This window comes from Gossypium arboreum, chromosome 9, assembly GCF_025698485.1.
Source record: "Gossypium arboreum isolate Shixiya-1 chromosome 9, ASM2569848v2, whole genome shotgun sequence".
Taxonomy (NCBI): Eukaryota; Viridiplantae; Streptophyta; class Magnoliopsida; order Malvales; family Malvaceae; genus Gossypium; species Gossypium arboreum.
In genome coordinates this window covers 76,448,673-76,510,880 of record NC_069078.1, presented here as the reverse complement: position 1 = coordinate 76,510,880, position 62,208 = coordinate 76,448,673, and the positions used below count along the sequence as shown (strand labels likewise).

At 32.8% G+C, this 62,208-nt stretch overlaps 6 protein-coding genes across 11 annotated transcripts; 2 read left to right on the top strand and 4 right to left on the bottom strand.

The window, feature by feature from the left end:
- Positions 1 to 4,545: 4,545 nt before the first annotated feature.
- LOC108454143 (rhomboid-like protein 15) lies at positions 4,546 to 11,091 on the bottom strand. 2 transcript variants are annotated; one of them, XM_017752484.2, is made up of 13 exons: positions 10,736 to 11,091; positions 10,016 to 10,181; positions 7,896 to 8,199; positions 7,492 to 7,524; positions 7,313 to 7,404; positions 7,130 to 7,203; positions 6,721 to 6,815; positions 6,573 to 6,642; positions 6,078 to 6,250; positions 5,572 to 5,629; positions 5,412 to 5,462; positions 4,845 to 4,919; positions 4,546 to 4,761 (listed from the first exon to the last, which is right to left on the bottom strand). In XM_017752484.2, exons 1-13 carry the CDS (start codon positions 10,754 to 10,756, stop codon positions 4,756 to 4,758), a joined length of 1,218 nt encoding a protein of 405 aa, XP_017607973.1. In that variant the 5' UTR covers positions 10,757 to 11,091; the 3' UTR covers positions 4,546 to 4,755. The 2 variants fall into 2 exon arrangements, with proteins under 2 accessions (XP_017607973.1, XP_017607972.1); XM_017752483.2 differs by having other exon boundaries at positions 5,412 to 5,471; positions 10,736 to 11,087.
- A 2,991-nt stretch (positions 11,092 to 14,082) lies between these two features.
- On the bottom strand, positions 14,083 to 17,318 carry LOC108454244 (uncharacterized). 2 transcript variants are annotated; one of them, XM_053019534.1, is made up of 4 exons: positions 16,806 to 17,318; positions 15,623 to 15,781; positions 14,732 to 14,813; positions 14,083 to 14,547 (listed from the first exon to the last, which is right to left on the bottom strand). In XM_053019534.1, the coding sequence occupies exons 1-4, from the start codon at positions 17,139 to 17,141 to the stop codon at positions 14,540 to 14,542; spliced, it is 585 nt and encodes a 194-aa protein (XP_052875494.1). In that variant the 5' UTR covers positions 17,142 to 17,318; the 3' UTR covers positions 14,083 to 14,539. The 2 variants fall into 2 exon arrangements, with proteins under 2 accessions (XP_052875494.1, XP_017608123.1); XM_017752634.2 differs by having other exon boundaries at positions 14,083 to 14,558; positions 16,806 to 17,317.
- A 3,258-nt stretch (positions 17,319 to 20,576) lies between these two features.
- Positions 20,577 to 22,445, bottom strand: LOC108454247 (40S ribosomal protein S5). Of its 2 annotated transcripts, none has more exons than XM_017752637.2 (5): positions 22,295 to 22,445; positions 22,074 to 22,180; positions 21,215 to 21,486; positions 20,923 to 21,126; positions 20,577 to 20,812 (listed from the first exon to the last, which is right to left on the bottom strand). In XM_017752637.2, exons 2-5 carry the CDS (start codon positions 22,176 to 22,178, stop codon positions 20,758 to 20,760), a joined length of 636 nt encoding a protein of 211 aa, XP_017608126.1. In that variant the 5' UTR covers positions 22,179 to 22,180; positions 22,295 to 22,445; the 3' UTR covers positions 20,577 to 20,757. The 2 variants fall into 2 exon arrangements, with proteins under 2 accessions (XP_017608126.1, XP_017608127.1); XM_017752638.2 differs by having other exon boundaries at positions 22,074 to 22,183; positions 22,295 to 22,398.
- Positions 22,446 to 26,281: 3,836 nt separating this feature from the next.
- LOC108454795 (40S ribosomal protein S28) lies at positions 26,282 to 27,760 on the bottom strand. 3 transcript variants are annotated; one of them, XM_017753372.2, is made up of 2 exons: positions 27,632 to 27,760; positions 26,282 to 26,636 (listed from the first exon to the last, which is right to left on the bottom strand). In XM_017753372.2, exon 2 carries the CDS (start codon positions 26,633 to 26,635, stop codon positions 26,438 to 26,440), a length of 198 nt encoding a protein of 65 aa, XP_017608861.1. In that variant the 5' UTR covers position 26,636; positions 27,632 to 27,760; the 3' UTR covers positions 26,282 to 26,437. The 3 variants fall into 3 exon arrangements, with proteins under 3 accessions (XP_017608861.1, XP_052874630.1, XP_017608860.1); XM_053018670.1 differs by having other exon boundaries at positions 27,575 to 27,677; XM_017753371.2 differs by lacking the exon at positions 27,632 to 27,760 and adding an exon at positions 27,038 to 27,182.
- Positions 27,761 to 44,904: 17,144 nt separating this feature from the next.
- Positions 44,905 to 51,328, top strand: LOC108454348 (homogentisate solanesyltransferase, chloroplastic). Its single transcript, XM_017752779.2, has 10 exons — positions 44,905 to 46,011; positions 46,674 to 46,795; positions 46,894 to 47,040; positions 47,861 to 48,086; positions 48,547 to 48,620; positions 49,069 to 49,161; positions 49,382 to 49,499; positions 49,666 to 49,728; positions 49,977 to 50,009; positions 51,081 to 51,328. Exons 1-10 carry the CDS (start codon positions 45,787 to 45,789, stop codon positions 51,153 to 51,155), a joined length of 1,176 nt encoding a protein of 391 aa, XP_017608268.1. The 5' UTR covers positions 44,905 to 45,786; the 3' UTR covers positions 51,156 to 51,328.
- A 3,199-nt stretch (positions 51,329 to 54,527) lies between these two features.
- On the top strand, positions 54,528 to 58,765 carry LOC108456777 (eukaryotic translation initiation factor 3 subunit C-like). The gene is made up of 4 exons (XM_017755438.2): positions 54,528 to 54,647; positions 54,884 to 54,942; positions 55,061 to 56,851; positions 57,654 to 58,765. Exons 2-4 carry the CDS (start codon positions 54,919 to 54,921, stop codon positions 58,584 to 58,586), a joined length of 2,748 nt encoding a protein of 915 aa, XP_017610927.1. The 5' UTR covers positions 54,528 to 54,647; positions 54,884 to 54,918; the 3' UTR covers positions 58,587 to 58,765.
- Positions 58,766 to 62,208: the final 3,443 nt, after the last annotated feature.

Genomic DNA, 62,208 nt, shown 5'->3' with positions numbered 1-62,208 from the left:
TTATTTCATGATTTTTTTAAAAAAAATAATTAAATTTCAAAATCTAAAAAAAAAATGTATTTTTGACCCACACGACCTGGCCACACGGGCGTATGAGCTCTCACATAGGCGTGGAAGAAGTAAAGAAAAACACACACGGCTTGGCGACATGCCGTGTGACCCACACGGGCATGTCCTAGGCCGTGTGAAACCTAGAGCTAATTTTTTTTCAAAGTCAGTGAGTTACACGGCCTGGCGACATGGCCTTGTGACCCACACGGCCTGGCCACATGGGCATGTAGGATCTCACATGGGCGTAGGAGAAGTAAAGGAAAACACACATGGTCTAGCACATGGCCGTGTAACCCATACGGGCATGTCCATGGCCATGTGAAAACTAGGTTAATCACCCCAATTTTATTTTATTTTATTTTATTTTATTTTTATTAATTATTATATTATTTATTTTTATTTTACTAATTAATTAATTAATTAATTCTCATACTTATAGTTTTAATTTTTTATATTTTAATTTTTATATATTTTAATTATTTTTAATTTTATTTTGCTATTTCTATTTTTTTCATATTTTTTTACTATTATCATTACAATTACCTTTAAGTTTATTGATATCATTGATTTTTTTATCTTCCTTTTAATTACTTTTTAGTTGTTTTATTTTATTTTATTTTATTTTCTTCAACTTATTTTCATTATCTTTTGAAATTGTTTCTAATCGAGTTATAACCCTTAATCTCCTTTATTATTTGTGTTTATTTCTTGTTAGTTTGCTCGGAATCATGAGTTACATTTAGATTTGACTGCAATTCGGCTTTTCACTTTTCTAAAGATTTCATCCAATATTCAGGGCAGTTTCAATTTTCTCCCTCTCTTATGATATTTTGTTTATACTGTGATTATTTATGTTTGTACATTGAGGACAATGTACATGTGTGGGGAAGTTATCTATAGAATTATTAGAAAATCTTTGAATTATGTCTTGTGTTTAAGTAATTTTCTCACATTACTATTAGAATGAATTTTTATTGATTTATGATTATCCTTGATGTGTTTTAGATTAAATTCATAGGTAACTGTGCATTGATTGTTTAAACTTTAAGACACTAGAGAATCAAACATGATAAATCTATTTTCAGAATTAAAAATTTTAGGCTATTTCCCTAAATTGAAGTATTACCTTGAAGTTTGAGATTTGCAAGATTAACATTAAAAACTATAATTTTTGTAAGATTTTAAGCCTTTAGAGCATACACTTTTCTTGCTCACTCTATTATTGGTTACGAGTGTGTCAATATTGATTGGTTATTCTAGAACTTGCTTTGATTATACATGTCAACACCACACCTTTGATTTGATATACTGAGATGATAAAGGCACCTAGGTTTTAACCCACTTATCCCATAAGCCTACCTTCATAATTAACCCTTAGTGAACCATTTTTCAGCCTAACCAACCGTTTCTTGATTTACCCATTAATATTAACCCATAACTCATTTTTGATTCATTGAGAATTGTTTCCCATTTTATTGACTCCTTTTTTATCGATATTTAATTTGGTTAGTTGCTTAACTATGTTCTTTTATTTCAGTTGTTAAATTTTCTCTTATTATCCATTGTTCTAAAAAAAATGAATAAAAAGGTGAAAAAAAAATAGTGAAAAAAAAATACATTTATGTTGATTATTACTAGTTCTATGTTTTTGAGCTTAAGTAGTTAATTTCATATTCTGAGAAGAAGCTCGTGTTATTCTTTAATAATTTCGATTGATGTAATTATTCAGTATTAGTTTATTTTTCTAGTTAGGTGATTTATCAATTCGATCTCGATTGTAACCATCTTTTTCAGCCTTTATCCACACCCTTAACCCAAGGCCCGTTACAACCCTTTAAAGACCTTTTGATTTGTGTATCATATCATTTTATAGTGGTAGAGATTTGATTTTCATGCAAACCTATGGTAATGACTTTTCATAATTGACCTTTGAGTGCTTAATTTTTGAACCTTAAACATTTTGAGTGATTTGAGCGAATCTTTAGTGGGGATGTAAAATCTTGTTGATTTTGAATTAAAGGTAAATTACTTAGATAAGGGGAGAAACCTATGTTTTCATGTCTTAAAAAATGTGTGACTTGGATTATTTGAATCTTTAGGGCTCTTTTAGTTGAATTATCAATGTGTAATTATTTGTGAATAATGAAAAAACATTATTGATGAGAATTACAAGCTGAGAAAGATTAATTTTAATTGTAAGTTGAGGATTTTACTTGAGGACAAGCAAATGCTTAAGTGTGGGGACATTTGATAAGCCATAAAAGTAACATATTTTTTATTCCATTCTTGATAAGTTTTTGTATGATTTATTATATGAATTAGTGAATTTAATGCTCCTAATCTTTTAAATTCATGTTTCTATACTTAGGTGAGCACAGGGGAGCGAAAGGAGCAAAAAACGAACCAAAATTAGGCAAAAAGAGTTGTTTCCAGGAGCCACACGGCCTAGGCATTTCCACAAGGGTTGGCCACATGCCCATGTGCCAGTCCGTGTCGATTTCGCACCCTACTTTCTTGTTACGCGAAAAAACCCAATTTTTAGGGTTTCTGAGCATTCTAAAGTCTATAAATAAAAGGGAGGACGCAGAGTAGAACGCTGAAATTACTCAAAGAACGCTGACAGACTAAACTTAGAAGCAGGATCTCCTTCAAGACTGAAGATCTCCATTCAATTTCTTTAGAAGTTTTTGGGTTTCTTTATGTTTTGTTGTTTTCCTATTTTTGAGATGTTTTCCTTTCCAATTATGAACCAAATTCCCTAAATACCTAGGGAAGATGAAACCTATGATATATCTTATTATTTGATTTTTCTGAATTACATGATAAATATTTGTTCTTAATCTCAATTATGTTTACTTACCTTCATGTTTAATGTTTTTAGGATATTAATTCATGATTGATGTGCTTATTCAGTGGAGCAAAAGTTCCTGTTTAAGAGTAGATCTGGCATAATTGAGTGGAGTTGCATGCAATCCTAAGAATAAGACGACATAAATCTATCGGATTAGATTCAAATCTAATAGAGGAATCCATAGATCTAGTTAATGCGAAAATAGGGATTTTAATTAGAAAGAGATTTCAATTAATCAATCTAGAGTCAATTATTTTTACTCTCGAAAGGGATATTAATATAATTTAGGGATTTTTACGGATCAAGTCAAATGAATAAATCGTTTAATTCAGATTTAGAATAAAAAGTGAAGTCTAGGTGGATTCTTTCCTGGATATTATCTCTCTCATAAGTTTTCTTTGATTATTTTCCCAATTTGCTCTATGTCGCTTAATAATTAGTTTAGTTTAATTTTTGATTAAAAACAACCCTTCAATTTATAAGTTAGATAATAAAAAGATAGTAATTACTAGTATTTTTAGTCCTTATGGATACAATATTCCCAACTCACCGTAGCTATATTACCATTCGATAGATGCACTTGCCTTTGTCATATTTTAGTTAATTTGTGAAGTCATCAAGTTGTTGCACAAAAGAAGTAGAGCCGGTAGTTGTAATACATCATGTTGATGGTTGAATTTGGGTTGATAAGAGAGGATGCAGTTTGACAGATTGGGTGGGAGAAGATTGATTTGTTTTGTAGGAGGATTAGAGAGATTGAGAGACTACAATAGTCTTGTCCATGCCTACGAGAGAAAAGAAAAAAAAATGTTTGACTTTAGGCTCGTGATACCAGGAAATAGGAAGCTTATGGATTTTGAGTTGTGTTGTGATTTCGTGTTTCTTGAATATTTTTTGCATTCCAAGTGTACTTTCTCGAGATTTCTCTTCTCTATTTTTTGAAGTTTGTTTGGCTTTTTTGTCTTTCGATAAGTTTTACTTTGTTCCCTATTACCGTTTGGATCGTCTTTGTTTGTCTTTTCCTTTGTTTTCTGCTTGCAAATCTATAAGGGGAAGGGGGAAACAGAGGGGATGATATCCCTGCTGTGAGCGACTGCGCCTCCTTCACCACTAAAGTGGAAGAAATGCGACAGGTTCTCTATTCGAGAGGGCTCGAGGATCCCCATTAGCAATATAAGGTTTCCATCAGAAGAGATGAATATCAACTAAGTGACGTGTCGAGCGATGGGAAGGATATATTTTTGCCACTTGCGTTTTCACCTCCTCCTTCACCCGTGGTTTGTGAAAGTTCTCCATTCATTTGGCGTGGCATCAGGTCAAGTATCTCGAGGATCTGGATTTCAACTGGTGGCATTCTTCTCAGAATTAGGGGAGAGGAATCATGCCTTAACAACACTTTTTCAATCAACCAATCACACTTAATCAATTTAGCAGATCCCAAATTTGCAAATCTTATCAACACTTGCAGACTCTCAACATCTAGAATCCGTCTCCGTGTCAACAGATCATGACCTCTTTTATATTCTTTTTAAACAAAGAAAAATATGTGGTTGGTTACGCTATAGTGCCTAAAACGTATCAATTTTGAGAACAACACAAGAGTATCGTAGTAAATCAAGGAAAATTGAGAAGACAGGCTATGATTTCAGCAAGGTCATGTATTGCAGAGAGCTTCAAACAGAAGTTTAGTACAATTAGTCCAATTCATAATGTTTCTTTGCTCTTTGTTGGCTCCTGTGGATATGACCACTAATTACAATATGGACACAAGGTGCAAGAACTAAGCCGCTTGAAATCAAGCTCAAGTGGATATTTGTTGTTTAAAAATCGTAAGACCTTACATTTTTTGCAGATCAGCCCTGTAACAAAATCACGATAATTCTCAAAAAATAAGAACAATAAATACCGATGACTTAAAGAATTACAGCTGTCAAGGGCATACCTGCTGACTCATAAGAATTTCTACAGCCACGTTAAGATCTCCATCGGCAGCCGCTATTGCAACTTCCACTTGTGTCTGAAACAAACCCAATACAATTTTTTTTTTGTCACTCTCCATGTTGAAACAGAAGTTTGTGCACAGGTATGACAGTGCGTTTTGTGAGTGTGCCAATGTGAATTAACTTATGTTACACTGCCTCTTTATTTTTATTGGAGCACCCATGTCTAACACATACCCAATGCATATTCAGACATAGATATGAAGATATGATTTAAATATATTCCAAATACATGGAAAACTTGGAAAATTTTGAACATAATCCTCTCAGATTAATACCAATATCCAACATTCACAATCAAGTATAAGTAACATAGCATGCAATCACCAGCTTAATTTTTTTTATATGCAAGTGTCATAGCATATGTAACTATCACATGATTACTGAATCACAAAACTATGTTCCTCAAAGAAGGAACCTATAAGACATATATGTCAGATATAACAAACATCTTATAGACTTATACTACAGTTGTAAAACATGCAAAATGAAAGGGGTATAACAGTTACCCTTTCAAAACCCATTGATAAGAGTTTCTGGATTTGTTCCTCAGAAGCTACCTGCGGCATCTAGAAGTTATGAAAACCAATCAATCAATCAATGACCTAATTAACCTTAAAAAAATTTCTACACAGAAATAAATACAATTCTTAAATAATAGAAAGTAACCTGAGGAAGTGGATAACCTCCTGCACCAACTGCAAGTGCATCACTCACTTGTAACTGCCTGAAAGATGAACAAGAAAAATGTAACGTCTTTTCAATCATATAGAAAAGTAATAGTAAATGAAAAACTAGATTAAATTCAACTACAGTGGCCTAAAGTTTGAAATACAGAGCCCTAAGCAAAAACACAGTTTGCTGATTTCATAACATCTATTAAATACAAACCAAAGGGAGTTGGAAAAAGTTCACTTGTGATACACTTGTGGTGCAATGGGGGTTTGGGGACAATTAAGAGACCCGAAAAGATCCTAAAAGTTACGATTAAACCATATAAAATTCCAGGAAGAGATGCTAAGATTTCTAAACCAGAGCATGACATAAGCCAGATTGATATGGGCTAACTTCCAAACTAAAGAGCAAAAGGAAAAGAAAAGGCCTTATGACTAAGACAATTAGAGAACAGTAATTGAAATGAAAACAAAATGAGTGAGAAAAACATTTCCTGATACCTTTCATTTGAAAGCCTCTCCCCAGCACCAGCTGCTGCAATATCTGATGGACTAGTGGGTCTACTATTATCCAAAAGCCTAGCTTGTAAGTTAGAATCTGAATTTACAGCAGTATTTTGAACAGAACCAAGAGTTCTGCCTCTCCCAGGAAATCTGGGATCATCTTGTGCCGGCTGCATGTATTGAGAATGATCACATTAATTTATCTTTGACGAGGCTTTTGGAACTACAGGCTCAAGGGTGCCAGTGCCACAGTTCAAGATAAAGCACAAAACTAATTTGAGAATATCATTGTTTCATTTTCGTCGTAGTTGCATTCCACGATGAAATGATTCACGAAACAACATGCTTAAAGACATTTATGCAAAAAGAAAAAAAAAGCAAGGGTTAAAACTTAGAAGCAGCCACCACATGAAAATATAATATAGAGCACAAAGTTCTTGGCCAAGAAAAAGAAAAACACAAACAATCATCCAAATATGATTGAATCAAAACCTGAGCTGTTGTCCCCCTCTGCGGCATCCACGAAGACAAGTTTCTCCAAATGTTTCCAGAAAATAGTGCACTGTTTAACAAAATTCACCAGATAACAATCCCAAAAGAAGGACGGAAAGCAGACTTGATCAAGGTAAGAAAAATATACCTGGAGGGTGAATTTTGAGCAGTATAAGTGGGGATGTAAGCTGAAGGGTTTCCACCACTGCATAAAATAAATTTAGGCCGCCTCACACAGCTTGCCTGAAGAGGTTTGCACAGCCATATATCATATTAATCATAAAATCACTTTTGAAAACTAAGAAAATATTCCAATTATCATGTTTAAGTAAATATCTAACTGGTGTTGCAGAAGATCATCTAACAAGGATAAACAACAATTGACATTTCACAGTTCCTTATCAGTAGTTCAACATTGAGTTGAAAAGTACATTGTTGATGTCAGATACAATTAGTGAGATCCTAACCAGATTAAAAGCTAATGCAGAGAAGCAACTGGAAAGGCACAGTAAAGAAAAATCTATTATTATTATCAGCCAGTTCATCAGAATACTTACAAGCCATGAGGAGGACTCAATGGCAGTGTAAAAGGATGGTCCAGGAATAAGGAAGTTGAATAAGCCAAAGGTATCTGAAAAAGTTGACAAACATTTTTTTTCAAGCTTCAACCAAATTTATCACACGATTTGCAGAAAGCACAATGATGGAAAGGTGAATTTTCAAAAATAAATAAAACATACATGCAAAGCCAGACAAAATGCCACAGAGGTGTCCAAGTAACGAGACATTTGTCATAAGCAGCTGGAATACCACCAATAAGATGAATGCATACCTGAAACAAATATTGCGTTATATTAGATAGCACAGAACATAAAAGGAAATAGGAGTAACCAAATACTACAGAGGCAACTGCATTTACCATTTAGCAGGAACATTGAAAAGACCAAACACACTGCAAGGAAAAGGATGTCATGAATCAGTCAAAGAACCACCAACCATTATATTGAACCAAACAAGCAAAACCTTAGCACCAAGATTCTGAAGATGCAAGAGACAAATATTTAATATTCATCTGTATCATGCACATAGTTCACGCATTGCATGTAAATGCAGCAAGGTTCTCAGTATGTAGGAACAAACTACTTATCATGCATCTGCCACTAGCACATACTTTGCATGTACACTAACATATCTTAATAGTAGGCAGAAAAATCGACATGATTTTCCAATAAAGGGTTAAAACAAATTTAAAAAATGAAAAAGAAGAATCAAAGAATAGCGAAAATAGTCAGGAACAATAGTTCCATGGTGTCTGAAACTAACCTCCTAGACTGAACTCCGCTCAGACTTGTCTCTATAACAATCATAGAAAATAAGATTCCAGAGAAGCCTATTGCACACTCATTCATGAGATGCTCAAAAGGATGGAAAGGATTATGGGCTACCACCAATGCAATGATGAGATGAAATATAGCATTGCTTGTTGCTAGCAAAATTATTGTGTATAACAATCGAATAGATCCCATGATTCTCTCCAGTTCAGAGCCCAAAGGAACCAAAGCCAACATGTTGAACAAAACATGTAACAGCGAACCATGAAAAATAATGGAAGTGTATATCCGGTAAACTGCAACAAGAATAAATTGAGAATTATAACATTTTTCAGAGGATAGGATAAGCATCAAATATAGCGGCAAAAAAGAAAAAAAGTAAATGAAATGTATTCTTTTCGTCAATAAATTGCTGACATGAATATATCAGCTTAGGAACCAAGTTAAATGTAAATACAACTAGAAAATGACCAAAATTAGCATTTGTTGCTATTATGGATATTAGGGGATTCCCAAATCCCATTATATCATATCTCATAGAATCAAGAATTAAATAGGATATTGTATTTATGATTTTAAGAGATATGATAAAGGAAAATCTGGTAATTCAAGATCAAGGACTTTGGACAACTCAAGTGTTTTCTAGGGATGGAAGTAGCACACTCAAAGAATGAAATCATTGTTTCTCAAAGAAAGTACGTACTTGATCTGTTAAAAGAAATAGGAATTCTCAGATGTAAATTGGCAACTACTCCAATGGATACGAGTCAAAATTTGAGGTCTAATGAAAATAATCCAATTGACAAAAGAATATATCAGCGGCTTGCTGGAAATTTGATATATGTGTCACACACAAGACCTGATATTGCTTTTTCAGTTAGTGCTGTGAGCCAATTCATGAATGATCCGCAAGAAAAACACATGGAAGCAGTCTATAGAATTCTAAGGTCCTTAAAGATGACTCATGGAAAAGGTCTCTACTCCAAGAGGAATACCAGCCGAGACATCGAAGTTTTTACTGATGCAGATTGGGCAGGCTCAGTAAAAGATTGACGGTCAACTTCTAGATATTGTACTTTTGCCTGGGGGAATCTTGTCACCTGGTGAAGCAAGAAACAAGCTATAGCATCCAGAAGTAGTGTCGAGGCAGAATTTAGATCAATGGCACATGGAATATGTGAAGGAATATGGCTTGAAAGGGTCCTAAAGGAATTAAAGGTTAAAATCAGCAATCCCATGAAGATGTTTTGTGACAATCAATCATCTATCAAGATTGCAAAGAATCCTGTACATCATGATAGGACCAAGCACATAGAGATCAATCATAATTTTATAAAGGAGAAAATAGAAAAAGTGAGGATCAAATTACTCTATATTCCTACATCAACTCAAGTGGCTGATATCTTAACAAAGGTGCTTCCAAGAAACACATTTGAGATTCTCAATTCCAAGCTCAGCTTATACAACATCTACAAGCCAGCTTGAGGGGGGTGTTGCATTATGGATATTAGGGGATTCCCAAATCCCATAATATCATATCTCATAAAATGAAGAATGAATTAAATAGGATACCGTGTTTATGGATATTAGGGGATTCCCTTCCTCTATGTACTATAATAAGGCTGCTTAGCAACAGCCTGTAGAAAATTCAGAAATAAAGAATTATATTCATTCTCTTGGCCTTTTTCTCTCTTTTTCTTTATAATGCCCATACATTCTGGAACGCAAGGCCTATACAGCCTAGACAAGACTGCTGAAAAGAATGCTAATTAACAGAGGTCCTCCAGGCGTGTTAAACACCAATTTCAGTGAAACTACGACAAACTTCGTCTAAATCATGGTCAGGGAATCAGCAAGCACGGCTTTCTAGTGGACTCATAAAATTTCTCAGAGATCAAGTAATACATTGCTCCCAGACATTTTCTATTGATTATAGAATTTTAAATTAGAATGATACTGCATCTCAAAGATGTTTCATATGCACCGCCACAAAAATGGAAGTAAATATTACATCAAAATTCTCAGCACAACAAAACAGGGAAGCTCATTAATGTAATACCCATCCTATATTTTTATCTATCACAACAAATGGATTACATTAAAAGAACATACCTTGAAAATGCGATACAATAGCCTCTGGCAAGAAGCATACTTCATAAAAGGAGTCATATCCAACCAAAATGCAAATGAGGTAAATAACCCCGCAAACAATAACCACGGCTGATGTAAGGAAGGGAATACTATCCCACCATTGGCCAGCTCTAGTTTGCAGTCCTGCCTGTGCACCAAACTCATAATCAAAATAAAATTCGCTCTTTTTTTACTAATCACATCAAACTCGTACAAGGAATCAAACTTACGCTCTCTATTGCTAATCAGAGAAACCAAACAAAATCAATATAGTTAAAAAAATCCAGCATTCTAAAGCAACCGCCTAATTTTGAACCCAATTAATTCACAACATATCGTTCTTCGGTTTTAATTCTTTTAAATGAATAAAACAAGCAACGAAAACAACACTAAGAAGCTAATTGTAAAGATCTGCTTAAACTAATTATCCACCGAATTAATATCACTTCAAACAATCACTAAAAGTTAAATCCCGTGTTCTGTTTCTCCAGCGAAAGAAAGAGCAAAACAAAACAGCAGCAACCTCAACCGAAATTAGTATATTTAACCGCAGTCAACTGAATTCAATGGAACTTCAAGAATTTCTCAGATTCATTAAGCTTTTCCAAGCTCTTTTCCGCTTCTTCCATTTCCTTAGAAACAAACAAACAAAACCCTAGAAAGAGAAACAGAAAAATGGAAGAAATGTGGATCTGAACTTACCTCTGAAACAATGTTAGGCATTGTTTTTTTCGTTTAGACGTAAAAAACAAGTTGAAATTTCTTCCTTTGTGAGACTGATGACTTCGTCTGAGAAATAAAGCCAAAAATAAGCTTCTTGAAACTACCAAAACTGGTAGCAAATAGGAAGGCTTTGGAGTTACGAGATCGAGTCTTGCCTCATTTTTTCTGAGATTCGGGTTTGGATTTTGGGTTGATCCGAATCCGTATTAGTAACTTTCAACCAACCGACTTAAGGGCGTGTTTGGATGTTTTTTGGTTATGTGTCCGCCTGCATCGTTTTCTTACTTTCACTTTCTTTCCAATCCGATACTCATCGTTTAGTCCATGATGTCCATCCATGTCCGGTCTAGTATTCTTAGGAAATTAAATTAATTAATTTTAATTATATAATTTATCTAACTCAATTCTGATTCCATTATGATTACTACAGAATTTATGAATAAACTTATTTAATTATCACAATAAAATTAAATTACAATAACAACATAAAATTTAGTTTTATTTTGGACTTAATTATTTAATTTATTCATCTAATTAAATAATAATTTTAAAAATTTTAATTTAAGTCATTTATTGCCTTTTGAGAAAATATATTTATTGTAAATAGTAATTTATGCAATCTATTTTACATTTGTTGTGCTTATTCATTCAAAGTTTTTATTATGCAATTCATTTAGAGTTATAATGGAGTAACAAATGGTGATTGGAAATATATAATTATAGTTAAAATAGTTTCTAATTAAATTCGACTCTTCATCTATTAATTATAAAGTCATTTAGGCTTAGTTTGGATGGGCGGTATGTTTACCTCTGGTGAGGTTAAAAACAGTGGTGGGGTGAGATTAGTTACTGTAGCGGTGAGATTGGATACTGTAGCGGTGAGTTTAGAAACAGCGGTGGAGTGTGTTTGAATTCAAACGCAGCTGTAGCGGTGAGGTGAAAATGAAAAATGACTGTTAAGGACATCATATTAGAATTAATATATAATAGAAGTTTTTAAATTATTTTACTTATATAAAATTATTAAAATATGTGAATTTATAAATTCATTTAATAAAATATTAAAATGTATCTTTTAATATTTTATTATAAATATTTTAATGAATTATATAATCAATTTAAATTATTTATTAGATAAAATGATAATAATTTTAATTTTTATAGTTAAATATTCTTTTATAACAATAATAAATATTATTTTCAAAATAGTAACATTATAGTTGAAGAGCTTTCAGATTATCATCAATGAATTTGGTTGTTTTCTTCCCAAATCTGAAAACAAATAAGATTGGGGAAGAACTTAGGCCAAAATTTAAAGGATAAAATGGTAAAATGATATAAATAGAAGTATGGGTATTTTCCCAGTTGCCTTTAACTGCTGCTCTTTGCTTCAATCCCGTTTCACTGTTGCAGTGAGATTGAATTTCTTTTTCACTGCACTGGACTGGTGAACCAAGCAGCAGACTAGTGAAGTTGAGTACCCCAACTATACTTCACTGGTGAAAAAAGCTCATCCAAAGGCAGCCTTAGTCATGGAGTTAATTCATACCATTACATAAATTACTTAAATTAAACTCTATTCCAATGGCATTGACATATGTGTTACCTTAGTAGAATATCTACGATCCCTTTAGGTTAAAGTCGTTCACCTAATCTGATATATTTTTGTCTCAAAGTAACCATTGTATCTTTCATAACAAAATTGATCATTACCTATACCACTAGTGATTAAATCATTTGTCCTAAATCAAATAACATGTTCCATTTCCATAATCATATAATGCCAGCAAGATGATACCATTTACTCTTTATCGAGCTATGATTTCCACTATCATGAGCGAAGTCGAGTGATGCATAAATCATATACCAAACATATCTACTTTCAATTCACTACTTTGAGAGTCCTTGTTTTCAATATATTAGAATACATAAATCATATACACACATGGTCATTTCACTTAAGTTTTATGTAAGTCATGTTACTAATGTCACAAATGAATTATTAATCCATAAACTGTCATATTTAATGTATTGTCAATCTAAACAATTACATTTATTTCAGATCAATCTAGCTTTAATAGCCATCTCGTTATCTTCCCAATTAGGCTTATAGACAATATAATAATCCTAAAATGAGACATTTGCTCAATTTAACCCTATATATTACAAACAATTTAAATTACATTATAATATAAATTGTGTTCTAACATTACAATCTAACTCGCTAATATTAGTTAAACTAAGCTAATGTTTTTAATACATTTCACTTCATATACAAAACTATTCACAACATGCATACAAAAGAACATTATTCATTCAATTCAAAAATTACAAAAATTAACTTCACTATTATCTCATAATATACATGATCATTTGTAGAGAAAAATGGAGTTCGAATTTTATTATCTTAATTTATTAAATTATATTTATTTTAATTTATAACTTAAATATTATATTGATAATTTTCCTCATATTTAGTTAATTTTATTATCACATAGTAATTAGTAATATACTAATAAATTATTATTTTAGTGCAACCTAACAGTATAATTAATAATAAGAGGCATTCTCATTAATTCAAAAAAATTTTAACTTGTATTTTTATATAGATTATAGATACAATTTGAATTAAAATTGATTTTTATAATTTTTATTAAAACATAAAAATAAAAACGTGCTCATACTTCATAGTAGTATTTATGCTTTCTTAAATTATGAGCTTTTAATAATTTATTAATTAAATTAGTGTCACGAGTTAAACACGATTCAGGTGTTTAACTTCAATATAATCTAGATTCAGTAAAAAAAGAATTACACTAGAATTAAAAGTAAACATATATATATAAAAGAGAGACTAAGAAATTTATCACACATTATTTTATTTAAATAGTTAAAATTAGTAATAAAAATAAAATAAAATAAAATAAATTTTGTTTGATTAAATGATATAAAAAGAAAGAAAATGGTTCATTATAATAAAGTTTTCTAGTTCTAACATTTTCATAAAATAATTAAAACAAATATGACATCTTACAGCTTCCTTATATTTCCCAAAATACGTTTTAATTCCTGTTACTTTCCCATGGTCAAATGAAAAAAAAATAAAATCCATTTCCCTTTCCCGGTTTCACTCCAATTCACAGTTTAAAGAAATTGGACCGAGGACTGAAATTTTACAAATTTTCTTTCACCCCCTCCCTTTTTGGTGGATCAAATTTGTCAACCCAATCATACTCCTTTATCATTTAGATCGAATGTGAGAGAGAGGGACTTTCAAAAGAAAGAGAAGAAAAATGAGGACATTCAAAGTTAAAACCCATAAACAATTTAAGCTGACAACCATGGTATTGGTCCTTGTATTGAAGACAAGTAGGATATGCATATTCTGTTTCTTAGCACATCAATCTGCGGTCACAAAGTACACCATTATAAGATTTGGATCTTGAATCTCAAATCATCAGGCAAAGACAGTGCAGGGTTCTGAGTTTTAAAGAATGCTCATCTGCATGTTTTCCCAGGGAAAATGAGCAGAAAAGCTGGTTAATTTGTCCAAGGGTAAGTGTTGGAAATGCCTTGATAATGGATACAAATTAGGTTGCATGAAGCTCATCCATGAGAAACTATTCCTGCAAACGATGGCAAGAAAAAGGCACCTATTGTTGCTCCCATCCTCCTAATCTCTCCCCAGGGTCATAGTTTGTGAACACCCGAAACTCATTTCCAAGTTTGCTTGAGTGTCGTGGCCAAAAATTGCATGCACGCAAACCCAAAAGCTCTGCAGCTCTATCCCTCTGCACCTCTCCTGCAAGTCATTCTCTCAGCTTTTACTAAATAAAAAAGCCACTAAAACAACCATTGACATCCATACTTATATTCTGCACTATATTGGAGTTATACATATACTGCAGTAAAGATGACTAACTCACAGCATTTATTGGAAGTTATGTTCAATTGGAAAGGAAGTAAAAACTTTACCCGTAAGCAACAGCAAGTGAGATTCTTGTGGTTGAGCAAGAAAAGATATTGTTTGAGTAACTTTCTCTAAACACTCCTTGCTCTGCAACCATGCACAACATATGTAATATACTGTCAAAAATTTCCTCCAAACATGAACTCAAGTGAAAACCAGTACAGCCATGGAAAAGTTAAGAAACAGGTGCCCATACAAAATATCTGCTCAATCTAGATTATGAGAAAAATAGAAACTGATGCTCTAACCCTAAATGTTCCATATGAGACCAAAATAGTGGTTTACCTACCATCTTGTGATTGAAATATGTCAAAATCTTCACATTCTCCGACGATAATATATTTAAAATAGCTCTGTAAAGCAGATCAGTAGGATTACAGATTTCCCAGACTTAAAAACGTATCACACGAGGAATTTTATATCAAGGTAAAGTGGTAGAGAATCTCTGGTATTTACTAATTAAAAGTATTTGATTTCGTTTTCATCAGAAAGAAAATCTCACATTAATGGCCACAAGATAAATAAGCATAGGCAAGTGGGTTTTATACTCTGTAATCAGGATAAACAAGCAAGTTCATCCTCATATTCAAAAACCTGGAATCAATTCAAAGAAACAGAATGTCAAAATATTTGCTTGAAAAAACTAGTTTACTAGTTTAAAAAGCGTTAAATAGACAAGAAGAATAGGTTCTTCCCTTAGTGGTTACAGCAAGATTGGTTGCAAGCAGAAGGTTTTGCTTATGAGACAAGACCCACAATTAAGGGTAACAATGAAAATGTAACAGCGTAATAGAGCTTCTCTTGTACCAGTAAAAGGAATGAACCCCTTATAGCAGTTGAACCGATGCTTAAGAAACAATAAGTAGATTAAGAAATTGACAAATATTTTATCTCACCAGATAAGGAGGATCGGCAATTACAACTTGGTAAGTATGCTTTAGTTCCAATGGCAGGTCTTTGGGTTGGTTGTAATCATAAAATGTGAAATCACTTCCATATTGCTCAAAACGCTTATCATACTCCAAAAGTTGCACAGAGATATTAGGATCAATTTTCTGAAAATCATATGAAAGAAAAAAGTTATGAACCACACATCTCAAATGAAACAAGATTTATCAACCAAACCTCTTCCTCATGTCAATCTGAGTCTATCCGCCTTAGTCAACCCTTAATAGAAAATCAGAAAATAACATTAACAGGCCAAACTAGTTCCTTCATCCTAAATGTGCCATGTAAAATGGTACAAATTGTTTGCATTTAACCACATCAAGTATATACTATAGTTAGAGGACATAGACTACATTATGTTTAAGGCCATTTCAGTAATCCATCCTGCACTCAATGTGAAAAAGTATAACGACATCATGCAATTAACCATAATGTAAACTTATACCCAGGCCGTTAAATTTTCTCATTCATCCTTAACGAGGCACTATACCTCAATTCAAGGATTCAAGTTCTTTCTCTAATTAAACTATTCAAAACAGCAATCTCCCAGATTGCGTATCCTTTATTTAACTCATCGAACAACAACTTTCACCCTTACCATCTCAGGTGAAAAATATATGATAAACTTGTCTTAATGAGTTGAGAAGTTCCAGGGTGAGCCTTCTAAAATAAGCTTTTCATTGGCTCCAATTACACACAAGATTATCTAAATAGATAAATTATTACAACTTTTGTAGTGTTCTCTGTAATTAGACAATTACTACGGCATTCATAACTCAATCACACAAATTATTGCAAATCTCGAAACCTTGTGTAACACAAATTACACAAACTATTACAACTTTGTTTTGTGAAACTTTTCAGTGTCCCCTTGTCTTGCAGTTCTTCCAAGTTCCAACCATACAATTAGACTTTCAACTCAAAGACATACATTTCTAGTCTAACTAATTCTACTGATATCTTAACGCCAAAACCCCATTAGACCAATAACGGAGTCACGGAGATGGAAATGAAATAGAGTTAATCAACAAAAATTACCTTCAATCAATTTCCAGGACTATATAATATTTTTTTCTGAACATTCTTGTCAAAACTAGAAGTAAAATGGGCAAATGATTTTGATAAAATTACCTTAAGATAGGCATAGAGAGTTGGGCAAGCAATACAAGCTACTTTACAATTGGAATGGCTGCAAAGAGAAAGAACTTCTTGGGAAAGGGTCCGGGCTGTTTCTGGGTCGTACCAGAATTGGCTCAGCCTCCAATCTTCTGTTACTAAATCCACTTCACTCTCGGGTTCAAGTGCTCCCTCCCCATTTTCTGCTGTTTCATGGTTAGCAGGAGATTGCCTTTGTTCTTCGAGGAACTCTTTGAGGGCTGCTAGTGCATGAGAGCTAAGGGCTGGACGGTCGTCATCATCAGTTTCGTTAACGAAGACGTTTTTAATAGTAGGGAGCTGTGGTTCCATTTTTGCAGCTGCGGGCGGCTCTGGTTGTGTCGGGGGCGGCAGTGAAACAAAAAAAGAACCCACTTGACTGGAAGAGGAGAGGGTTCCCTTTAGAGGGATGTTTGGAATTTGGAATAAGATATTTATTCAGTTTCTTATCCATTAATGGTTAATTTTAGTTGAAATATCTCCGAATGTATAAAAATTTCTGTTCTATTATTTATCCATCGAATAATACTTAAATCAACAAGGCAAAATAATCATAAAAATTACTAAAAATGTAAAAAAAATTATTTAAAAAGTTATAGACCAGTCAGAACCAAATTTTTGTCTCAGTTTAGAGCAATAGGCAATACTATTTCAATAGTTTTGAAGACAAATTTGTTTTTGCAAAAGTTATAATTTATATATATATATTTTTTTGGAAAAGCATTTTAAAGTCAAAGTAATATTTTTATATTCATTTATCTTTCAATGTATTCTTTTAATATTTATACAATTATTTATAGGTTAAAATTCACATCTTTTCTTTATAATTTTAATAAAATAGAACTCTAAATTTAATTGAATATAACATTTTGAATTATCTTTCATAATTATTCAAAATGAAATAGAATTAATCTCCTTACAAATAACTCATACATCTATCAAAATAAATACAACGAATAAGCACAAGTCTTATCCAACAAATTAAGTCAATCTCAACTTCTCTTTAAAATTTTAATTTCGACCATAAATATGATTTATAATAAATCACATTTATAAATCATAAATCAGATTTTTAACTAATTAAATGACTAACTAAACATGGAGTCTTCAATACTAAATAGTTTTGACTCTAACAACATCTAAATTCGACATTTGTGTTTGATTGAAAAAATCACTTTTTTAACAACACATTTAACTCCAAAAGTTAAATATTCTGCTTTGTTTTTTAGATTGAAAGGTACTTTTTATAACCCAAAAAGACATTAAAGCTATAGGATTGCCAGATCAATCCAGAAGGTGGATCTGAAATTGTATAACCCGTCCAAGATTTCCTATCTCCTTTTAACGGAGGATTGACTTTCACTTTAGAAAAATTAAAGGGATCAGATTATTGAACAGTCCAGCTGTTATTAGAATATTTCAATTCCATCCAAAATGCCACAGAATACATTTGACTCATATGCGCTTCACTGATAATTTCCTAATTTTTTTCCAAGAGAACATTGGATTGATTGGGGTTCAAAGTATTCTATACCAATTTTATTTGCTCTCTGGCCTTCATCTTAATGCTTTAAAATGTGAGATATTTGGTACTGTGATACAAAGTGAGTTGTTGGAAGAGATCCAGAGGGTAACCGGATTCAAGATAGGGAAGCTCCATGTCACACACTTGGGGGCACTCCTAGTAACTAGAAGACTGAGAAAAAGATTGCTTGGCCATTTTTAGAGAGAACTCGACTAAAAATTGCTCAGTGGTCCTCAAAATAACTTAGCTTTTATAATTCAGCTCATAAGAAAGTTCCTTGCTGGTGAAGGCTCACTATGAATGGCCCGGTTGAAGGCTTGCACTATTAAGGACAATGATTTTTGGCAAATGACTCCTAAAGCCTATATGAGTTGGAACTGGAGGAAAATCTTCAAACTTAGGGAAGTGGGTAACTCCCTAATTGCTTAGGTACAAGCATCATAAAGCTCCCTGTAGTTAAATTTGGAACAAGGTAATGATGAAAAAATACAAAGTGGCCTAGCACAAACTTATCTGGTTTCCTGTGCACAAGCATTCCATTATTGCTTAGATGACATTCTTGGGAGACTCCAACAAAAGATAAGCTAATTTTGAAGATTAACAGTGTAAACTTTGAAATGGAGAATTGGAGAAAATAGACCACCAATTCTTTGAACTCCAATTTTCTGGGAGGCCGCTCTCAAGCTATGCGAGATGCATAGAAGGGCTATGGCATGGCAGCAGGAGCTTCAATGGACCTGTACAAGATTTAAGGGTAAGGCACTTATAACTAAGGAACTCAATATTATGTCGATGAGCGTATCATTTTTTGGTACTTATGTATTTTAATATACTATTTCGAGCTTATCGGTGTGTATAAATATTTTTCACATATATATTTTCAGTTTAACTTTTAATTTCTTAATAAATTATAATATATATTTGTGCAAATATATTTAATTACATGCATATGCAAATATAAATTTTAAAATTATTAATTGAATTCAGCAAATTAATTTAATAATTATAGTTTAATTTTAAATGTAATTATAAAAGAATAAAATGATTAAGATAAAAAAAAGTCAAAAGTTAGATTTAAATTATCAAAATTTTAATCAATCAATAAGGACTATACACACCAATATTAATTAAAATAAGATGAAACATGCCAAAATAATTAAAAAACACTATCCAAAACAAGACTTACACTACTTGATATTAGTTGAGGGCTGGAACGGTGGTACTGACTGGTACTGATATTGTACTACTATCAACACTAAGGGTGAGTTTAGATTGGCGGTGCGTTTATCTGCGATTAATGTAAAACAACTATGGCGATGAGATTAGATACTGTAGCAATGCTGTAGCGTGAGATAAAAAGTAAGATAAACGCACCGCACCGCACCGCATCGCACCACACCGCCGCCCTAAACCCACCCTAATTCTAAGAATTGTTTGGAATGCTCACATTTACTTGGTCTAGAAAGAGAGGAAGTTTAGGACAAAATTTTCAAAACTAGATGAGTGGTTAAACCAATCAAGCCACCAGTTTAACTTATCTAACCAATTCGATTGGTTTAATTAAAATATCATTAACATTAAAAATCAATTTAACCTTCAATCCAACCAGTCCATATCAATTCATAGTTCAACTTATCTAAAGGTTTTCTCTATATCAGTACCCACCCGAATAACAGTGGTTAAGGGGTATAGATAGGAATGAAACTGCCATCTGCTAATATCCAATTATGCATGGGTTGGGCAATACTAGAATAATTGCATGGTATAGCAGGATATAGGTATACTTTGTTATCGTATTGTCGATCCGTACTTCATAGCAACGGATAATAAAACAACACTTAAAATAATATTTGCAGAGAAGCACAATTAGAAGCCTTTAAACTTGTTTGCAAGCCTTCAAGATTTTATACGAGAGATGGAAAAAGAAACTTCTGGTAGATTTTCTGATCAGACGTAGCTGATAGGAAAACGCTTCATATTCGTTGAATAAAAATGTGGCAATACTTACCAGAGTTAGGATTTTGAAATTTTCCAGGGCTTCACCTTTGTTTGATTTCTGATTGAAGCTAAGCTGACAGTTTAAAATATCATCAACTGATAGCAAGAGTCCAGCAATCAGGGATATTTAAGACCATCAATGTAATTACATTATAATTTTGACAGGGAAAAAACCAAAGGAATTTCTCATTCAATGCATATCATAACATCAATACGCAGGACCATTTCTTGAAAAATATCTACTGAAAACTCCCTTTTAACCAAAAATAACATGTCAATTACTCAAATTTAATTTTAAAAAACGAGACATTCATAGCATGTCCAGAATACAAAAACGGCTTATAAAGTACTGATTAAAACAACAAAATTCTCCACTCCCATGGTGTTTAATCTTCTTCCAATTCCTCAACGATTAGCCTTAGCAACTCTCTCAATTTCATCCTTCTTCTTGATGGCATAGCTGCACAACACAACACCATTGTCAATAAACCAAAATGACGAAAGCATGTGTAAAGGCAGCTCCTTGTTTCAAAGCAAAACAAGGAGACAATACAGAAGAATAACCCTTACCTGTTAGATGATCCCTTAGCAGCATTAATAAGCTCATCAGCCAAACACTCGGCAATTGTTTTAATGTTCCTGAATGCAGACTCACGTGCACCAGTGGTCAAAAGATAGATGGCCTGATTCACACGACGAAGAGGAGAAATATCAACGGCCTGACGCCTGACAACACCAGCAGAACCAATTCGAGTAGCATCTTCACGTGGCCCACTTTTACATCAAACAAAAAAGCAACAAAGATTGTTAAAGTTTAATCTAATGAAAGAAAATGTACTAAGTTTTATGTCGTAAAGGCTACCTGTTGATAATAGCATCAACAATGACTTGAATTGGGTTCTGATCAGTCAAGAGATAAATAATTTCCATGGCATGCTTCACAATCCTGACTGCCATAAGCTTCTTCCCATTGTTTCGGCCATGCATCATAAGTGAGTTTGTAAGCCTTTCAACAATTGGGCACTGGGCCTTCCTGAAACGCTTAACTGAGTACCTACCAGCAGTGTGTGGCACATAGGTAGCATGCTTCGAAGCTTGGACACCAATGTAATCACTCAAGGAGATATCAGCAACCTAAAACAGATAAATCATTCACGTCAATGAATAAGGTTAACAAGAATAGCACATATAATAAATAGATAAGTCTTGCAAATCAACAGTGTCAATGAAAATATAGATAAATCTAACCCACAAAAGATGTGCATTTAAAGAAATCATGAGAAGTATTAAAAAAAAACAAAATTGTCATCCTGCATTATCTTTAGCAGCAAAGGCAACAAATAACTACTATCAAAGCAGGGACAAAAGAAAATGGGAAAAAATACATCCATATACACAAATTAAAAAACATTGAGTTCTAGAAAAAGATCACATCAAAAACACACAACTCAACATCCCCTTCATAAGAATAGCCACTTGCCATGATGCACGAACTCAAATTCCTTTTACACAATTCTCTAATTCACCTAGATACAATGTACTTCAAAACACCAAAACCATCTCTGCTGCTCAACTTATATAACCTCTAATAAGACACAAACGAAATAATCCAGGAAAAAATTTGAGACGATATGTTTCACAAGAAATAACAAAAACAGAAGAAAGACAGAGCAGATCCACTATTAGAAATAAACAAAGATGGAAAAGAAAAAAAGAAATACCTGAACTTCCTCGAAGCTCCAGCGATTGAAGAGTTTTACTTCAAGGTGAGGTTGGGTGGGGTCTTTGGGTGCGGTGGTGGCGGGGGGTGCAACTTCTGTCGCCATTCCTACTAAAACAAAAGATAGAGTTCAATTTAAAAATAATAATAATAATAATAAGCAGAGGTTTAGAAGAAAAAGAGAGAGAGAGAGAGAGAGAGAGAGAAGCAAAGTGAAGAGACCTGTGATGTAGAGATGGAGCGGCAGGCAAAATTTCAGAATCGTGCACGAAGCGGGGTTGAGGAAATGAAAAAACCCTAGTCTTCTTTCACATTTATACTGAGATTCTGACTAGGGTTTTTACCTTTCAGTGACTAGGCTTCGGGTTTTGGGCTCTTCGTTGTGACATTTTGGGCTAACCATAAAAATAGATAACAGAATAAATTTTAATTTGATGATTGCCAATGCCATGACCTAATCCAGTGTTACCTTTAACCACCCAAGTGCTTTTTTCGTGAAGTATTTTACAATCCTTTATATAACCATTTAAACCTATTCAAATTCGCATAATATTACACATAAAATAATATATTTGTTACATTATATTACATAAATAACATAATTTAATAAATTTAATCATTATAATTCAATAAAGACTAACGTTTTAATAATATAATTGCTCTTTTGAAATGTAATAGAAAAAAAAAGTTTTTTAATTTAATAACATTTTTTCACAATTTTGTGATGGATTCTGCTATATAATAAAAAGAAGTTAAAATATGCTTTGTATTCCTCATAAAATTAGAATTTAATTCTTATATTTTTATTTTTAAAGACTAATTTTATATTTTTCAGATTTTAAAATTTACATATAGTTGTTAATTTTTTGATTAAAAATTTTATATGTCATTTTGAAAGAAAGAAAAAACTTAGTAACCCTGTAATTAAATAAATCCAAATTTAACCAAATAATTTTAATTGTGTTATTTGAATTTAAATTTTAAAATTTGAAAAGTAAATATTAAATTCTAAAAATAAAAATGTAAAAACTAAATTCTATATTTACTAAAATTATAAAAATTTATGAAAACAATAGAACCGAAATAAACATGGAATCCATCGCCAATATTAATTATTGGATTTTATTTTATTTCACCTTGAAATCCCACACAATTTATAGGCCGCCATTTGGTGTGCTAATATAATGACAGCTGTAAAACAATTTTAACATATTAAAATGCAAAAATCATTAAAAAACTTTAATGCAATGATAACACATATTATATTATTAAAGGAGACAAATTTGATCATTAGATATGACATGGTTATGAAAATAATCATAAACTTTGAACATGAATATTGATACACTAAAATTTGATTAAGGTCTATTTGGACAGCACTAAGGTAGCACAATCTTATAATATTTTGATTCACAATCCTAATAATCTATATAAACATAAATTGAAAAAAGACTTATGATAGGTTATATCATTATCTATAACATATAAATTATGTAAAAATAATATATAATTATAATATATAAATTTTATAAATAATGTTTTATAAATTGTTTAATAACTTTCATAATATATCTTATAAACAATATAAATTTATGTTATAACTTTATAAAATATTTTTACAAATAAATTATGATAAAGAAAACCTATAACATTTTTTAAATAAGTATATTATTTTATAATATATAATATGGATATATAAATAATTTATGTTTATATTTTTTCATATTCTTTATAAATAAATATATTTTAATAATTTTATAACATGTAAATTATTTTTATAATAATTTTTTAATCACAACTTTACAAACTTTTAAGTTTTCAGTGATATAATTATTTGTTATTACATTATAAAGTACACAATTTAGTTTTATAATATACTTTTTAGAATTTATAAAAGTTTGACCATAATTATCCTAAGCATCTATTCATGTTCATGTTTATAATACAATTTTGTAATTTGCATACAAATATTTTTATAAAAATTGGATTTAAGTGTAATTATCAGAGTAATTACTCAAATTCTCACCCTGCCCCTAAAATTTGGAAAGTGTAATTGAAATGCTCCCATTATATCAAATTTGGTGGGATCTACCAATTATAATAGTTACCAAACATGTCACTCTCATGTAATTACAAGTAATTACACCTAAATCTAATTACTAGGGTAATGATCACACTCTCTTCTAATTACAATTTCCTGAACGTGTTTGGTTGACAAAATATAATTACATTGTAGTTTCCATGTCATGTTTGGTTGTGCAAATTGTAATTTTATAGTTGCATAAATTAATTTAAAAAATATTAGTATGATAAAATATTTTCTAAATAAATAACAAAAATTAAAATCAAATCATCATAGGTTTTATGTTAGTCTAGAAAAGTAGTTTATAATATGATTACTAATTAAAAATAAGGATCATATGCAAATTTATCTAATTATTTTAGTGCATATTTTTTTATGTTATTCCTCTTTAATGTTTAATGTATGCTTATTAACATCATTTGTTGGTTTTTGACCAAGTTAGTTACCATCTAAATTTGAATTTGCATCGTTAAGATTATCAATATCTCTTTTTTTTTATGTATTATTTGAAGTATCGATCATCTCAATTCCACCTATAATTGAAGTTATGAAATATGCAACATGTTAGTACAATCCAACCTTTTTTTTTTATGCTATACTAAGGTAGTGGTGTTAAGATAAGAAATATTTTTAGAACAACAAATTTATTCTCAACCACATTTTGAAGCCTAAAATTAAAGAGATTGTGAGTTATCTATGTTGCTTATGTTTGGCACCATTTTCTTAAACGGTATTGTACCCAATGATATGGTGCAAGAAAACCTTTTTTGTTTGTATAATTAACATTGGCTTTAAAATATTTCAATTTGCACTCCAAATAGTTTGTAGTTTTAATTATAAATTTTTTATAAACTTAATTTAAAAAAACTTATGTCGATTATATCATTTCTATAATATATAAATTAAGTAAAAATAATATAAAATTTATAATATGTAACCTTTTTATTAAAAAAGTTGTATGAATTATCTAAAAATTTCATGATATTTCTTATAAATAATATATTTTATGTCATAACTTTAAAAAATTATAAATAAGTTATGATTAAAAAACAGTACAACATTTGTTATGAATAAAACATTACTTTTATAATATATAAAGCGAATATATAAATAAATTATATCCATGCTTCTTGCTTAAGTTTTTATAAATATATATTATAACATTTCTATAATATATAAATTATTTTTTACAATAAGTTTTTTTCATAATTTTAGAATTTTTAGAACTTAAATAAATTTTTTTCATAACTTTATACATACACAAATTATAATATATTTTTCTTGAATTTATAATAATTTTTTTATTATAATCCCCAAGCACCATGCATTCATGTTTTAATATAATTTTATAATTTATATAAAAGTATTTTTAAAATTAAATTAAAATTAATTACTCAATTTCTTACCCTATCCTATAAGAAATAAAAAATGTAACTGCATTGACTTATCATCTCAAAAGGTCTGCAGAACATGATAAGCAATTATATTTATTTATTTAAAAACATTAAAATTAATTATATTTATTCATTATTAAATGTTTTCAATTAAGTCGAAAATATGTACATACATCATACATATCACATACATATATTAAAGTAAAATTAAGGCAAAAATATATTTATAATTTAGTTTTATGTTTACAATCTTATTTCTATATATTTAATTTTCAATATTAATTTATATTCCACAACTTTTATGTATGTAATATATTCAAAATATTACAAATATGTTATATTATAAATAAAATTCACCGGCACAAAAATAACCAGCTGATTCTATGATAAACGAATCCTCAATAAAAAACAAAATGAAAATATTCCTTACCTTCAAATAATCAAACATATAATCAAATTAAAGGAAGAAATTAATTGGAAGTAATGGAAATATTAAAATGGATCAAAATTGGCGATTAAATCTTGATCAAGTGGTATAAACATTATTATGAGAAGTAAGTTTAAATACACTGAAACGTATTATCTTACTATTTATGAATTGAGAGTTATAAGTAATTCTAGATATTGTATAAGAAAATTGATATGATCAGAAATTATAATGAATTTGTTAAAAAAATAAAATGAATCATAATCTGTAACAGAAGGAAAAGGTTCTAGCCACGTTCAAGCAACTTTTAGAAAAGAATTAACATTTTGAAATAGCAGAAATTAACGGGACATGAAAATCATAATCTCAAAAACCAACTTAGTTCATTTAAACATAATGATTATACTTTAAAAACAACTCATCCATTAATAACGTAACAAAACGGAGATAAGAGGAAGTTATCAACGGAGCCTCCTAGCTTCCCTCTCAGACTCGAGCAAGGTGAGAATATCTCCCTCCCTGACCGGTCCCTTCACGTTCCTCATAATAAAACGGTTCTGATCATCCAAAAACTTGACTCTCACTTGAGTCACCTGACCTCTCGATCCCGTCCTTCCCATAATTTTCACCACCACAGCAAACTTAATTTGTGAATCCATCCTGCAAACAATCATGCGGCATTGTTTTTAACATCATGGCTCAGAAAAGTTTGAATCTAAGATGCTCGATAAGGATAGCTAAAACAAAATTATTGATTGCATATTTGAAGGCCCCATCTAAACAAATTGGATAGAAAATTGTTCCAGCAGAGCAGAAATGGTTCATTATGATCCATACACTAACATTTTCGCAACTTAACAGCAAACTTTCAACAGATAATTAAGTAAACTAATCTTGAAAATCGATTGAACAGGACTATTGCTGATTAAATTAAATCAATAACTTGAAAAGGGTACCTTAAGACAACATTATTTGTCGTAAAATTGAAAACCCATTACACCAAAATAGATAGATAATGCACCAGCAAAGTAGCATAAGTTCATGAAGATCCTTGCACTTACAGTTTTGCAAATTAACAGCAGACTTCAACAGATAACCAAGTAATCTACTCTTCAAAACAGATTTAACACGACCATTGCAGATTCAATTTAACCCCGTTATGCCAAATTTGATAGAAAAAAGCTTCGGCAAAGCAGCAATGGTTCATTCAGATCAATTCACTTTCTACTTTGCAAATTAACAGCATGCTTCATGAGATAATCAAGTGATCTACTCTTAAAACAGATTAAACAGTACTACTGCTTGATATATTTAATGGAACACCTGGAAAGGGACCTCAAAAAAAGATTATTGATCAAGAATTAGAAAACTCATTTCACCGAATTTAACAGAAAAACGCTTCAGCAGAATCAGCAACTGTTCATTAAGACTCATACACTTTCATCACATATTGGCAGCATGGCTCAACAGATAATCTATTGCTGATTAAACTTAATAAAAAACAACTTAGTTCTTCCATACAGCAGCTTCAAAATAAACAAAGAAAAAAAAGAGATGCCAAAGAAATTTATAAACAGCGAAACAACAATAGATCTGACCTTAAATGTAACTAAAGGGAACTACAAAAAAGCTGGACCGGAATAGATAAAACTGACCTTAAATTTGGGTAACGGCTGCTTCTTGTGAATTTCAGAGTGAGGGAACGATAAAAGCCCTAGAATTAGGGCTTATATAAGCAAGTTTTTGAAATGACGATTATATTTGAGGGGATTTGGGCTTGTAACTTGGGTATTACGGTCCAATTAGGGCTTTATAGACATGTGGGCGGGTGTAGGTGACGTCCATGGTTGCTTAATGGTACGGCCTTGATTTGGTATGCTGCAACCGTCAGATTATCGTTATTCTTTTTGCTTAATGGTACGGCCTTGATTTGGTATTCTGCAACCGTCAGATTATCGTTATTCTTTTTTTTTGTTCGTCGTATTATCATACCTCTTAATTCCAATATTTATGTATTGAAATACATCTTTTAAGTTCATATGTTTTTAATGTTGTTTCCTAACTTCGTAGATTTCTACTTTTTTTTTGTTTGTTTTTTGAAAGTTTGTAGATTCGTAAATTTGAACTAACTCAGTATTGAAAAGTTATTATATTTCATTTATGATTTTTTTATGATAAAAAATAAAACTATTACATCATATTAAGAAAATAAAAAACACCCATCGCTTTATCTTGATGAAACATATCTGAAATTTCAATAGGGATAGCATCAAAGATTTGTAAACCTGATTTTCATATGAGATCCAATTCGGCCAAGTGATTTGCAATTGTGTTATCTTCTTTGGGTACGTACCTTAACCACCATTGTCATTTAGTTTTCAAGAGTCGTCGTACCCTTTTAAGTACTGTAATGTCTAAATCTTCCAATCAATTATCAGACAAGGCTTTGATAACTTCAGAATTATTAGATTGGATTGTTGCTCTTTTGTATCCTTTATTGAGTAGTATGAGTACCCCATCTAGAATACCCCATAGTTCGGCTTCAAAAGGCGTGCATCATCCTATTAACAGTTGAAACCCAAAATCCACTCCATCTGTAGCCACGTTCCTAGATGAAATAGCCACAACTCCATCCATGTATAAGTGAACAAGTGACCCGTCAGAGGCCAGACGTGGGCTCAGGTTGTGACTACTGTTTTGAAAATCTTTATGAGTTGCTTCATATTGTCGGGCCCAATTAAAAGAAACTTTGACAACTTTATTTTTTGTCCATGTGATGTTTTGGGAAATGAATAAATTCACGTTTTTCCAAATGCGCCAAATGATTATTCCGAAAAGATTCAACCAAGTAGTGTCATGACCCTGCAATAACAAATGAGAACAAATGTTAGAAGATAAATAAGATTGCAAGGGTTTCGAGAAGAACTTGTGATGTTGGTCGAATGGAAGCACTTGCATCCAAACTTCCTTTGTTGCTTAACAATCCCGAAGGATGTGAATAATATCCTCATAGTCATGCCCACAAAGAGAGCAAGAACTATTGTTAGCAACCCCCCTAGAGCTCATTCATCATTAGTAAGGACTCTCTGCTTAAAAGCTAACAATAGGAAGAATCTAACTCTTTTTGGACCTTGATACTTCCAGATGTGTTTCCAACGTTCGTCTTTTGGTTCCCAGGAAACCTTCTTTAAAGTCCATAAAGCACTTTAAACCGAGAAAGTGCCTGAAGCCGTACGAGTCCAAACAACCCTATCCAGGCCTGAAGCATAGTGAGGAGGTGAAATACTCAAAATACATTTAATAACATCCTTAGAGAGCCAAATACGAAAAGATCCAAATTCCAAATGCCATCAAACATCACCAAATCCTTAAGGGAGCATTTTGAATCAATATTAGAATGTGCCAAAATAAAGGTAACAAGGGACCAATTTTTGGAATCCAAGAGTCCTTCCAACAACAAATACAAGTGCCATTCCCAATTGACCAAGCTAAGTTTTCACGGAAGAGATATCATATTTTAGAAAAAGATACCAAATGTGAGAACACTAAGTCATTGTGGTAGAGTTTAAGAGATGATGCTTTACGCCATACTTCGTTCTGAGGACTCTAACCCTAAATGCATTGTCCTTAGAAAGTAAATTGAAACAATCTTCATGAAGAAATAGACATTTCAGTCAGCCAAATTTCAAAAACCAAGACCTTCATGAGACTTAGGCTGATAGATGGAATTCCATCCTACTAAATAGAATTTGGGATGCCTATATGAAGAACCCCAAATAAATTGGTGAACTAGTCTTTCAATCTCATCACAAATACTTTTTGGTATCATCAATGTTTGCATGAAGTAATTCGGGATGGACAAGAGAGCAAATTGGGCCAAAGTGATTTCACTAGCAATTGATAGCTTCCTAGCTATCTAACTCTACAATTTGTGACGCACCTTTTCCACGATAAAATTCAGGGTGCTATTAGTAACTCTATCATGAAAAAGTGGGACACCTTAATAGGTTCCAAGGTTTTGGACTTCCTGAAACCCAAATAGAAGGTTAATTTGACTGCCTAAGCCACTATTGATATCCTTAGAAAAGAAGATGTTGCTTTTTCGAGTGCTGATATTATGCCTAGAAAAGTCACAAAAATGCTTCAAGAGATGTTGTAATAATCATGCTTGTTCCAAATCATCCACGAAAAAAGGTGAGATAAATTAAGACTTGATTGAGACACGTGAATTGGACACCACTTTCCATCCTCAATATGAGAGTGTATGGTGTGTCCTAACCACTCCATGCAAAGGATGAAGAGATATGATGATAACGGACACCCCTATCTAATTCCATGGACATACTTGAATTTCTGAGTAGGAATACCATTCTAGAGTATCTACATAGTGGAGGAAGAGATACTGACATAATCAGTTTTCTAAGAAACTCAGGAATTCCATCTGCCTGTAAAAAAGCATCAATGAAATCCCAACTCAACCGATCATACGCTTTCTCCGGATCAAGCTTAATAGCCATCCAATTTTTAGCATTCCGTTTACTTCGCATAGAATGTATGACCTCTTGAACGATGATGATGTTATCAAAAATGTTACGCCCAATAATAAAACCAGCATGTTCCTGTGAAATAAACTAGGAAATACTAATTTAAAACGGTTACTAATCACTTTCATTACTAGCTTGTATAAGATAGAGTAGAGGCTAATGGGACGAAATTGGATGAACATCTTAGGATTATCCGTTTTTGATAAGAGCACGAGCAATGTATTATTCAGCTCTGGATCTATGTTATTGCTAGCAAAAACCCCTTGTACCCATTGACAAACAACGCTACCAAGAGTATCCCACTAATTTTGAAAGAAAAGCGCATGAAAGCCATCATTTCCTAGGGCTTTTAGCGGGGCCATATAAAAAAGAGCCTTATTGATTTCTTCATTTGAAACCGACTTCTCCAAAGACATAATGTCAGAGAGGTCAAGCCGCAGAAAGATATTAAAAGGAAGACCTTGCATAGGTTGCAGAGTTTCACTATAAAGCTTTTCAAAAAAAAAAAAAGGCATTGCCTCAGTTCTAAGAATACTCTAATCAGAATTCCATTCCCCATTACCAAGGTGTAAATAGGTAATGCGATTAAAGTATCTTCTTTAGATTGTATGGCTATGAAAAAATTTGGTGTTGATCACCTAAATTTAGCCAGTCACATCTAGCCTTTTGCCTCTAAAGAAGCTTATCATGACTTAGAATATTCTCCAGTTCATATTGGATCTAAAACAAACGATTAGAAGGATAATGCTCTAAAGTTGATTGAATGCTGAAGAGGGATTTCATCAATTGTCTTTTGCGCGGACCTATGAAACCATAAACAGACCAATTCCAATATTTAACATGAGACGTAAAACCAGAAAGAGAAGCAACCATATTACCAAAGTAACTCCACTTATCTTTGACAAAAGTAGAAAAATTATCTTTGACAAAAGTGGAAAAATTAGGATGCTTCGTCCACCCAGCTAGAAAGTGAAAGGGTTTGCCTCTGAAATAACTGACATCCAGCTGTAAAGTTGTAATGATGGGCCTGTGACCGGATTTGATTCGTGAGAGGTGGGAAATCAAACATTAAGGAAAACCTGACACCCATGCATCATTTGCTAGAGCCCTATCAAGTCTTTAACACGTTCCACCTCTTTGTCAGGTAAAGGAATGACATGTAAATCCTAAATCCTACAAATCACAACTTTAAACAAAATTACCAAAAAACTTGCTTATTTTTCTTGTGGCATGACTACTTTTATTTTCTTCTGGGAATAAAATTGCTTTGAAATCGCCGATTACAACCCAAGGGGAGGAGTTGTTTGACATGGCTGCTTTTAAATCATTCCAAATTAGTATATGTTTTCTTCTATCTGGGCTACCATAGACAAAATAAATAAAAATGGAATTAGAAGGTAAATTACCAAAAACTCGGAGGAAAACAAATTGGGGATGATTTTGAGTAATATCAATCCGAATTAAGCCTTTCCAACATATCCAAATGCCTATTGAAAATCCAATAGCTTCAACAATGTGGGAATAATAAAAACCCAATTATAGCCTTTAGTATCGATTCAAAATCAATTCATCCTCAATCAAACACATATACTCAAATCAAATGCATAACAACCTAAATAAATAAATTTCATATGAACTTACCTAGTCAAAACATCAAATAAGTTGAATCTTCAGGGACTAATCGACAGTTTTAACTTTTCCTTGATTACCTCCAATTTGATCCAATTCTTAATCTATACAATTATTCTATTCAATCTATCAATACCAAAAGTTTATACATTATGCCATGACACGAATGAACCTGTAAAATTTCATTTTTAATACCTTTAAATTTTTTCATTTTATTTAATTCAGTTCTTGAATTTGAAATAATAATATCTTTCAATTTTGAGACTCAATTTAAAAATCAAGTTCAATTACACTCTTTAGAGACCTCTACTATTTATTTATATCGAAATTCCTCAACAATTTTTACATTTTATTAACTTTAATATTTATGTGCAAAACTAATAATTAAACTTTACAATCTAGTCCTATTTCATTATCCAAACTTAAAATCTATCAATTTAACACCAATTTCTTTAAGAAATCAACAATGACAACTTTCAAAAACTTTAATAGTTTTACAAATTGATACATGGGCTAGCTAAATCAAACTCCCACTACCTTAAAAATATAAAAATTACAAGAAAAAAACTTAATTACAATATCTAATTAATAGTTGGAAGTTGGAACCTTTAAGAGCTTTCTTCATTCACTTATGATGGACAATTCTTGTTGAAAAAGAAGAGAAAGAATTTCTCTTTCATTCCACCATCCATTTATATATATATATATATATATATATATTTATATATATATACTTGTATTAAGGTTAATTTAATTAATTGACTAAACTTAACACTAATGAAGCTTAGTAATTTTTAACCTTGCCGTCCACTACCACCTCTTGAAAATGGTTTATTTACCATTTTTGACCTTTGGTTAACTGCAATTTAAATCTTCAAGTCTTTGGTCAATTACAAAACTCTAACGAATGGTCTTTTGTAATTTAGTCCCTAAACTTAAATTAATCATTTAATTGACAAAATTACTAGACCAAACTTAAATACATTTTTATACCAACTTCGTAAATATTCATGTTTAATATTTACAGACCTAGTTTCAGTAGTTTACGAAAATAGGATTCCGAAATTGTTTTTTCGGTACTACAAAAAATCGGGCTGTTAGAGTTGATCTATTTAAAGTATTGTCCTAAATATAGTTATTTTGGACATAGTTATTCTCGAACAACAATGATTTTGAACAACAACTATTTTAAACAAGAGTTGTTATTCTGGAAGAGATACTAAGTGAAATGACGAAGGTACGTGTTTTACACTTTGAAGCATAATTTATTGGAATATAATATTATTTATCTTAAAGAGGAAATAAAGTTAATAGCAAAAAACTAGGTGGTTACCATGAGAAAACAAGTATACTTTAAAGTCAAATCATGAATTAAGCCTAACAAGGTTAAGAATATAATTTTTTTGAAGTAATTTAGTTTTGGGTAAACTAGTTTTTGTCATTTAACTAAAATAAGTTACAATTTAGTTACTAAGTTATTTGAAAGTTTTAATCTAAGTAACTAAACTATTCAAAAGCTTTTATTTAAATTATTGGACTGTTAAGTTTTTTTTTTTTTTAACTTCCACTAGCAAGCGCTAAGCAATGATTTGATAATTGGTATGGTGGATCAGTATCCATCAATGAGTAGAAGAACATATCCAAGTCATTTTGACAATCGGTGTTGGAGATTGGATAAAAAAACTATTTAAATTTTGGTTTGCAAATACGTTATGTCTGAAGCTGTTTCCTGAAAAAAATTGAATTATATAAGAGAAGGGAAAAAAGAACTTTTGATTAATGCAGACAGTCAATGGGAGCCATATAACATCGATTTTAAGTTTTTAACAATCCAATTACTTAAATAAAAACTTTCGAATAATTCAGTGACCAACTTGTAGCTTTTTTATTCAAGTAACTAAAACAAAAAACTTACGATAGCTTAGTGAACAAATAATATAATTTACTCTTTAGTTTTTAATTCATCCCTTCGACGTCCACTAAGACGATGAGCAACCAAAGATTAGAAACATTCCAGTTTCCACAAAGTGCATTTCATAGTCCAGTTTCTCAGAGCCATCGTTTATAAAATCTCATCTAAAATAGCCTAGAAGACGGAGAGATTTAGAGAGAAGCCTTCCAGATATGACAACTAAACCTTCAACTTCTTCTTCCTTAGTTACTTTACCAGAATTTCCCTTTAAATCTCACTCTGCAAAAAAGATTTCTTCCTTATATGAAATAGAATACTTAAGTGAGGAAGATAAAGTACAACCCACAGATCTTCCTGTTGTAAATCCTTATTCAGCCTACAGAAAATCAGCCTTTTCCCCAATTAAGTCTATCAGAACTTTGATAAAAGGTTCTTCAAAGCAAGTAAGGTAATATGTCCAATCCTCACGATTTGACAGCTTTCCCATATATGCTTCTTCTCCTGAACAGCTTGTTGCTTTAGAAATACCAGCAGAATTTCCAGCAGAATGGAAACAAGCAGGCTATACACACATCCACTTTGGAGCTGTACGCCTTGCACTGAATTATCATGGAACAGTTGGAAAACCAGTTGTAGCAAGAATAGCATTATTGGATTCTAGATATTTAGAATACCAAAATGCCTGCATAGCAACAGTTGAAGCAACGTTAAACTCTGGTTTAGTGATGGTGACTCTTTTTCCAAATTTCACCATGGCTCTGGCAGATCCTAATCTTACCAGTGCATTGAAAGTCCAAGTCCAAATAGCAGGAGCTCCACAAATAGCTTCGGCTATAACTGCTACCCTTCACTACCAGATTGTTTACAGAATTCAAGACCACTCTTTCAACCTTTCAAAACACGGGACAGAAGATTCCTTACTTATCTCAGTCAACACAAATGACCAGCCTCATTGTGTTCATGTCCCAAGAAAAATTCCCAAAAAAGAGCTCATAAAATTACTTCCAGAAAAATGGATCACAAACTATGAACAACTTCATGAGCACAGTGACCCGATCCAATCAACCTTGAGCCAAATCACTTCAAAAGGAGATGGAACCACTGAGATCAAATTTGATCATAGTCATCTTCAGAAACCACAAAATTCCAATGTTTTTTCAACACAGTTGATGATGCAACCACTTGAAAGTCCGGCCCAACTCCATGACAAGGAAGACTCAGACTGCTGTTGTCCACTATGTGAACCCGGCCCAGAAAGAAGCTTAATACAAAGCTTTTCTGCAAATGGAAAGCCTCATTACATGTTTAAAGACCCCGTTACTGGACACTATCCATGGGCTTTAAACTGTTTGTGTGAATTGTGCACAGACGACAGGCTTACTGCTTATGTTGATGCCATGGACAAATCAGCATCAAAACTAAGGAAAAAGAAGAACAAAAACAGAAATTCCTCCCAAGATGAATTTTACAAAAAATGGATGACAGGAGATCCATGTGACACCCCTAATGTGACCCTAGTCGGAAAGTGGTTTCGGGACCACAAAACCGAGTCACAAAAATAATTAGATGTTATATTCTGTGCTTATTGTATGTGGAATTTGTATGTGTGAATATTTCATGTTTGAATTTTGTTAATTGTGAGTGAATTTTATTAAATAGGACTTATGTGAAAGAATTTAGAAATGTGCTAGGCAAATATAAGTGGCCTATTTATGCATGTTGCAAAATAATTGTACTTGCATGTCAAATTCCCCACTCTAGAGGAAGTGGCCGGCCATGATGGTATGGGATACAAAAAAACATGCATTTTGTGTTAATATTATAATGACTACATGGTTTTATAATAGGAAATAAGTATTAGAAAAAAAAAAAAAGAAAGCCATACATTCCCACCTTGTTTTTGCCGAATGTTGGAGAAAGAAAGGAGAAATATGCTTTGAGAATTTCAGCAAGATAGCAAGCTAAAAATCCAAGGTATGTGCATTGGGTCATAAAGAAAATTGAATAAAAAATTGGTTGATCTTTGTCCTCCATTGTCGTAGCCTAAAGGGAGGGAGAGGCAAGTTTGGTTGTTTTGATTTTTGGCTTAGAAGATGGCTAGAATGAGGTATGTATTGAATGATTCTTGAAAATCTATGCATGTTTGAGATGATTAGTTCAAACTCTACTCATCCCATAGATGTGTTTTGGTTTTGGTTTGATAATGATGTTAATGATGGTGAGTTTCGGTCATGCATTAACTGAAATTGTAAGTATGATTTATGGTATAATTTGTGTGATGGAATGGTCTTGAGAGTTGGCTTGATTAAATGGGTAAAATGCTAAGTGTTTTAAAGATGATGTAATGGTTATTTGGTTTATGTGAAGTAAATATAGATGATGGTTATAAGCTGTTTTATGATTTGATAATGGTGATTAAATTTTGTAGTTAAGTGTTTAGATATATATATATATTAATAATGAATTTAGTTGTACTTGCTATGTGAGAAAGGTGCAATGCTATAGGTATTTGATTATTAGATATGGTTATTTTAAGTTGATTTGTGATGGTATGATTGCATTGATGAAGTGGTGGGAAGAATTAGCTATTATGCTTGATACTAATGCCGAAAATGAGAATGTTGTACTTGAAAAATGTAGGTGAACATGACAAGTGTATTCGCTTAGGGCCTAGAGGATATGAAAAATTGGTATTTATTTTTGATTGTGTGTGTATGACCATGGATAATTGGCTGCACAAATATTATGAATACATAATGTATGATAAGTTTATTAAGTTACAAAACATTATACATGATCGGCTAATGTAAATTATTTGAGTAAAGTATATCTTGATGGTACATTTCGCTAGTATAAAATGTATATGGATGTCGATATGACTATGTTTAATTTGGGAAGTAAATTGTTTGATCTAGCTTAAGAGCCTAGAGGATCAAAGTTGGATAAGGGAAAGAAAGAGGTGATCGAATAGCCGTCGTAATCGTTCGGCAACTTCCGAGGTAAGTTTTAAGTGATTAAATGTTGAGTAAATTCAATCATAATGGGACATAATGAGTTGATTTAATAAGATATGATGTGGCCATGATATGTCTTAAACTCAAATGGTAAGTTCCTAAGTGTTTGGACTTGGAAATTTAAGAGCAAATTGTAATAATTTGCTCAAGACAGCGGCAGTAACGTGATTTTAGAAAATTACTATAAATGTTTGGTGTGGAATTATAGGCTGAATAAAATATGAAATCAAAGCTTAATTAGTCTAGTTTCTTATAAAAGAGACCGTGTAAGTAAGGAAATTTCCTATAAAGAGATATTTAAAGTTGTGTGAGACGGTGTCAGAATGACTCCGAAATCCCCTGTTCGGTTTTAAGAAAATCACTATAAATTGTACAAAAATGGTTACAAGATAAAATTTATATGCTTGGACTCCTTAATGAGTCTAGTTTCAAATGAAATCAAGTAGAACATACTTTGAATTCTGTACAATGAGAATTTTGATTTGTAGTGAAGACTGGTCAGGTTAGTCAAACAGTGAAATAGGGGAAACTTTAAGAAAAATCTGGTATTGATTGGCCACACCTAAAATTCTGAAAATTTTATGGATGAAATATGTATGAGTCTATATTCAGAGAAAATTAACGGCAAGTGATTTGGAGTCTTGTAGCTCCGGTTATAAATAATTTAGTGACCATTGCTCAGGAAAATAGCTCGCAGCGAATATGTGATTTTGTTGCAAACATGGATAAAACTTGTTTTAGTTGCTCATAAGCTATTGATTGAACCCATACTTGAATTCTAAAACGTTATATTGTAAAATGATATATGAGTATTAGATGGATCCTTGATATTAAAATTTGTGAAAGTGTGTATATATGTGATAAGGCCTAATGGCCGATGTGATGAATGTGAAAATGTATATATATATGTGATAAGGCCTAATGGCCGACGTGATGAATGTGAAAGTGTATATATATATGTGGTAAAGCCGAATGGCTAATGTGAATGTTGTAACATGCGATTAAGTGTACATGAAACTTGAAATATGTTCGGGTGAGACCCGATGACTACTGTGGAGATTATGTCCTGCACGACCCGATGACTACGTGTGGAGATTATGTCCGGTAAGACTTGCAAATAAGAATTGCTTATAAATATACGCAATGCGAAAGGTTAAACAGGTATGTACTCCAAGTTTATATATGATGCATACGAGAGCAATCTATGGGACTACTCCTATGATTATGTGACATCGGATTAGTGGGAGAGGTTATGTGAAATCATACGATATATCTATATCACATGAGCACACTTTTATGTGAGAGTTTATCTGCCTATTGTATATGATGAGATGTGCATATTCGGTAAAAGGGATGGTATGCCCGAAGGAAGAGTGAAATAAAAATACGAACAACTATGTTATAATTTGATTGTTATCTGCTGACACTGCTTAAAACTTACTAAGCATTGTAATGCTTACTCCGTTTACTCTGTTTCCTCGCCTTATAGGTCTCATTCTTGGCTACTGGCTCGGGGATCGTCAGCAACTAGTCACACTATCACTATCCACTGTTTGGTACTGCTATGTTTTGGAATATCTTATGGCATGTATAGAATTGACTAGTAGCGGGAAGATATTTTGGTTAATGTATATAAGCCATGCGAAAATGGCTTTAAGTATACTTTGATCATAGCATTGTAATCATTTTGTATGTCGTCCATCGAGAGGTATGGAAATGTTGGTAACGGTTAGTCATGGGAATGGTTATTCATGATCATTTTTGGTATATGTATGACAAACTCTAGTTGATCCATGGAGGATCATGAAATAGGTAAAGTTTACCTTAAAAATAAATGCTGGCAGCAGCAGTGATGTGGATGTGAAAAATATCTAAAAGTAGTAGGAATGGAATTAAATAGCGAATAAATTATGTAATCGAACCTTGATGAATCTATTTTCATAGGAAAGTAACGAAACATTCATATGAACATTATATTATGAGATGTTAAAGTTTTCGTGAGACAGGGCCAGAACGGTTTCTGGATCCCCTAATCTGACTTTGGAAATTCATTATAAATTAACCAGAGACATTTAGAAGTCATGCCATATATGTATAGATTCCTTTTTGAGTCTAGTTTCTATATAAACAAACGGAATCAGTATTGAATCCCTGTACAGGGAGATATCTGATTCGTAATGCATGAAGGTCAGTGTAGTCAAACCCTGGAATAGGGGAGACTTTAACTAATAAACTGTACTAATTGGCCCGACCAAAAATTCTAAGAAAAAATATGTAGATGGACATATGAGTCTAGTTTTGGGGAAAAATTACGAATCTGATTTTTGAGTTGTGGAACTCAAGTTATGATTTTTAAGGTGACAGTGATGCAGTTAGCCAATCGTCTGGAAAATTTTTAAAATGGACTGCGAAAGTGAATGGTTTAAGCCGTTAACCCCTCGTGTCCGACTCCGGCAGCGGACTCGGGTACGGGGTGTTACAATCCAGATATTGGACCGCTCGGAGAAGATAATGGTAAATATGTTTATCTTGTTGATTATTCGGCCCATAAACCTTTACCAGATGCACAGGTTCCTTCTGAACCTTGTAAACCTTTTCCTCCTCCTCCTCCAAAGACAGATTCCTCATTCCCTGAAAATCCACCACCAGAAAAGAAACCTTTTTCTTTACCATGCTACAAGAAAATAAACAAATGGGTAAAAAAGAACCCAGATTTTCTTGTACCACAAAACCCAATTCCTGTCACCTGCATGATTAATCCAACAGCCTCAACAACATCATATGACAAGGAGTTTCCACCACTTGAAGAATATTCAAGTGAAAATTATGTCCATGTCCCAAAAATTTCATCAAAAATACAAACCAGTACTCCAGGGACATCACCAAAGATCAGTGCTGCAGAAGCTACTCTCAATTGGCAAACTGAAAATGCCATTGCTCAGAATCACATCCTGAAGAGAATTGATTCTAAAATCTCAACAGTTGAATCCAAGGTAGATGACAACACAAAGATGGTTAGAGATTTAATTCAGCTTTTGCAAAAAAGGCTGGATGAAGTAGCAAGTCAACCAGCAGCACCTGGACAAGATTTCTTTTCTCATCTTGCACAAAGAGAAAAAGAAATTCAGAAACTTAAAGACCAGATCAAAACTCTTCAAGAAACAGGAAAAATTCCTGAACCTGCACCAAGACGAGAAACGATTGAATTGTTTCCCTCCATCAGAAAACAGAATCTACTCCCAGCGGAAGGAGTGCAGATCACTTTCCCAGAACTTCCCAAACGTACTAAGCCAAGTACGTATGAGATCTTTCTGGAAATCAAAAAACAGCAAGCAAAAAAGAAAGAAAAGACGATTGCTGAACAGATAGTTACTGAACCTAGTAACCAAGAGCAAGAACAAATCCAAAAAAAACTGGGTAAAAGACCAGTTTCAGAAGAAAAAACGCCACCAACTTCTCCACCAAAGCAAGCCTCAAAATCCTTGATGATCCAAGAAGATGAAAGCCAAAATCCTTTAACAAAACTTTTAAAGGATTATGTGAAGTCTTCAATTCCAAAAATTTCAACCATTCAAGATAAAAAATCCAGTGATGAATCTGTTGAAGATTCAAGCTCGGAAAGAACTGAATCTGGATCTGAAGAAGGATCATCCCCAGAAGAACAATCAGAAAATGAAAGTTTGGAAAAAATACTCCAAACTACAAAAGTGGAAGAACCAAGTGATGATGAAATACAGCAAGAAGAAGGATCATCCTTTGCATAAAGACATCCACCAAAAAGTTCCATTGGAAGAACCACGTTCATCCTAGACGACCTACCACCATCAAAATGGCCAGACAGAATTCAAGAATTTCATTCTTGGCTTGAAACACGAAAACTCACTGAAGACAGCAACTACAACATTCTCATGGAATTTGTTTCTAAATTCACGGGAATGCTAAGAGATTGGTGGAATTCAATTGATCAGCACAACCAGATGCAATTTCTAGTACTTCAAGATCTGGCACAACCCATCAGAATTATTCATCAACATTTCGTTGGAAATCCTGATGATCTGCTTACATTAAAGAGAAGAGAATTTTACAAAAGAAAGTGTTGTTCGTATACCAGAAAAGATTTGGAAAAACATTTCAAAGTGATGACCAAGCTATTCTGTGCTTTGGGACTCAATCTAAATCTCAAGCCGGTAATTCTCTCATCTCTTCCAAATCCAATTCAAGTTGCAGTCAACCAAGCTCTTCAAACGCAAAACAAAGAAATTCTCCAAATAACAGTTGGAGAACTCCAACAAGAAGTCTTTGTTGCTTTAGAAGACATTTGCAACAGAAGAATGATATTCAGAGACTATCTCCACGGTGATAAAAAGCTTGACAAAGCCTGCAATGATTCTCATCTGAAGTACAAATGCCCTAAAGACGATCATCTTTGTGACTGTCGCACGAGAAAAAAGAAGAATTTCAAGAAACATTCCTTTTATTCAAGGAAAAGAAAAAAGATCAAACCCCGTTGGAGATACCTCAGAAAGAAGAAAAAGACGACAAAGTCAGATCGTTGCTATATCTGCAATCAAAAAGGACATTTCTCGAAGAATTGCCCAAAGAACAAGAAGGGCAAGAAAATCGCACAAGTAATGAAAAAGTCTAGAATAAAGATTCAAGATGATGATGATATTGAATCTATTTGCTCTATTGAAGATCAACCATCAGAAAAGACGATTTGTGCCATTCCAGTTTATGACTCAGCAGCTTGCTATTCTTCCAATTCAGAATCAAATTATTCTGATATCCAGATGATACAAGCCAAAGCACAAAAGCAAACTATTGATAGAGCCATCAGCGAAGAAGCTTCAGCCCCACACATACCGGTAAAAATCTATTTAGACAAATATAGTAAACCTGTTACTATAATTGCCTTCATAGACACTGGTGCAGCTGAGACCATCATGAATCCCGACGTCTTGCCACCAGACTGGTGGAAGCCTCACACAAGAATTTTTGAGTCAGCCACAGATGTTCCCTTGATCACCCGTGTAATCAGCAAACCAATCACCATCCAGTTTTTCCCAAACTGTAGCATCACAACTACAGTATTAGGATCAAAACTCCCCGGAAAAGACATTATAGTAGGCTTTGACCTTTACAAAAAAGCCCAATACCTCAGAATTCTGCCTGAAGGTATCAGATATAAAAACCTTTTCCAGCCCTTTGTCAGAATCCCAAAACTGTTTCTTATCAAATCCGAAAAAATTATCCCCATTATCCAAGATCTGAAAGCCCAATCTTGTACAGAATCCCATTCAGAGTTCCTGAACAAATGCCCAAATCCTTTATGGAAAAACCCGGATTTCTTCATTCAACTTCCATTCAAAAAAAATGAAGATATCAATCCCACAAAAGCCAGCCATCAATGAATGAATCCAGAGCACTTGCTACTTGCGCAAAAAGAATGCCAAGAACTACAACAGCAAGACTTGATTGAATTTTCAGATTCTCAATGGGCATGTGAAGCTTTTTATGTGAACAAAAGATCAGAACAACAAAGAGGAAAATTAAGACTGGTAATAAATTATCAGCCTCTTAATTATTTCCTGCAGGATAATAAGTTCCCTCTTCCAAATAAAGATTTACTTTTCTCCAGTATTGCAAAAGCAAAGATCTTTTCCAAATTTGACCTCAAGGCAGGTTTTTGGCAACTGGGAATCCATCCTGATGACAGACCCAAGACAGGTTTCTGCATCCCCAATGGACATTTTCAATGGAAAGTCATGCCATTTGGATTAAAGACAGCCCCTTCTCTATTCCAAAAGGCCATAATAAAAATTTTCCATCCTCTAATGGAAAACGCTCTGGTCTATATTGATGATATCTTACTCTACAGTAAAGATGAAGATTCCCATGCACAGCTTCTTGAAGATTTCAAAGCCCTCATCTACAAATATGGGATAATGTTATCAGAAAGAAAGATGCAAGTTAACAAGTCAGAAATCCAGTTTTTAGGAATGGATATCAAAGAAGGAAAGTATTCTCCAGGACCACACATTGCTCAAGAACTTCTCAAATTTCCATCAAAGAATTTGTCTTTCAAACAAATTCAACAATTCATTGGGATAGTCAATTATGTTAGAGACTTTATTCCTAAAGTTTCTAAATATACTAATCCCTTGAGAATAATGCTTAAGAAGGATCCACCTCCTTGGTCCTCTTCTTAGACAAAAGCTCTTCAAAGACTGAAAGAACTTTCACAAGATCTACCTCCTTTGAAGATTCCTTCAGATGGAAAAAGAATTCTACAAACAGATGCCAGTGACAAATACTGGGGAGCAATTCTCTTTGAAGAAACAGATGGAAAGAGACATCTCTGTGGATACAAAAGTGGAAGATTTTCTGATGCAGAAATCCATTACCACTCCACGTTCAAGGAAATACTTGCAGTCAAAAAAGGTATTGCAAAGTTTGAATTTCATCTTCGAGGATATCAATTTCTAATAGAGATGGATATGTCCTCATTTCCACAAATGCTTAAATTCAAACAAAAAGTAGTTCCTCATCCACAGCTTCTCAGATGGGCAGAATGGTTCTCTGAATTCTCATTTGAAGTCAAACATATTCTTGGAAAACAAAATGTCCTTGCAGACCTACTCTCCAGGCCCAAAGAAAATCCAAAAGTTCTTGCCTATAAAAGAATCTATTGGCTCAGACCCATTATGATGTATAGGCCCTACTCCTCAACATCTACATCACCTACTCCTTACACCGTCACCCCAGTCACCCCAAACCTTCACCCGGAATTCCCACCAGAAGTCTTTTCTCTTGTAGAAAAGAATTGTTTCCACCAGAAAGCTAAGGATATGATGATCGAATACCAAATCCAAGTTTTCAAAAGTTTTGGAGGTTTTGTTCTTAAACCTTGGGGAATTAATCCTGATTATCCTTTCATTCATCCGATAAGGTTTGAGTTTGTTGAACAACCAAATGAATTAAAATGGTTTTTATGGTATCTCACTCATCTTTACCATATTGCCATTCAGTTCAACACCATTGACCTTCTCTATTACCTGAAAAAGGCCATCCGAGGAAATATTGAACCAGAACAACAAAATTTCTTTACTTTTCTCAGCTGGTTTCATCCTCTCCCACAATGGCTTCAGATAATTGAACAACACTGCAACCAGCCAAAGAACACTTATGGCAGTTATATTATTATAATCTTCTATAAGCCTCAATACTTTGTCAAATGTGGAAAGGCAACACAGCTCAATTCCTTCCCCACCTATTGGGTTCACAAAACCCTAGAAGATGAAGTCTTCAAAGATAAGGCACAATATCGAGAACTTCAAAAGTTCCTATGCCAGCTCAATAAAACTGTTCCAATTGAAATATGGCCACCTCCAGACATTGATGCACCATGGGACACCTGGCCTCAATCATACACACCTTATCATCTAGAAGTCTTAAATGCTCTCCGTGAATATCGTGAAAGCATACCTGACCCTACTGAATGGTCACAAGACTACCCGTGGCAATACAGTCAAATCAATCTGGCAAAAATAGAGTTGAATGATGAAAAAGATGAAGAAATGACGTGCTACAGTGAAGATTCTCTGGATAGTGCTCAACTACCCCACTCAAATGCCAACAGCTGATGACCTAGTCCACTTTATGTCTAATACTAGTTTTGTTTGTTTTGTGAGTCATGTTTACTTTATGATCGTGTAATCATATCATAAAATTATTAGTGTGTGAAGCTTATCTAAAGTACTGTGAAATATTTTGTTGTATTACATCACCTTTGCCTATAAAAGGATGATGAATCTCCTCTTTGTAAGATCAAGAAAATAATATCCTAGTAGTTTTCTACCATGACTTTCTAAAAGCTTTTCTTATTCTCTCTGAGTCTTCTTCCTCTTCCTAGAATGTTTTAGATGAGTTATCATCAGAGTGTTAATAAAGTATGCTCTGTGCTTGCCATTCTTAATGGATCCTGCACATCAGAAACATTAAAACTCAGAATTATGATGTCAATCTTGTTGTGTTTAATATAAGATTCTTGAGTTAAGTTTTTGTAGCTAAAAAACAGTGCCTGTTGAAATGCCCGTGTAGATTAAGGGCTTATGATGGCATAGCTGCTCCATTTTCTTGATTCTAGCATCTTCTATTTCTCACACCCCGAATACAGAATAATTATTGCTATCAGCAATATATATCTTGATTTAAAAAAAATACATTTCAATTTTTTTTTCGGAAGATAATATACATTTCCGTTTAGTGAAGGTCCATTACATCGTTTCATGCCAAGGCCCATAGTACCAATTTATATTGAACTTTCGCATAATATGCGTCAAAATTTGAAAATAATACGGAAAGGAGGTGCAAACCTTCCCTACACCGCTGGTTACATTGGATCCATTCATTATCTTATAGTATTTTCTTCAAGCAGTACTAGCTGTAACTTTGCTCCGAAGGAGCAGTTTTTCCTTTTAACTATTTCAAAAGCATATGGTTGCAAAAATTACATAATCTATTGCTGATAAGTGTAAATTACAAAACTTTGATGGTTAGGAAAGAAAATAAGTGGAAAACTAACAAAGGGCACAACTGCAAAATCATGAACCTTTGAAGACCAGAAATTTGCTTCTTGGTTGTCCGAACTCCAGACTTTTTCCCCACTTTCTTCCCTGTCTCTACAGCTTTCTTTATTTGGGTTCTACTGTATGGAGCTCTCACTCTCCCACTGTTCTTCCCTTGGAATTTCAGCTGTAAATCCTCATTGCAAGGCCTCATCTTGTCACCCCAAGGCAATACCCAGTAAGCTCAATGCCAAGCATTTTGATTTGTCTTTGAGATGCTCCAAATATGCTGTTTCAGTTGGGCTTTACGGTTATTCAAGTTGCTCAAAACATGTTCCAGCTAGGAAATTCAAGCGTAATTCAATCCGGGTATGTCTTGTTATCTTAAACTCCTAGTTCAACTTCTTTTTGTTTTCTGGGTTTCTGTAGGTTATGCTTGCGAATCTGCAAAATTTGAATGTTAATATGGATTTGGGTTCTTTTTGAAGACTTGAACTTCTTGGAGTTATCAATTTATCTTGGAGAATAAACTTGCTATAGGTTTTCCAGTTAAATGTGAATCCAAAGCAAACTGATAATTGATTGAAATTGAAAAAAAAAAATCTTTATTTTTGAAATAAATGCTTTGTTTGTTTGTTTGTTTTTGTTTCAAACACATCTTTTAGTTTTTGCTTTTGTAAACAAAAAGCAAGTGGTAAAGCATCATCCATATTATGTCTAATTTCATTCAGACTGAGAATTTTTGTTTCAAGGCTCTTGATGCTGTTAATGGCTTTCTTTTACAAAGTTTAGAACCCTTTTTGATTGGCTAGTGATCCAATAGTACAAGTCTTGAGCTTTCAAGCTCAAAACAGCTTGTCAAATTAACAAGGTCTATACAGTTAGGACTGTTTGGCAATTCACCCCTCCCCGTACCATACTTAATGAAACAATTATTTCATATTCATTCATGTTAACTATGACCTGGTGAGAATCAATGAGTCTATATGTGGTACGTGGCATTTTTGTGATGTGAATGTGGCTTATACCAGGCTTGCAGTCAAGTTGGTGCTGCTGGGTCTGATCCAATGCTGAACAAGATTTCGTCTTTCAGAGATGCGTGCTGGAGGTTTTTAAGGCCCCATACTATACGTGGAACGGCCCTAGGATCAGCGTAAGAATTTATGGCTGAAACAATGATTTAATATGGTTAGTTAAATAATTGTGTTCAGGTTTACTTTAAGTGAAATTTGTTGTCAATTCTGTTGACAGTGCTTTGGTGGGAAGAGCATTAATTGAGAATTCAAATTTGATCAAGTGGTCCCTGGTGCTGAAGGCATTCTCCGGTCTTATAGCTCTGATATGTGGAAATGGTTATATAGTTGGCATCAATCAGATCTATGATATTGGCATTGACAAGTATGTACCAAATATTTGTAAAAATAATTTAGAGCTCAAGTGGAAGTGTAGGTAGCAGCTTATTTCACATCCTTGAAATTTAAATCTGAGCTGCCAAGTAACACAACTACTGTAATGCACATTTATGTGCCGTAATATTCAGCAGAAAGAGAGGCTGTTATCTAGACTGGATCATTACTTAGAAAACACCCAGTTCTTTTTCATCTAACATGGATAGATTTTTATTATTGAACATGTTCTTTTTCTGTTAAGGTCATGGGTTATGGATCAAGTCACTGGACTATTCGTGGTAAAATTTGCTTCATTTGATGAAACCTTCCTCTTATTGTAATTCTACCACAAGAATAACCTAAGATGAATAGTATATGAAACTCGTCACTGGGACCTCCTAACCTTAGAATAAATATTTGTAGTTGGCACATAGATGTTAATATTACTAAAGTGATTTATCCTCTTCCCATCTTTGGTGCTTTTGACTTCTTGTCTTGCCCACAAAGGCACCTGTAACAAGTTCTCTTTGAATTTTTGAGAATGCTTTTTTATTGTATAGCTGTGTTATAGTTTCAATCTTGGTTTGCAGATCATGTAGGTAACTGTACAAGTGCACCTGTAACAAGTTCTCTTTGAATTTTTGAGAATGCTTTTTTATTGTATAGCTGTGTTATAGTTTCAAGCTTGGTTTGTAGATCATGTAGGTAACTGTACAAGTGCATAGCTTCTGAAAGAAAATTTGAGATTTCAAGATTTTATTATGGGGGATTTACTAGTGACTTAAAGTGATGAGAATTTAAATAGCCTTTTTTTTTCCTCCAATTTGCAGGGTAAATAAACCCTACTTACCCATAGCTGCAGGGGATCTCTCAGTTCAATCAGCATGGTTCTTGGTGATATTTTTTTCAGTGACTGGCCTTCTGATTGTTGGATACAACTTTGGCCAATTTATCACATCGCTTTACTCACTTGGTCTTTTCCTGGGCACTATCTATTCAGTTCCTCCATTTAGAATGAAGAGATTTCCTGTTGCAGCATTTCTAATAATTGCCACGGTATTTTTTTTATGTTATTTTTGTGAAGCAATATTGTTTATTAACATGAAATATGAAGCTGACAAATAAGGGTTACCTGAAACTGATCACATGTTAAGTGTGGACAAAAAATTCTTCTCGATAGTAGAAAATGAAGCAATTCATGGCAGAAGTCATCAGAGATGACCTTATATCATATTTCAATCCTTGTGTCTGGTGCATTGGTTAATTGAATTTTATGCAGCATAAATGTTGATTGATTTGGGTCCAGAATTGGTTGTAAAACAGAAATGAAGTCTGGTCAGTAAGTGGACCAGCTTAATGATCTTAATAGTTGTTGGTTTTGTGATAATTACCTTAACCTACATGGAAATGGTACCCTTTTGCATTAATTGGCACCATCATTTACTACTGCAAAAACTTGTCATGTTTGTTTCTAAAGGCATTATTGGAAAAAATCTTAAGAAATTGAAAGTTGCAGGTGAGGGGTTTCCTTCTCAATTTTGGGGTGTACTATGCTACAAGAGCTGCTCTTGGACTTCCATTTCAGTGGAGGTGGGTAACCTTTCATTACATTTGACTTCTTAATATTGGTGTATTTTTCAGTGAGGTGGGTAACCATTCATTACACTCAATACATATATCCTTGACCACAAACAAATGAAAAAGTGTTCAATTACTTCTATTACATTCCTAACCTAGTATTGCAACTTTATAAAAGTATGGGCCCTTAGTTCATGAGCTAGATCCTCTATCATCCATGAACTGCCTTTGAGTTCTTTTCCATCATTGAGTGCGGTGGAACCTTTCTTGTACTTTCTTCCATCTAATCAACTCCTAAGATCTGTGCTCTACTTTTTTAAACAGGCATCATTGGTAAAGGTTCTGCTTTGTCTTAAAAAATTTCATTTGCCTTGTATATTTTGAAGTTTAGCTTTATGAACACCTGTTTGAAAACAACTGAGAGAGCTAAACATGTCTTTGACCTGTATTCTGTCTGCAGTGCACCCGTGGCATTTATCACTACTTTCGTAACATTGTTTGCACTTGTTATTGCCATAACCAAGGATCTTCCAGATGTAGAAGGAGATCGCAAGTAAGATATATGATCAATTTAACATATATTGTTTGTTTTTGTTCTTCTCCTGTTGACATTGTTGATATCAAGTTCCCCTGTTCCCTGGTTTAGTTTCCTTCATGAATGTTGAAATATTAATTAATTTTTGAATGTTTATTTCCCGTGAGCCTCAATTTCTGTCTTGCTTTGAAAGTTTTTGGACATCACTGTCTCAGATCTGTTTGTACAATATATACAGATTTCAAATATCAACATTAGCAACGAAGCTTGGAGTTAGAAATATTGCATTTCTTGGTTCCGGACTTCTACTGGTGAATTATGTTGCTGCTGTGTTGGCTGCAATATACATGCCTCAGGTGAACAAGTAGCACTCGAAGCCCGTCTTATCATTCGCTACTGTTTGTGCCTGAATTCAGTGCTTAATTTGTGTAGCTTATGGAAGCAGATTGTTTTGATTTCTTTACATCTATCTTCAAGGGAGATTATCGAAAATAGTAAATTCTTCAATTGCATATGTTACAGGCTTTCAGGCGTAGTTTAATGGTACCTGCTCATATCTTTTTGGCGGTCTGCTTGATTTTTCAGGTGCGTTTCCTGGATTTAAGACTTCTCCTAATACAATATTGACCAGGAATCATATGATTCGTTTTTAACTCTTTGTTTCCAGAAATGGACATTCTTGAATGAATCTGTGTTTCGAAAGCAATTGCTTGTTCATAAGAAAACCTAATCGTTGGAGTATTATTTAACTTTATAATGTCAGTACACTCTGTGACTGATTGTTCTTTCATAGTTATGGTCTCTGATGCAAATTTTTATTTTAATTGGTTCAGACACGGGTGTTGGAACAAGCAAATTACACAAAGGTAATGCCTACCTTCTTGTAGATCATATAACATTAGCAGATTCGATCTGTTATATAATAATTTAGTTGAATGAATTCTTTCAGTTTCGGTGATTATGGATGACCACATAGCAAATGGTTATCTTGACTCACAGTCCTTCTGGAGTCACGGTGTTCATAAACTAGGGCTGCCTTTGGCTGCTTAGTTTGTATAAATGACAAACCTATGGTGCTCCAACTTTTTATTTTTCTTAAAGTATCTGTATCCGACACATTTGGACATAGTTACGGGGGTAGGACTCTCCAAAGACTTTCCTAACACATGGAAAAACTTATTAAACAAAATTGAACATACACATGTCAAACACTACCAACATCTGACACCCACAACTGAGTCCAAGTAACATCGGTATAGACTGACATTTTAGAAATTGAAATTTGGCATACTCTTCAACATATGAAGTAATGGATTTTGAAGCAAATAAAATGATCATCTTTGTAACAAATTATGGATTTAATAAATATGATAATATTTAGTTTCAACTATATGTTGGAAATACTACTACTTATATAGATATTTCTTGGGTACTGTCATATTCTCTAACCACAGTCTAGTGACTACATCTTTGCCTGTTATTACTTGAGGATGATCTTCCACTGGCTAATGTCTTAGCAAGACAGTAATATGTTTGCCTAAGTGCACCAGATGCACTTCAGTCACAATTTTTTCTGATAAATGTATAGGTAGGGGTTGCCCAGGGATTGAGTCCGGGATTATTGCATGCGCAATGACTAGTTTAGCTGCAATTTCCACTGCAGGAACTTATTTTTATAACCATCCGAAATAAATGATTATACCTGCATTACAGCGAACACAGTCTACTGATTTATTTCAGCCAGTCAGCTCTCTTATATTTTCATTGTCAAGTGACTAATGCTTGTAAGATTCATGTGTCAGGGTTCTTTTCTTATTAGCTTAATTAGAACTTCAAACTGCAAAGAATCCTTCATATGTGAGGGTTTTTCATGCCACAAACAGGGAGCAAGAGAATTTGGTCAACACCTGATTTTATATTTGATTGAAATTTTGCAGGAAGCAATCGCGGGGTTCTATCGTTTCATATGGAATCTCTTCTATGCAGAGTATGCGATTTTCCCCTTCGTGTAGAATCCTAATCTCCACCCTTCATACTTTTTGTTTTGCAAATTTTTATTTTCACAGAGGGAGAGTAGTCACGTTAAGTATCTAAATGAACTTCCCATCTAATATTCATTGCATCTTTTAACAACGCTATCTTGAATTAGTTCTTATGCAAATAAATAAATTCAATAGAAAACAAAGATGGTCTGATCCCTGCCTAGAGTGTACTACATGCTGCTTGCATGCTCATGAGATTAGGACATCTGTTAAGCACCAAAACTGGTGTGGATATGATGGTTAAAACGGTAAGAATCATACGGCAGAGCATTGCTCCCCGCAGATGGTTGGACCGCTCTCCTCTTTGGGGAGGGCGTGTTGGTAACTAGAACCCACAAATGTCAAGCAAACAATAAAACACAAATGATGCAAGGGCACAATAATCACCACAAAATAAGAACTACAATAGTAGAAAAGAGAATAGAAAGATATCACCTTGCTTGTGACAATAAATGAGAAGGAAATCTTGAAGAATCTTGCAAACCTCACCCCCCTCCCGAAGCCTTAGAAAAATGAAAGACCAGACGAGAGTAATAACTAAAAGAACAAAGAACGTGAAGAGCAAACAAGGAATAAAATGACTTTAATGAAATAAGCGATGAAAAGAAACAGTTGGGAGAAATGACGAATGATGTCTCAGCATTCCAAAGTTCCAAACCCATGTTGCGACATTCTCTCCTATGAAGTTGCGATGTGATCATTTGGTTGGATCGCCTTTGACTTTGCATATATGTACATCGCAACACAGAGATAAGGCAAGTTGTGACATGACCATTTATTTGTCAAATTTGAACCTTTGGCTTTGCATATATGCACATGGCACAAGTTCTAGTGTGTTCATGTTTTTTTTTCTAAAACGAGAAGCTGAGATGCAGATGACAATTGAAGTCTCAACATTCCAAACCCATGTTGCAACATTCTTTCCTATGAAGTTGTGATGTAATCATCTAGTTGGAACACCTTTGACTTTGCATATATACACATTGTAAACATTGCAACGCAAAGATAAGGTAAGTTGTGACGTGATTGTCTATTTGTCAAATTTAAACATTTCTTTTTAGTTTTAAACATTTTACTTTATTCTAAACAAAAATTTAAATTTTATAATTTTTATAGAATAATATAATATTAAAATTGAATTAAATGAAAATATTGTCCATTAAGTGATAACTAGTTCTTATTTTCCTATCATTTTCTACTTTTTGTTGAATATTCCTATTGAATTTTTTTTCTTTTGGATATCAAACATGTATAAAAGAAATAAATTATTGAAAATATTAATTTTCATCTGATTTAATTTTTTAATCATTTCTCAAACTAGGCTTAAAAGACATCTAAACCAAGATGTCTTTTTTAAAAAATACTAAAGCACTTTGGTATTTCTAAAAAATAATTCTATTTAAGATTTGTTTGATAAATTGTTAAAATGAATACTAAAAAATAAGTATTAAAACACAACTGTAAAGGAAAAAATTGACATTTTAAGTTGAAATGAGTGTTTTGAAAAAATCCACATCAATTGACAAATTATAATAACAAAGATGAGCAAATTAGACCAAACAAAAGTACACAAATTAAATCATAAATTTAAGCATAAAAGAGCGCTTAAAACCAACTTATACCTAACACAATCATTCTTATATATATAATTTATAATATAAATACTCATTTAATGAATAATAGAAATTTAAATATTCGAAATTATTTATTTATTTATTACAGATTTATATATATTATATTTAAATATTAGATTTATTGTTGGGTATTAATTCAGGATGCATAGAAATACGAGGTAAATAATATTTATTACTTAAACTCACTCTATTTTTAATATAATTATTTTGGATATTTGATTTTATTATTAAATTTTGAGTTACTCATAAGAATAAAGATTTTGAACAGTTAAACCAAATATTTAATATTTAATAAATTTTAATATTTTCAAAAATATAGTTAATATATTTAATTTTTATTGTAAATATATAAATAAAAATCTATTCTTTCAAATACTTTTATACTTATTTTTCTTTATTTTGTATTTTATTTTCTGAATAAACTATAATGATAGAAGTGATTGGTGAATTTTCATTTTCAGAATTTAATGATAAAAATTTTGAACTAAAATTTAATTTTATGAATTTGTAGTTTAATTTAATAAAATTCAATGTTTTTCTAAAAAATTAATTAACCGTTTGAATTTTTTCTAGTCTTTTCTTTCTCCTATAAAATTAAACGGTTTAACATTAAGCAATATGTGAACTTTGAAGGTTCCTTTGCTGACACGTGGACATTCATGTTCTCTTTTCTCTCTCCATTTTAGAAAAATAGTTAAATTTTAATTTTAATTTTTTTATTTCGTTTAAAAGTGATATTTAATTTTAACATAATTTGATTCATATATTTTTATAATGTTATTAATTAGTTCTAATAATTAATATTGTTAATTTTTGACTAAAATATTACTTGATTATAAATAATTTGAATGTCCTAAAAGTCGATGAACACATGACTTTACATTTATTTTAAGTTTCTGATTTTGCTTACAATATAAGAAAATGGTTAGATTTCAAATTTGACTTTTAAATTATGTTAAAACTTGAAATTTAATCTATATACTTTAATTTTTAGTATAAGTTGGTCGGTTTCTTTCTATAATGTTAACGGTAAAACTAAATAATTAATATTGTTAACTTTTTAATCAAAATATTGACATAAGTTTTTCTCAAGAATACCATTCCAACAAAAAAATTAATTTGTTATAACAAGCTCAAATGAATATTTTAAGAAAAATTTTAATTAATATTTTTAGCATCATATTTATTGTTATATGACAACCAAGTATATATGTATATATATATTTGAAATTTCAAAATGTTACTAAAAAGAATTTAATAGAAGAAATTTAATGGTGGGTAACAATTATACTTGAATTTTAGATCCAAAAATAAATGGTCTAAAATCTTAAAAATAAAAATAATAAACTATCTAAGAAATAAATAGGATTTACAACATATTTTGATATTCAAAATTTTACTTTGTAAGAATCATATTAATATTAATTAATAATAAATAATATGTTAATTGAAAAACTATTTATATTCTTCTAATATTAATTTAATAATATTTTTAATTATTTAATTAATAAGTGTGTATAATACACTGATGATATATTTCTTTATTCCACAAGTATATTTAAAAATTGGCTTCTAATTTATTTTAAATATCAATTTTAAATGTTTTATTATATATAATTTTTATAAAATATTTGTGGAGTTTAAAATTGTATCAAATACTTCATCTTAATTAAGTTAATAACATAGGGGATAAGTTTGTATGGGTTACGAAAAAATAAAAAAATTCAGAATCCCTAAACTACCCTTAGCTGAAATTATATATAGATACAACGTTGATGTGCTGCTAACCTAAAAACCCTGTTAAGAACACGCTGCCGCCTCAGATCAGGTAAGCTTATTTCTAGATCGTATTTCTTCTTTTCTTGATAATTTAAAGAGAAAAAAGGATCTCGTCTCTGTTGTGATTATTTAAAAAAAAATTTGAATGCTTTTTTGAATCGCAGTATGGAATAATAGAATCGAAATTTGATTGTTGCTAATTTTAAGCTCATATTTTGTTCATCCAGCTTTTCGTATAATTTTATTTATTTGAAATGCCTGATTCTTATTATTTTCTTTTTGCAGCTTTGAAGTAATTGAAATCAAGGAAGTGAAACCCAATGGCATCTAAATTCTGGACTCAGGTTTGTTTTTTTTTTTTTTTTAAATTTGTCTTTCTGACGTATGGATTTTAAATATATAGCCTTTACCTAATATTTTATTGAGGTTAGACATACATTTTTTTTTTTGAATTTACGGTAGGGTGGTAGTGACACTGAAGAAGAGGAGACTGATATTGAAGATGAAATTGAGAATGGGGGAGCTGGAGAAACCACAGCCGCCGCTGCCGGAAGCAGATATCTACAAACAAATGCTAGTGATAGTGATGATTCCGATGGGCAAAAGAGGGTGGTTAGATCCGCCAAAGATAAGAGGTTTGAGGAGATGGCAAGCACGGTTGATCAGATGAAGAATGCAATGAAAATCAATGACTGGGTTAGCTTGCAAGAGAGTTTTGATAAGATTAATAAACAGTTGGAGAAGGTTATGCGTGTAACCGAGTCCGACCGAGTTCCGAATCTTTATATTAAGTGTCTTGTTATGTTGGAAGATTTCTTAGCTGAAGCTTTGGCTAATAAGGAAGCCAAAAAGAAAATGAGTAGCAGTAATCACAAGGCTTTGAACGCAATGAAGCAGAAGCTCAAGAAGAATAATAAGCAGTATGAGGAATTGATTAACAAGTATAGGGAGAATCCTGAGAGTGAAGAGGAGAAGTTTGAAGATGAGGATGAAGATGAGGATGAAGATGAATCTGGCTCTGAGTTGGAGGACCCCTCACAGATTGCTGCTGAGTCTAGTGATGAGGATGATGAGGGGGAAGATATGGATGATGATGATGCTGATGGGGCCTGGGAGAAAAAACTAAGCAAGAAAGAGAAACTGATGGATCGGGAGTTTAAGAAAGATCCTAGTGAGATCACTTGGGATACGGTTAACAAGAAGTTTAAAGAGGTTGTGGCTGCTAGGGGAAGGAAGGGAACTGGAAAATTTGAACAGGTCGAGCAGCTTACCTTCTTGACAAAGGTTGCCAAGACTCCTGCTCAGAAGCTTGAGATCCTTTTCAGTGTTATCTCTGCACAGTTTGATGTTAATCCAGGTCTTAGTGGACACATGCCTATAAATGTGTGGAAGAAATGTGTACAGAATATGCTTGTTATATTGGACATTCTTGTTCAGTACCCGAACATTGTGGTCGATGATATGGTTGAGCCTGATGAGAATGAAACCCAAAAGGGAGCAGACTATGATGGTACAATCCGTGTTTGGGGAAATTTGGTGGCCTTCCTTGAGAGAATAGATAATGAGTTCTTCAAGAGCTTGCAGTGCATTGATCCACACACTCGTGAGTATGTTGAGAGACTGAGAGATGAACCTTTGTTTTTGGTCCTTGCTCAAAATGTCCAGGAGTATTTAGAGCGTATTGGTGATTTGAAGTCTGCTGCTAAGGTTGCTCTGAGGCGGGTTGAACTTGTCTATTACAAGCCTCAAGAGGTTTATGATGCTATGAGGAAACTGGCTGAGCTATCGGAAGATGGAGAAAAAGATGGAGATGAGACTAAAGTGGAGGAAACACGGGGTACATCTGCGTTTGTTGTTACTCCTGAGCTCGTGTCCCGGAAGCCCACATTCCCCGAGAATAGTAGAGCATTGATGGATATCCTAGTGACGCTCATATACAAAAGTGGAGATGAGAGGACCAAAGCCCGTGCAATGCTTTGTGATATTTACCATCATGCCCTTTTTGATGAGTTTTCAATTGCTCGTGATTTGCTACTGATGAGTCATTTACAGGATAATATTCAGCATATGGATGTTTCAACACAGATACTTTTTAACCGGGCAATGGCTCAGGTTGGCCTCTGTGCCTTCCGTGTTGGACTAATTGCTGAAGGACATGGCTGCCTTTCTGAACTGTATTCTGGTGGGAGGGTGAAGGAATTGCTTGCACAAGGTGTTTCACAAAGTCGATATCATGAGAAAACCCCAGAACAGGTACCGATCATAATATAATTCCTTGACAGATCATAATTAACAATAGCTTTAACTGATAATCCTCGAGTCTGTACAGTTTTGTTGTCTTTTACTGTTTGCATTTTATGGTTTTTGCGTGCTAATTTTATTTTTTTGGCTTTACACTTTAGTAAATAGTTTTTGATTGGTTGGTTAGATGGTATTGTTTCTGTTGGGATTGGAAGGATATTTCTTTTGGCACAATGTTTCTTTTAGGCATTCGGATATTTTAAGTTGTTGATACAAATGCAGTAGCATAAAAAACAGTTACAAGACAATGAATTCATTTGGAAATTTAGTTATTGAAGTATGTTTGCCACTGATTACTTCTTTTTACTTTAGAAATAATTACTATATATCTAACTATTGGCATAATTGTAAAGAATAATTGTGGGATTTTCATGTTGATCTATGAGCCCTTATTGTGTGAAATTCTGACTTAAATTCGTGCAAGTCGTACCCTTCATTTGCAAACAACTAAACATCGTGATAACAGGGGCACTTACATGCTACTATATAATTTTTTGAGGTGAAAGTACCATACCTTCCGAGTAACTTTTTTATAGGTATTGAATCAAATTAGATCTTTTACTATTAAATGGATAGATTTAATCATTATGCTATTAAGAAGAATCGAGTAAGGCCAAATTAATGTTTACTATTTAAATTGATCTATTTAACAGTGAAGGGACTAATTTGATTTATTCCTTATAATAGAGGGACTGGCTTGTACATTCATCAAGTTTTTGAGGACTTATACTCTTTTAAACTTTGGATATATCAGGAAAGGTTGGAAAGGAGGCGTCAGATGCCCTACCATATGCACATAAATCTTGAGCTTCTGGAGGCTGTGCATTTGATATGTGCTATGCTTCTTGAGGTTCCTAACATGGCAGCCAACTCCCTTGATGCCAAACGCAAGGTGATAAGTAAGACATTCAGTCGGTTGCTTGAGGTGAGTGAGAGGCAGCCATTTACAGGTCCCCCAGAAAATGTGCGAGACCATGTAATGGCTGCAACCCGGGCCCTCTGCAAGGGAGATTTCCAGAAGGCCTTCGACATCATTAATTCTCTTGATGTTTGGAAGCTCCTTAGGAATAGAGAGAGTGTGCTTGAAATGCTGAAAGCTAAGATCAAGGAAGAGGCTCTGAGGACTTACCTTTTTACCTACTGTTCTTCCTATGATACACTAGGCCTGGACCAGCTGACCAGAATGTTTGACCTCTCAGATGCCCAGATTCATAGCATTGTTAGCAAGATGTTGGTAAATGAAGAACTCCATGCAAGCTGGGACCAGCCAACACGATGCATCATCTTCCATGATGTTGAGTACTCAAGGTTGCAGGCCTTGGCATTCCAGTTGACAGAAAAGCTTTCAATACTTGCTGAGAGTAATGAGAGGGCAGTCGAGGCTAGAACCGGTGGTGGTGGATTGGATCTGCCACTAAGGCGGCGAGATAACCAGGAATATGCTGCTGGGACAGCTGGCGGCGGCGGCGGTAGGTGGCCAGATTTGTCCTACGGTCAGGGTAGGCAAGGTAGTTCTGGACGTGCCGCGTATACTGGCGGTGGCAGACCATTGGCATTAGGACAGGCTTCAAGGGATCGGTCAGGTCAATCACGAGGATACTCTGGGAGAGCCGGTTCAGGAATGAGAGGTTCCCAGATGGATGCTTCAGCTCGCATGGTTAGTCTCAATCGGGGTGTTCGTGGTTAGTTGTATTTCTTAGCAGTAAATCTTAACCTAATTTTGTCAAAGTTATTTACTTGGGGTTGAACTTGATTATTGGATTTTGTGTTTTGCCATTTATTCAATAGCTGGACTCATTATGGCGTTTTCATGTTTTATGCTGAATCATGTTCCTTTATATTAAACAGAATTCCTGATTTTATCAACTCAAGTGCTTGCTTGACACATCGAACCTTAGGATTGTACACTTTACTTCTTTTGCATCAAAGTAGATGTACTCACATCAACCCACTGATTTAGTTGCAAAATTTTCAACTGATAATGATGTTCTATGCTACAATCGCAAGTGCCATTTCTTTTCTGATTCTGTGAAAGTTAAAATGATTTGTAGATTACGAACCGCGATAGTAGTTAACTTGGAACAACTTTCTATTTGTTCATAGAAATGTTGGCCAATTTTTTTCTCACACGAGATATTACATCTATATTTATCGAACCTTTAACTGGGTTCATACGAAAAAAATAGTTCTTGTACTAAATTCAAAAATCTGTTTTCAATATATGAAAAATGATATGCAATTGTATTTTTCTTGGATAGAGGTAAGATAACTAAAATTACTTAAACATAGTACTCTATTTAGATAGTTTGCTTGAAAAAGTGATATTTTATCGTATGATTGACAAAATATAAAATTATTTAAAAGCATATTCTATTAAAGTATCGTTGTAATTATTTTGTTTTTTTTTTAAAACTAATTCCTTGAACATTAAATGGACTCTAAAATTTCATACACTTAATACACTTGATTCTCAAGTTTGATATTTTTTGTCCGGTATACATGATATTTATATCTGGCAGAAGTTTTACATTCTGATACTCAAAAGTGTTAATTTTCAACATTTAATTTGAGCTTTAAGACTAATTTGATAAAAATTAATTGCTACTAATATTATATTTGAATTTTCATAATTTTGCTAATAGAATTTGTTTAACTGTGTGATTATTAGTTCAATATAGTCTAATTGTTGTGATTTTTCTCAAATTTTAAGGTTTAAAATTTCATAGGCTTATTACATCATTTGGTACTTAAATTTGATATTTTTTATACGGTATACGTGATATTTATATTTGATAAAAATTTATATTTTGGTATCCAAAAGTAATGATGTTAACTTTTCAATATTTAATTTAAGTTGTAAGGCTAATTTAATAAAAATCAATTGTTAATATTATTATATTTGAATTTTATTAATTTTGTTAATAAAATTTATTTAACTGTGTGATCAATTAATTATATATGGTCTAATTGTTGTAATTTTTCCTAAGATTTTAAAGTTTATTTGATGAAGTTAATTGCTAATAAACAAAAATATGAGAGAAAAAGATCTCCATTTTCCTTAATCTTTTGTTTATTTTTCCCTAAACTAGTAGATTACAAATCTCTATTTTTCACATTTTCAATTTCATCCTCCATATTCCTTGCTTAAAGAAAAAATGTTTAGAAAAATCCTTCTACTTTTTATTGCTTCCAAATAAACTATTTATCAAAAAAAAAAAACCCTTAGCCTCTAATATATATATATATATATATATATATAAAGCTTTAACTTTAATTTATACTCAAAAAAATACTTTTAATTAAAAAGACCTATCGCTTCATTTAAGAATATAAATTTGAAAATTTGTATTTGAATTTCATTTATTATATAAATGATAAGAATAAATTCAGTATATTATAGATAAATTAGTTGAAATTTAATATAATATATGCTAAAAATGCATAAAAGCATGAATTTGTCAAATCTAAAAATACTTTAAGAACTTCAAATTCATTACTAAATAAGTATCTAACACATCCATGAATTCAAGAAATTACAATTGTTACATTTCTAAATAGGTTACTACTCAATTTATACTATTTTTGATATCTAAAATTCTAAAATTCTAGTTTCCAAACGTTGACTAAAAAGAATCTTTAATATTAATCACATTAAATTTGAAATAGAATTATTTGAACACAAATTAAATGATAATAACTTATTGGGTACAATAGGTGCTTATTTTAATAAAAAAATGTTTTAAGAATTTTATTAGTATTTTAACCCAAAAATGAAATCGTGAAAGAAAAATAATTGTATAGCTACTTCGTATAACTGCATTCTCACCTACGAAATTCTATTTAATGTCCCAAAATTGTAATGACAATTGTGCTAAAAAAAGAAGGATAGCTAACAAAAAGGGGTAAGAATATAACCCAAGTCCAAGAAAAGAAAGAATATAGGGAAAAGTCAACATGCAGCTCTATGTATGAGCAGCAGAAGATTTCTTCATGTAATGTAATAACTATTAGCCAACAAGTCGTACCTTTAGCTTTCTACTTTGTTTTAGGGCCATGGTTTGAAGTCCCATTACCATCTTCACTAGTTTTCTCCTCTGCTAACTTTTGAAGGTCGAACCTTTCCTCCAACATCCTTGACTGAATTCTCTATTGTTTCTTCAATAACCTTTTTAGGGGTAACTTCTATGGATGGAGGCCTTGCTTAATTGTGGTTTACTATCGTTCCTGGAGCTACTCCACTATCTTTGTTTGTTATGGTATTTGCTAATGATTGCGACTTCGCTTCAGCATCTGTGGCTTTCGTTTTTAAACCTTCTTCACTAACTTTATTTAATGATTTAACGCCTAATGTAACGCCCTCCACTTGACCCGATCAACTGAATCTGAGTTTTGAGTGTTACGCCTAAGGATCGACGTATTTAGACTCCTACTTTGCTATCCTATGTAACTATTCAACTAATAAAATTTCTAAGTCTTTTTAGCTGAAATACCTCGTTTTACTTATTGTGTATAACTTCTTGTACAGTCTAATATTACATTTACAATCAAAGTAATATGACTATTGTTTTCGCCTTACTTCTATCACTATACAAAGTATTACATCTTATGCGTAAACTTAAACTTCACCATAAGGCTTCTCGTGTAAACGCGTGTGTTGTCAATACTTCTAACTAATCGTATGACTCTCTTAGTTTTTTCTTGGCACAGATTGTAACTTCGCCACGATCTTTGTCTTCTCTGCATGCATATCAGCACAGACTGCCGCTCCTATGGCGTAGCCTTGGCATTGTCTCTCGCCACCCTCCTTTCTAACAACTCCTACAATCAGAGGCAATCAAATAAGTTCATGAGAACTTAATGAGGTATTATCATACATTTATTCATCATTTCATATAGAGTGTAAACATTGCACTTTACTTTATGGAACCAGACAAATATTCATCTAACTCAGCAAAACATGTATTAAATCTCTTCATATCTTGTACTCATTCATATTCTGTAAACATTCTTACCTCTGTCGATATCATACGACTTACTTACGGGTTGGTACTGGCAACTCACTTTCCATTTCACCTTCCTACTGATGGTCAAGGCAGATTTTGTCTGCTTCTCATCATCATGCATTTCTCACCATTCTTTAGTTGTTTCAAACTGGATAGTTATGCTTCTTTTTAGAGTTCGCCACTTTGGTGGTGCCATTGAATCTTTGTCTCGAGGTTATTCCACAAATTGCACCACTAAGGTGTTTTCTTTACTTCAGATGTTTTCCCTTGTCTACAGACATACGCTTGATCAATGGATAGCCACGA

What these genes read in the sequence shown, in the direction of transcription:
- LOC108454143 (XM_017752483.2), bottom strand. Translation starts at nt 10,756, where the DNA reads ATGCCTAACATTGTTTCAGAG. An exon ending in TTCAATGTTCCTGCTAAATG is followed by an intron (nt 7,405 to 7,491) that starts GTAAATGCAGTT and finishes TATTTGTTTCAG; the next exon opens with GTATGCATTCATCTTATTGG. An exon ending in GCTCAAAATTCACCCTCCAG is followed by an intron (nt 6,643 to 6,720) that starts GTATATTTTTCT and finishes TTTGTTAAACAG; the next exon opens with TGCACTATTTTCTGGAAACA.
- LOC108454244 (XM_017752634.2), bottom strand. Translation starts at nt 17,141, where the DNA reads ATGGAACCACAGCTCCCTACTATTAAAAACGTCTTCGTTAACGAAACT. An exon ending in CTCTCTATGCCTATCTTAAG is followed by an intron (nt 15,782 to 16,805) that starts GTAATTTTATCA and finishes TATGATTTTCAG; the next exon opens with AAAATTGATCCTAATATCTC. An exon ending in TTGCCGATCCTCCTTATCTG is followed by an intron (nt 14,814 to 15,622) that starts GTGAGATAAAAT and finishes GCATGGTTGCAG; the next exon opens with AGCAAGGAGTGTTTAGAGAA.
- LOC108454247 (XM_017752637.2), bottom strand. Translation starts at nt 22,178, where the DNA reads ATGGCGACAGAAGTTGCACCCCCCGCCACCACCGCACCCAAAGACCCC. An exon ending in GGAGCTTCGAGGAAGTTCAG is followed by an intron (nt 21,487 to 22,073) that starts GTATTTCTTTTT and finishes TATCTGTTTTAG; the next exon opens with GTTGCTGATATCTCCTTGAG. An exon ending in GCTAAGGGATCATCTAACAG is followed by an intron (nt 20,813 to 20,922) that starts GTAAGGGTTATT and finishes TGTGTTGTGCAG; the next exon opens with CTATGCCATCAAGAAGAAGG.
- LOC108454795 (XM_017753372.2), bottom strand. Translation starts at nt 26,635, where the DNA reads ATGGATTCACAAATTAAGTTTGCTGTGGTGGTGAAAATTATGGGAAGG.
- LOC108454348 (XM_017752779.2), top strand. Translation starts at nt 45,787, where the DNA reads ATGGAGCTCTCACTCTCCCACTGTTCTTCCCTTGGAATTTCAGCTGTA. An exon ending in GGAACGGCCCTAGGATCAGC is followed by an intron (nt 46,796 to 46,893) that starts GTAAGAATTTAT and finishes TTCTGTTGACAG; the next exon opens with TGCTTTGGTGGGAAGAGCAT. An exon ending in TATGATATTGGCATTGACAA is followed by an intron (nt 47,041 to 47,860) that starts GTATGTACCAAA and finishes TCCAATTTGCAG; the next exon opens with GGTAAATAAACCCTACTTAC.
- LOC108456777 (XM_017755438.2), top strand. Translation starts at nt 54,919, where the DNA reads ATGGCATCTAAATTCTGGACTCAG. An exon ending in CATCTAAATTCTGGACTCAG is followed by an intron (nt 54,943 to 55,060) that starts GTTTGTTTTTTT and finishes AATTTACGGTAG; the next exon opens with GGTGGTAGTGACACTGAAGA. An exon ending in ATGAGAAAACCCCAGAACAG is followed by an intron (nt 56,852 to 57,653) that starts GTACCGATCATA and finishes TGGATATATCAG; the next exon opens with GAAAGGTTGGAAAGGAGGCG.